General features: G+C 45.8%; 1 protein-coding gene across 1 annotated transcript; it reads right to left on the bottom strand.

Annotated features, from left to right (window-relative positions):
• Positions 1-21,542: 21,542 nt before the first annotated feature.
• Positions 21,543-24,381, bottom strand: LOC112888534. Its single transcript, XM_025954759.1, has 2 exons — positions 23,863-24,381; positions 21,543-22,056 (listed from the first exon to the last, which is right to left on the bottom strand). The coding sequence occupies exons 1-2, from the start codon at positions 24,161-24,163 to the stop codon at positions 21,866-21,868; spliced, it is 492 nt and encodes a 163-aa protein (XP_025810544.1). The 5' UTR covers positions 24,164-24,381; the 3' UTR covers positions 21,543-21,865.
• Positions 24,382-72,089: the final 47,708 nt, after the last annotated feature.

Here is a 72,089-nt window from a genome sequence, read left to right as displayed (position 1 = left end):
ATAATGGTGTTGCGCTGGATAATCACTGTATCACTCTCGAGGATCTGATCTTCTCGGTGGGTGATGGTTTCATCCTGCTGTGTGATAACCTCATCTTTAGCAGTGATCGTGGCTTGGAGCTCTTCAATCTGAGTAACCTGTTGGTCAATATTTCTATGATGACTTTGAGCTATGCTGGTCAGTTGGTTCATACCGCGGTGCTGAAGTATCTGATAGTGGTGCTGTGCATTCATGAATCTGATTGTAGCACATAGCGTCTCTTCGGCCAGATCTCCCAGCAAATGGCCACAATGTGATACTCAGAAAACCCACTCGGGGTCACGAGAATCTACTGCAGGGAATAGACCAATAGGATACCTGGCAACTTCTTCTGGATGTTGGTCGCAGAAAATGTGGATAGCTTCAAGGGCTGCCACTTCTATAGTGTCAACGAGGTGATAACCAACCACATTAATCTCGATGGGCTGCCATAGAGAACGAAAAGGATGTTGAGGGATGGTCATCTTCACTCTGCACCGAGGAACACCCTCTTCACTATACTCAACTCCATCATATTGCGGGGGCTCGGTGTAGCAAAATAATTGAAGTGACTCCCACAAAAGACGTGGAAAACCCTCCCAATGCAAGGCATTGGTATGAGCATGTCCCTCATGATCCCAAAAGATCTTCGGAAAATCTGCCATCTGAAGCAAAGATTCAAATGGTAAGATTGCAAGTTTTCAACAAAAATGCTTTGAGAAAACTGCGGGAAAAATGTGAGTTAGACTCATGGAATAGCTGAAATGCAACTACCCTGCCGAGAACTCACAAGGTAAATGGAACGGGACAACCGATTCTGATAACAGTAAAGGCTGGAAATCAGATGGATGTTATAGATCTTGAGAATGAAACAATAGATGCCGAGACACTCAACTAAGGCTGTCGCAAGGATCATATCGAGACTGCACTAGGGATAGACAACACTCTAGATGTTCTTAAAAGAACAACACATTTAATGCATTCACTTTGATTGATCATGGATTATGCATGCACGTACTACTCGACCTCACAACCAAAAACAACTGCGAAATATCTTTGGACTTACTTGGTTAATTTTGGTGGCACAATACATACATCTCTCTCTATAATAACTAGGGATAAATCCTATCCGTCTTAACCTATTAATTGTGGTTAATGTACCTGCAGAAAACCACAGTTGTATATCACGAACCTTTCATGCCAGCACGTCATGAAAGCGTCCCCAAACATTACTGTTCACTATAGAAACAGTATCCGTACAATTTCTATTGTACGGACGATGTTAACATACGTTACATCTGCAACATATTCACGGGGGTACCGTATAAAATGGGGGTATGAACAGTTATCACCATACCCTGTGCCTAACCATATGCTCCCAATATGATCAACTAATTGTTGGTATATTGGCAGCATCTCAACTAAGCTACTGCTTGAGAAACAGCGTTCGGTTCGCATCACCGACGGGAAGGCCAATCTCTCTCAGTTGGCTGAGGATCCTTACCTTCTTACCTCAACATCGTGTAACGATGCACCTGAATGTAAAATCTAAGATTGGTTGTGCTTGAAAGTAAATTTTGGCAAAAATATAGTGCTGGAAGTTAGAGTAGTACTATATATATATATTAGTAGCCACCTGATAACTCCCATATAAAACCCTTAGGGTTTTACGATCTAAGCACAAACCTTAACAAGTCCAACGTAATTTATAAACTCTTTTGTTAAACAAATTTCTATTCTGAAAGCATTTTTAAGAGCTGCTGCAATTCTGGATACCCTTATATCTCTGGTAATGGCTGTAACCATAAACCTACAGCTCTGATACCAGCTGTGGCAGAACCGCTTGAATTATTCCGGGTCAAGCACGCTAGTCATCGCTAGGCAGGCGATAGAAGCCCAACGCACTTCAAACGGAACAACTCATTGGTCTGTTGGGTCACCGCCCGATCCAACCACGGTTACATAGGATTGACGTAGGTTTACCTCGCACGAAGGCGAGTCCAGCCTTACAACAGCTCGCAACTTTTACACCACAGGATAATTAATCATTATTACACAGGGGTTTTGTTTCATCCTAGCTAATACAAATTTATACAAGCATTATTCAAAACTTCAAGTTTACCAGGCAGTATTCAGAGTTAGCAGCGAAAACAACAACGCGACTACATACATCGCAGAGGTAGGCACCATACTCAGCCCAAAGCATGATGTTACGCTGAAGGGTCATTGCCGGCTGGGGACGGATCCCATTCCACAGACCAGCCAAGTGGAACAGTGCGGGGCCAAGGAGAACTAGCCATAGAGTCCTCAAATGGCATACCTAAAAACCATATTACTAGTAAGGCTGAGTATACTAATACTCAGCAAGGGTTACCCATCAATTGGGTATACTCAGCCCATAACTAGACCATGAAAGGTTGAGAGGCTCTAGGTTTCTTTTGCTGAAAAACAACAAAGAGTATATCCTTACTTCCATATTTTAGCTTTCAGATTCTAGTTCAATAAGCCATTCTAAGTGAGCATCTATACTAGACAAGCAAGTAGGTATTAAAACATACATCAACATTGTTATTCCACCAACTGTTGCTCTTGTTACTCTATGTGGCAGAAGTATCAAGTAGTCTCAATCACCGCGAGAAACGGATGATTCCTGAATCGAATTTCATAACCTTGCAAGGGATCCTAACTCACACGTTCGGAAACTTAACTTTCTGGGCAACCGTTCCCATCTTATTTCGGGGCGTGGATCAGGGCCACCACAAGCGACTGCAGGACCATACGCACAATCACTGTGCGGGATGTACGCCTACAGCGCGACTGTATGGCCGTACTCCTGTCCGCTACGCGGAACGTATTCCCACACGTCGGTGCGTGTGTGCGATAAAAACCAAAATTCGAGTGGTGGAGTAAGTCCACTTGCCGGGCCAATCAGGTAATAGGCTTACCGCGTACCATATTTACGGTATGTGGCTAGTACTTTCAAACACTTGACCACCACTACCACACACTGCGACCTTATCGAACTTAAACCAACACAGATGGGGTATTCTTTCAAGTCATGATATCATACATAACCCCATCCGTTATCCTTATAGTGATTGCAGAATGATAAACAATCAACTCCTATATCGCGCGAGTGATAGGAAATCACTCAACTTCTGCAGGTTCTATTAGCAGAGCATCTATTCGGTAAAACTTGGAAAAACATTACATAGGTTCTATTAGCAGAGCATCTATTCGGTAAAACTGCCGGTGATGGGCGGGGGGTGGTGCTGCAGAGAAACAGAGAGGGGAAGCAGGAGGAAGAAGATGAGGACTTGTTCGTAATTTTGCAAAAATTCAAGTAGTTCACTATAAAGTAAATTTTCCTTCTAAACCATAGTTCTAATGAAAATATGCCCAAAATCAAAAGTGTAGAGCTTAAAAAGATCTACCACTTTACTTTAGGATCCAGCTTCAAAATAGTTAGGGTTTTGAAACTATTTCAAAATCCAACAAACTATGCAATTTCAAATAAAACCTATTTAAATTTCACATTTCAAATGAAACCTTAGGGTAATTCCACTTCTTACAGTGGTTAAAAAGTAAAAACTCATGTTTGCAAATTAACCCTTCACACATTTTTGAAATTACCTCCCATTTGTACACAATTTACAAAAAGAACCCTAATTTTCCCAATATTACAAAAATACCCCTTTAACGTATATTTAAGGTTTTAAAGTCATTCATCAAAACAAAAACACACTTCACACTAACAAGCACAACTTATACTAGAAATTAGCGTGCCTAGCTCCTAAGTACCTGAAATGTCACACCAATGCACCGGCGCATTTCATGTACTTGATGAATAGTATCTTCATGGAGGAACTTGATATATTTGTGGTTATCTTCATTGATGATATTCTTATCTATTCGAAGACTCGAGATGATCATGCTCACCACATCCATATTGTATTGCAAAAACTTCGGAAGCATCATCTATATGTCAAGTTGAGCAAGTGCGAGTTTTGGCTTGAGAAAGTATCTTTTCTTGGTCACGTTCTCTCCAAGGATGGCATCACCGTCGATCCTAGCAAGGTGCCAGATGTTCTTGAATGGAAACAACCTCAAAATGTCACTAATATCTGAAGTTTTCTTGGACTTGCGGGATACTATCGCCGGTTCATAGAAAACTTTTCAAAATTGCCAAGCTTATGACCAAGTTATTGAAGAATGGGGTCAAGTTCGAATGGTCCCAAGCTTGTGAAGATGCCTTTCAAACTCTCAAAGATCGTCTTACTACCGCTCCCATTCTAGCTCAATGAAATATTCACAAGAACTTTGATGTCTATTGTGATGCCTCCCGCGTCGCTCTTGGTTGTGTTCTTATGCAAGAAGGCCAAGTGGTGGCCTATGCCTCTCATCAACTCAAGTGACATGAAGAAAATTATCCAACCCATGACTTGGAGCTTGCGGCCGTTGTCCATGCTCTAAAGATATGGCATCACTATCTTCTTGGTAATCATTGCAATATCTACACCGATCATAAAAGTCTTAAATATATCTTCACCCAATCCAATCTCAACATGAGGCAACGTAGGTGGCTTGAATTAATCAAATATTATGATCTTGAAGTTCACTATCATCCCGGTAAGGCGAATGTCGTTGCCGATGCACTAAGCCGCAAGGCCCAATGCAATTGTTTGACTGTGGGACCTCCTCTTCATACTCTTTGTGATGAATTCCGGAAACTTGAAATGGGAATGGTCATGGAGGGTTATCTTGGTGCTCTCATAATCAAGTCTGACCTCTATGATCAAATTAAGGAAGCTCAAAAGAATAACAAAGGTATAGCCCGAATTCGTACCTTAATGAAGGAGGGTAAAGCTCAATGTTTTTCTGGTGATGATCAAGGAGTCCTATTCTTTGGGAAGCGTATTGTCGTGCCTAAGGATCACAACTTGAGACATCTAATTCTTGATGAAGCTCATAACTCTCAATTCTCTATTCATCCGGGTAGTACCAAAATGTTTGAAGATCTCAAGCAAAGGTTTTGGTGGACTCGCATGAAGCGGGAAATTGCTCGATACGTCGCCGAGTGCGGTGTTTACCAAAGGGTTAAGGCCGTACATCTCAAACCGGCTGGTACTCTCCAACCTTTGCCTATTCCATCATGGAAGTGGGAAAATATTGGGATGGATTTTATCACCGGGTTACCGAAGACTACTCAAGGGTATGATTCTATTTGGGTGATCGTTGACCGTTTAACCAAATCAGCTCACTTTTTACCGGTCAAGACTACCTACCGAGCTAAGCAATATGCGGAGGCATACCTTACCCGTATTGTATGTCTTCATGGCGTTCCAAAAACCATTATCTCCGATCGTGGTCCTCAATTTGTTGCCCACTTTTGGAGCAGTCTTCATGAAGCTATGGGAACCGACCATACCTATAGTACCGCTTACCACCCTCAAACCGACGGCCAAACCGAGAGAGTGAATCAAATCCTTGAAGATATGCTACGAGCTTGTGTTCTAGTGTATGAGAAGAAATGGGCCACTTGCTTGCCATTCGCGGAATTTTCTTATAACAATAGCTATCAAGCAAGTATCAAGATGTCTCCTTTAGAAGCTCTCTATGGACAGCGTTGTTGAACGCCTATCAATTGGTCCGAGTCCGGGGAAAGGCCTTTCTTTGGCCCGGATTTAGTGAAAGATGCCGAGGACCAAGTCAAGATCATTTGCGAAAATCTTCGCATTGCTCAATCCCGTCAAAAGTTATACGCCGATCGTCGCCGCCGTGAACTCCATTTCAAGGTTGGTGATTATGTCTATCTTAAGGTCTCTCCTTTCAAGGGCACTCGTCGCTTCCAGGTTAAGGGTAAATTGGCACCTCGTTTCGTCAGACCTTTCCAAGTCAATAAGAGGATTGGAATGGTGGCTTATCAATTGGATCTCCCCCAATCACTTTCCACCGTTCATAATGTGTTCCATATCTCTCAATTGAAGAAGTGTCTTCATGTCCCTACCGACACCATCGACCTTGAAACACTTGATCTTCAAGCTGGTCTTACCTACGAAGAACATCCTATCGCCATCCTTGATCATGTTGAAAGGAAGGTGAAACGAAGTATAGTGAAGTTTGTGAAAGTTCAATGGAGCAACCACTCCGAAGATGAAGCCACATGGGAACGTGAGGATCGTTTGCGTCAAGACTACCCCGACTTCTTCTTCCATGTGTGAGTCCTCAAGCCCTCCCCCACCGCACCCAACTTTCTTTGTGGAGTTCATCTTCCTAGATATCATATATGTGTACACAATCACCATCAAAGAGAAATTAGGAATGTCCTACCACTCCACACTACCCATGCCTTGTACATCCTTTCTTCGATGTTTGTCTTGTCTAGGTGAATACGGCCTTATTACACCCGAAGCCTTATCATTTCCTATCTACCAAATCTCGGGACGAGATTTTCTTAAGTGGGGGAGAATTGTCATGACCCAAACTTAAATCACGTGATTAAGAATTTAAACAACATCATCATGAGCATCATCCAAGCAGCAAGGAGCATCATGTGCATTTAATTACCTAGGGATCATCCATTTTCTTGTGTAGTTTAAGTGAAAGTTGTGAAGCAAGTTCAAATTTTTCTATGTAACTGTGCTCCCAAAGATTTTATTCAAATACTAGGTTTCAAATGGTGAATTTTAGATATTTTTCCTCAATTTTTAGCTGTCTTTTCCGAGCCATAAAATTCTTGGAAAGTTTGAAAACTGCAGGCTTGTTGGAATTTTTGTGACCAATATTTAATGGATTTTTGAGTGTTTATTGTTGCATTGTGTTCTTGGTAGTGTGATCTTGCTCCAGTACAAATTTGGTGAATTTTGGAGCCTAGGAAGTAGCAGGTTTAGATTTTTGAAGTTGGGGCATTCTTTTTCGGATAATTTTCCCTTGCCGGCCCCACCTATCAGCCGCACCCGCCCTTCCCCACGCCCCTGGGCCCGCGTGTCAGCTGCCCCCTCCATCTTCCTCGCACGTCCGCGCCCGCCCGTCGGCCGGCCGCATGGTGGGCGTCGCTTCGGTGCCCGCCGTTTGGCAAGCGCGGCCCCGCGCGGGAGTTATCCCGCGCGCCGCCCGTTCCCCTTCTCTCTCTCCCTCCATTTTCGAACGCAGCCGTTTCCTCTCCTCCCCAAACCCTAGTGTCGCTCGAGCGCCGCTTCCCCTTCCACCTGCCCGCCGGCCGCCGTCGGTGAGCCCTATCCGATTCCTCGCGCCTACACCACCTCCTCCTCCTCCTCCCTCGGTTCCGACCGACCGCCGCCCCTTCCTCCGCCCGCAGCCCCCTTCCCGACACAAGCCGCCCTCCACCGCCGCTGCTTCCCGCCGCGCTGCCGCTCGCCGTCTCACCCCGCTTGCCCATGTCGCGGGTGGGCACTGCCGTTGCGCCGTGCCACCCGTGCGCGTGCGTTCCCGTCCCGCTTCACGTTGGGTTGTGTCGCCCCCGTTGGCCGCCGCGGCGTCGCGCCGCGTGAAAGCGCGTCTGCGCGCGGGCCGCGTCGCGGGCGTGCACTGGCCGCGCCCGTGTCGAGTCAAGGCCACAGCTGGCCTTGACTCCGCCTGGGGCGGGGCTGGCTGCCTGGGCCCGCCTGTCGGCGCCCAGGGGCACTAGATCTGGGTGGATCTAGTGCTCCGCCCGTTTCTTTTACTTTATTTCATGCTGTTAATTTGTAAATTGCATAGAAAATGTACTAGGTCTCCAAAAATTGTGCAACTAGATTTGTTTGATTCCTCTATAATAGATCTACTTAGAGAAATTAAGTTTGGGCATGTTAAAGTTCTGTACACTTAGTTAAATTTTATCCTTTCTAAACATAGTTAAGTGCTTAACTTATCTTTTGATGCTCTAAAAATGTTAAATCAAGCTTTGTTATAATCCTTACTAAAAGTACTAGTTGATGATGCAGCTTGTGCAAGTGTTTACATGCTGTTTGCTAGAGTTTTGATGTGTTTACCTATTTCCTGCCTGCAAGTTTGTTTAATATGTAACTTTTGATTGAAAAACGATAAAATGTTAAAATCACTTTGGTTACCTATGTTATCATGTCTTTTGTCTTTGGTAATTCTTTAAGAATTTATGAAAATGCTTTGAGTACCTTTTAAGATTTAACTTGATTCTAGCAGCTGAAAATTGTAAATAATATAAGTAATCCTACAAAAATAATTTTGCTGCAAATTCAACTCTCATGAGTTCCTTTTGAGATCCCCTGTGTGCACAATTTAAATTATGAATTATTCTTGTTAAGTACCTTGTTGAGCAAATGTCGCTTATTGGCCCCTAGGATTGAAAATAAGTAATCGAGCCTTGTTGTGCCCGTGTTGCATTGCTTCTTTGTTGGAGTGATATTTTGCTTCTATTGCCATGTCATAGCATATCATCTCATTTTCACATCATTAGCATCATCCTAATGCACACATCTCATTCATGCATTATAGTGACCGAGACGCCGGAGGATGCACCCGTTGAGCCCGCTGAGACCGTTGAGACCGAGCCGGGAGGCAAGTTTGTTGTGAAACAAGAAAAAAATCAAGGCAAGCAGCTAAGCATGATTCCTTGACCCGCTCAACTTGTTTAGAATTAGTTATTTCACTTGGGTATATATATATGTATATGCTATATGTTTATCTATTGCATCGTTGATCCTAATTACATGTTATGACCTTCCTTGCTTTTATTTTCATGTCCTTGTCACATGTAGTTAACAACTAAATGATCTAGCAAATGCTTAGTCATGCTTAGAGTTGGTTTCTAGTTTGAAAGAAACATTGGAATAGGGTCACCTTGCTCACTACACCACTCTTAGTATATTCGCGCTTATTCGGTTGATTGTCGGAAGTTCAGAAAAGGGCTAGTTGGGAAGTTATGTCATGATTCGAGCGGAAGGTAGGGCCTAGAGAAAGGAGTCTTGGAGGCATAGTCCACTTGAATTGGTTAAGGATTGTCCGTGGATGACCTTGGAAATTGAGCACATATCGTACTACCACATATCCATTCATGGGGTGGATAAACCGATTACCCTCTACTTTTAATCTTTGATGCACGGTCCTAGATGCGTGGCCATAGGGCTTTGTAGAGAGACTTAGGGGTGTCCCTGGTGGACCTAGGTAACTCTCCGTGCAAGTTAGGCGTGATGTTCAATGGTTGAAACTTGTCAGGAAAGGTTGATGCGAGTACCCCCTTGCTCAACGTGATCGGTTGAGTGAGTCGCATGGTCCTTGTGCCGTGTGGGTAAAGAAGTACACCCTTGCAAGGTTTTGAATCAATTCAAATTGCCACGCTCTCGGTTATGAGCAAGCTCTTTATCCTATGAATTCTTCGTAGAAGTTTTGGTCTTGTTGCTGGGTACATGTTGCCTCTTTTATGATACATGGTGGTTGGTTGATCTAATCAACTAAAACTTGAGGTGGGTTGGGCAAGTTAATTGAAACGCTAGGAAGCTGGGTGGTAGAATTAGGGAGCTCATGCTTATCTAATATTATTTAACCCTAAAGCCTCTTTTGTGAGCCTTCATATGCATAATCCTTGGTTATTATTTATTTGCGTAAGTCTTGCGAGTACCTTTGTACTCATGTTGCTTTATTAAACTAAGTTGCAGGTGAGCCGGAAGTGGTGTTTGGCCATTTCTACCCCGCTGATTCCGGCGCAGGTGAGGAGTAGGCCGATGCAGTTATATTGGTGTCCTTGAGCAAGACGCTATTATTTTATCTCGTTATGTTTTCCGCTGCGTTATCATATTTGGGATTATCATGTTAAACATTAAACTCTATCGTTTATATCCCTTTCTAATGTTATTTGTGAGCCCGAGGCTTGTATCTCGTATTTGAACCTTTAAAATTTCAGATTTGGAACCTTCCCTTATATTAATGTTGTAATGGTTAGTTGTTCAACTTTATATTAAAACTTGCTCTTTGTGGATCATCGGTGATGTATAGGCTTGTGACGGTATGTGCGTGTGCATGATCTTGGGCATATAATGGAGCACATACTAGGACTACCGGATTTGATATCATTTTTGGTAAATGATGGTTTGGTCCTCTATAGTTTAGATGTGGGTTAACCCGTGGCGCGCCATTAGTGCGAGCGCGTGTTAGCTCTCATCTTCATGATAAGGACCGACGGTTTCGCTTAAAATGATGTTAAATTGGGCGGTTCTCACAGTTTTCATTGATTTCATGAGTAGCGGTCTTGCACATGCTAAAGATGCTCTTAAGTATCCGCTTGATCAAAGAATCATGGTGACCATAGCGAGAGGAAGAAGAGACACCGGAATGGGATGGAGCAGGATCAAATCTTGGATTCCTTATAGCACCGGAATGAAGAGGAGGGGCGTGCGGTGCATCACCGGAGCGAGGATGAAGGTGAAGTGCTGCATACTTGCAGTCCTTAGGAAAAGTGACCTTCGTAACCCTCTCTATCATATATATGAGATATGGAGCAGATGGTAGAAATTTCTGTGGATCATTCATCATCCTCCTCAACTCATTCCAAATGAAATCCATGATTGAGAAGGGTCTTCCACCGGGCATGACACGAGCAAGAAGGTTGCAAGCAAAGTATATTAGTGTCGTAGCGTCTCCATCCTTAGCATCAATGGTGGCACGAAAGAATTGATTCATCATGTAGTAGAAGGGTTGAAGGGTACTTGCGTTACCGGCTTCGGCTAGAACCGGATTGTAGAAGAGGGTCGGTAGTTGATTTGGCTTCAATTGATGCTCCACATGAATGGGATCTCTCTTCTCATCTTCTGAGCCAAGTCCAAGAAGCCTAGAGAAGGTCATGTAATCCACTCCATACTTCACGCCCTCGGTTGTCCTAAAGAAGGCAATTTTCCTTGCATCATAATAGAGAGATGAGTGAAATTGAGCAAGGATCTCCTCATTCCAATCATATCTAAAGCCCATGATGTCATAAAGCCCAAACTCCTTGCACTTTGCAATTGCTTGATTGAAGAATGGATCGTTGAGCTTCTTAAAGTATGCCCAATCCACATACTTGCAAGGGACAATTGGAGCCTTGCCCTTGCACATGATTACAGAGGAGTACAAATCCTGATGCAACTAACACCAAAATCTTCTTTCCAAGTTTTCTGCCTTCTCATATTTATACACGTCCTCCTTTCGTGCATTAGTCAGTGCCATAGTTTGTTTGAAGTAATTTCTCCCCATTTCAACCACAAACCAGGGCAGAATTTGTGGACAGGTGAGCTTCGGGAATCTGGGATATTGGCGTTGATCTTCTTGAAACTCTATTTGAAGACGTGGAGGTGTGCGAGTGCAGATTTCCCAAGCAATTCCCTTTCTTATTGGATTTGCCCGGGAAGGAGGAGGCACAGCCATGCTTGGCATCATGTAGGGAGCTTGTCGAGATGCACGAGATGGAGCCTGGCTGCTGCTAGTAGGTTCCTTGCCGGGGCGTCGGTTAGGTCGAAGCTCCGTTAGAGGAGGAGGGCTCGGAGGGGAGTCCTCTTCCACTTGAAGTTGTGGATCATGGCGATGCTTTTGCCGTCGCTGCCCTGTAGGAGCATTCTCACGGTCACTTCCCATAGCCTAGACATAGGATTGAGCGATTAGGATCAATCTAGAAACAATAGGAGAGAAACTTGCTGGCTGGAATTCTTGAAATCCAGAGAGTCCGGGTATATGTCCGGATACTCCGGGCACACTATCCGGAGTATCCGGAGTCTCTGGGCATCGAGTTCCAAACCCTAGGTTCAAGAAATCGAAAGATTCTACCATGCGATTTGAGTGAAACTTGGGGTATGAGTTTCTAGACAGGAGTGGAGATAATGCCCTAAAGGATATTCAATTTTATCAACTACATTGAGAGATCGGGCGATTCGAAGTTTGAATACCTTAAGATAAGTTGAACGTGCAGGAAACTTCAAATCCAATGCTTCCCCAGAGTTTCCGGAGGAGAGAATGCCCTTTCTTCAAAGATTTGCAAGTTTTTATGCTCTTGGATGGTTGAAATCGCCCCTTGGGCGAGAGGGAGGAAGAGGAGAAGGAGAGGGAGGCGGCGTCGGTGAGAAAGAATGAGTGAAACATTTTAACCGACCCCCTCCATGGTATATATGAGATGGTTTTACCATCCGGAGTATCCGGACAAATATCCGGAGTTTCCGGATGTCCGGAGTATCCGGACAAAGGACCGGAGTATCCGGCTCACCCCGAGCAGAATTTTAGTGAAGGATAGGATTGAATTTTGATAGAGAGATCTCGTGATGTGAGAGGCTCACTTAGCTTGAGACTAGTCAACAATCAACAATGGGAACAATAGTCTTAAGTAAGTAAGAAAAGATTCAAATTTTCTTGAAAATTACTCTATAGCAATCAAACATGTGCATGATCTCAAACTAAGTTACGAGAATCCAATATATTCAGGTCACTCCTCAAGGTACAAAACCTTTGCTCATCAAGTGGTTTAGTGAAGATATCAGCTAGTTGTTTATCGGTGCTTACATGACTCAAAATGATATCTCCTTTGGTCTCATGGTCTCTCAAGAAATGATGTCTTATATCAATGTGTTCGGTTCTTGAGTGGTTTACTAGGTTGTTAGCTAGTTTGATCGCACTCTCGGTGTCACACAAGAGTGGAATCTTACACCAAAGTAGCTCAAAGTAAATCTCATCCAAAGTAGTTGTGCACAACAAGCACCTTCAGCAGCATACTTGGCTTCGGCAGTGGATAAAGCAATGAAATTTTGTTTCTTAGAACTCCAAGACACAAGGGACCGACCAAGAAATTGACAAGTCCACGATGTACTCTTCCTATCTACTTTGCAACCGCCATAATCCGAATCGGAGTAGCCAAGTAGATTGAAAGTGGAGCCCTTGGGATACCACAAGCGAAGGTATGGAGTGTAAACCAAATATCTTAAAATTCTCTTAACAGCCATAAGATGACATTCCTTAAGATTAGCTTGAAACCTTGCACACATGCACACACTAAGCATGATATCAGGCCTAGATGCACAAAGGTAAAGAAGAGATCCAATCATGAAGCGATATACCTTTTGATCTACGGCCTTACCATCTTCATTTAGATCGAGATATCCATTAGTTGGCATGGGTGTCTTGACAGGCTTGGCATTCTCCATGTCAAATTTTTTCAACATATCTTTAGTATATTTGGTTGAACAAATGAAAGTGCCTTACTTGAGTTGCTTGATTTAAAATTCAAGGAAGAAAGTTAACTCGCCCATCATGGACATCTCAAATCTCTTTGTCATGATCCTACTAAAGTCCTCGCACCAAGATTGATTAGTAGAACCAAATATAATGTCATCGACATATATTTGGCATACAAAAATATCTTTATCAACTTTACGAGTGAAAAGAGTGGTATCGGCTTTGCCTATCTCAAAGCCTTTCCTTACGAGAAAATCTTTAAGGCATTCATACCATGCTCTAGGAGCTTGCTTGAGCCCATAGAGCGCCTTATGGAGCTTGTAGACGTGATTAGGAAACTTGAAATCTTCAAAACCCGGTGGTTGCTCAACATATACCAATTCAGAAATTGGTCCATTAAGAAAAGCACTCTTCACATCCATTTGGTATAGCTTGAAATCATGGTGAGTTGCAAAGGCAAGCAAGATACGAATTGACTCAAGCTTAGCTACGGGGGCATAAGTCTCACCAAAATCCAAACCTTCGATTTGTGCCTCTCTTGACAAACTTGATATAACTTGTACCTTGTGCTTCACCAATTTCCTTGCGGATGGAAGTAGTCATGTTCACTAGACCTCCTTTTGCTCCTAAGGCGGCCTTCTTGTTGTTCTTGACATATGAGATGGTCTGAGATGCACCATCTTCATTCTTTCCAAGTCCCTTACCTTTCTCAAATCCATACTTGCTCATGTACTTTGATCCAAATCCCTTGGTATGCTTCTCAAACTCACCTACCCTTGGTGAGGGATTTGTCTTCATTACTTGCTTGTGAGGTGGTGCTTCTTCTTGCACTAATTGAGTGAGTCTAGTAATCTCTTTCTTCATGGCATGCATTTCGGCATGGTTAGTAGCACAAGTTTGAATATCAACATTAAAGCATCGTGCACAACCGTTACTAGTTGAAGGACTAGATGACCTTGATGACTTACAAGCTTTAGAGGAGCTTTCCAAAAGAGTATTAACTTTAACTTCAAGTGCCGTGTGAATGGCTTGCAAGCTTGTTAAGCTTTCTTGAAGTTTCTCATTATCTCTCTTCAAGTTAGCATGAGTGTCTTCAACTAAGGAGAGTTTTTTAGTTAAGTCATTCACTTTCCTCTTTTCACTAGTAAATGACTCTTCTACCTCAAGAAGTATGCTATCCTTAGCTTTTAGGGACTCCTCAAGTCTCTTGTTTTCCATCCTTTCATTGGTAAGGTTCTTTTCTAGAGCTTCGGATTTTTCTCTCTCAAGCCTAAACAATTCTTCTTGTGATTCAAGTGTCTCATCTAGGTCATCTAGTTTTATTATTAGTTTCATCATTCTAGTTGCCGCACTCTTGCCATATTGTTTAATGAGACTAGCAATTTCATCTTCCTCATCTAGTTCATCATCCGATGAGTTTGGGGATGTTACCTTTGAGTTCTTTGCTATCAAACACATGATTGGACCTTAATCCTCATCATCGGTGAGATCTTCAAACAAACTTGGTTGATGCAAAGAAGAGGTCTTGAATGCCATAGTTGCAACATCTTCATTGTCGGAGTTGCTCTCTTCATTTGAATCCCATTCTTGACCAAGATGAGCTTCACCTGCACGCGTTTTGTATTTTAGCTTGTCCCTCTTGGATGACCTCTCCTTGATGTCCTTGTTCTTCTTCTTTTCTTCCGGACAATCCGCAATGAAATGCCCAATTTTCTTGCAATCAAAACAAAACTTGCTTGATCTTCTTCTTGATTCATACTTGTTCTTGCCAAGGTTTTGGAAGTTGCTCTTCCTTAGAACTCTTCTAAAGTTCTTGATGAAGAAAGCCATTTGTTCATCATCAAGCTCATCATCTTCATTATCACTAGAGTCATCATCCTTTGAGGATTGGATAGACTTTTCCTTGCCCTTCAACTTAGCTTGAAGAGCCAACCCATTGTTCTTTGCCGCTTGCTCTTGGAGGTCGGCCAAATCTTGATTGATCTTGAACCTCTTTAATTGATCATGGTGAGCTTCTATTCTTACAAGAACGTTTTCGATGGTGAAGTGTTTAAAACCCCTTTCAGCTCTTATCAAGCTAGGTAGTGTGACATCTCTAGCCATGTAGACAGTCAAGAACTTGTCCACTATTTCACGATCACCCCATTTATCTCCACCAAGTGACTTAATTTGATTGGTGATCTTCTTCATTTGATTGTACATTTATTTGACGGATTCATCTTTCTTCATGGAGAAAAGACTTAGTTCATCTTCTAATGTTTTGATGCTTCACTCACGAACTTTTCTTGATCCTTGATGATTCACTTCGAGTGTATCCCAAGCATCCTTGGCGGTGAGAGCATCTTCAATCTTGTCAAACTCTTCGGTACTTACGGAGGAGTGGAGGATGTTTAAGGCTTGGTAGTTGCGTTGCAAAATATAAGCTTGAAGCAGTATAGGAGTTTCATCATCATCCGGAATGTCACAACCAACTTCCACAATCTTCCAAAGATCCTTATGAATAGCACTCAAGTAACCAAACATTTTTATCTTCCATTGATTATAGCCCGTGCCATCAAAGTGAGGTAGCTTTCCCATATGAATTGAGGAATTGTGTTCACTTGGAATTTGAAATGTGTAGTCATGACCCACTCAGTGATAGTTGGCTCTTTTCTTCACTTTTGATGAGCTTGAGAATCTTTTCTTGTAATCGGTGTCCGAGTCATCACTTGACTCAATTACAATCTTGGTGTTGAATTTCCCTTTCTTTCTTTGCAGTTTCTTCTTCTTCTTCCATACCTTCCACTCTTGGAATGACATCTCATCATCGGTTGTTTCCAACTCATCTTCTTCTTCTTCGTGTTGACTATTCTTCTTCTTGTCCTCAGGCTTTCCCGATGACTTCTTCTTGTCAACTTCATTGGTTGGATTGATAGGAGCCTTTGATGAAGTATCACTTGACATTTTGATTCTCCAAGCGGTTAGCCTTCAAAGATGGAGAACCTCGCTCTGATAACAATTAAAAGGATCTCAAGATGCCTAGAGGGGGGGTGAATAGGCTAATATTAAACTTAAAACACTTTAAACACTGTCAGTAACACAGATGTTCGGATACTCTGGATATATGTCCGGATACTCCGGGTTTTGTGTCCGGAGTTTCCGGAAATATTGTCAGAGCGTCCAGGTATGAAACAATGTACACACTAACAAGATATTGATGCTGCAATTTAGATCGAGTAAATTTAGACAAGCTAGTAGTACCTTAAGAGCATTTCTTACCAGTTGTCTTGCTCCAGAGACTAGTGTAATTGTAGATCGGCCTCCAACCCTAGAAAGTTAGTCTCACAAGCAAATACCTAATAAAATTAGTAAGGAGCACAAAAGAGAGACAAAATTTGTTTCCCGAAGTTCACTCCCAAAGGAGCTACGTCTCCGTTGAGGAAGGATTCAAGAGACGGTGCTCAAGAACCCCTATGCTCCTCTTCCAAGGGTGAGACCAACGCTCAAACCCAAGGATACTTACTATATGTTCCTTCAAGAGGAATGACGATTACAAACTTCTTGTGGTGCTCACAACTTGCTTGAACAATCACAAGCGACGCCTAGCCGTCTAGGAGCTTGAAGCTCCAAGAGTAATAAACTTGAATCCACCAGCTAGATAAGGGTGTTGTGCTCAAGAGATGGAATGGAATCTTACTAACACGAATCTTTGCTCTTGCAACAATCTCACTTGAATCCCCAAAGAAAATCACTTAAGAATGAAAGAGGGGAAGTGAGAGAGCTCTTCTTTTACTTGCAGGTGTTTTCTGGTTGAAATGAGCAAGAGAGAGTTGAATGAAGGGGTATGGGGGGTATTTATACCCTCTCTCACAGAAAACTAGCCGTTGGGTAAATGATACCCGGATACTCCGGGTATATGTCCGGATAATCCGGACACTAGGGTCCGGAGACTCCGGTCTCAGAGAAACTATGGATGAGGAACAGTTACCCAGAAACTCCGGATTTTTGTCCGGATACTCCGAAACACTGTGTCCGGACATTCCGGACTGTGAACCGGACAATCCGGGTATAACAGGGAATTTCACAAGAAGGCTGTTTATAGTGGTAGGTTTGATTCTCATGGTTTTTCGTAGGTTCTCTTGAGCACAACTACCACATCAACACCTGTGGATCAAAGTCCCTCTTGATAGTACGGCGTTCCTATACTCAATTTCAAAATAAAGTCTAATTCTTCAAGTAAATTTGAAACACCGCTTTTTATTTCCCTTTTTAGGACTCATGTTTTGTAATACGCTTTGCTTCATCACTCTTAGCCCCTGCACACATGCTCGATAACATGGTTAGATATACATGTGCTTTGTCATCTACCACTAAAATCCACTAAGGGGCCTAGATATCTTTCACCTCTACACCAACTCGACACAGCAACCTCGATGAGTTCATCGACAACCTCGACGAGTCCCTGCTCCCCGATCTGGTTCGGCAGATCGAAAAGATATCCGTTATCGGTGCGACTACCACTCGTGCTGCACTAGAACGAGTCGGATTGGACTCAAACCGATCTAAGGGGACCACACAATCCAAGTCCCTCTCTGATTTGGAGGACTTAGAGCTTTTCCTCAAGCTCAAGTACGTGGGAGCCACCGCCTGTCGGGGGCCCCCGTTTTTGACAACTACTCGGAATCCAATGAAGAGTACTTGTCAATTAGTACTACACCTTCAAGCCATAGCCGAGGAGAACTCGGAGATGAGGGAGCCACCGCTTGTTGGGGGGCCCGCTCTCTACAACCACTCGCAACCCGATGATTACCCCGAATCATTTTTGGGCAATCATCTGGGTTTAGCTATAACATCTACGCCGCAAGGCCGTTTCTTGTATTAGAAGGCTTAGAGCCCTCCGAACTACTCAACTACGACTTCAACCTCGTGGCCTTCATGTAGGAACTGCCCTTCCAGGAGGGAAAACCTCTCTCTCCCATATCGGAAGAGGGAGAGGGTAGTATAGAGCTACTCAAGTACAGCCATACGCTGACAACTCACCGGATCGTCAAGTCTACATGGCTTCCCTTCGCAAGGCGGATGATGACAAGCCGGGTCCTGAGTACGATGACGAACTACTCACGGACGTGTCTGCTGATGAGCCTACGGCGGACGCCCTCAGGATGAGAACGAGGAGCACAGAAGGATCTGGCGGTTGAAGAATGCCAAGCGCGCCCAGCGCAGGCGGAACATGGAAAACGGCACCCGCAACCTGATGTACCAAAGAAACCTCAACAATGCTTTCGCAGCAGCCGCAGATCGAGAGTATCGTACACTGATTGGCGCCATTACAGAAGCAGCGCTCCTAGCCCAACAATTACCACCCAACCCACAGATACAAAGGCTGCAGTACCTAACCCAGCACGCGCTCGTGCAACTCGATGGGCAACATCCAGTGTCTTCCACTCGGAACATGCCTTCGAGGTCTGAGCGCCATGGTGTCACTGCGCAGATCAGCCGCAGCCTCGAAGGAGGCCCCGGGAACCGGAGGAACGACAATCGCCAGCACAACAGGGGCCACCATTCCGCGCGTGGCAACATCAAACAAGAAGTACAACAATCCACTCGCCAACCTCGCAACTAGCGTGACGCAAGGCCTCAAGTCCAAGCTCCACCCGAGGCCAGCCATCACGACGCTCCCACGATCGATCTTAGGCAGGAGATCAATGATGGCCGCGACACGCGGCTCATCATTGAGGCAAGGAGAAGGGACTGTCCTGGCAGATACCACGACAACGACAACAATGACCGCTTCCCCGCCTTCACTTCCAACATCACTGAAAAATCCTATCCCAAGGATTTTAAACCAGTCGGAATCCCCAAGTATGATGGCAAGCAGGACCCGCGCCAGTGGATTCGATGCTACTCCGTTGCCATCCAAGTCTCAGGGGGGTCCAACTCCACCAAAGCACTCTACTTCCCGGTAGCTTTGGAATCCGTGCCCTCACTTGGCTTGAAAGCCTCAAGTCAAACTCCATTGACTCGTGAGAGGACCTCAAGCGGGCCTTCATCGACAACTTCCAGGGATCCATGATCAGAGCAGGCACTCGCCACAATCTATCCCAGGTCAAGCATGTGATGAACGAGACCCTAAGGTCGTACACCGGTGTTTTTTCGAGACGCGCGCCACCATCGCCAACATCACCCACGAGGACGTCATCCGCTACTTCTAGAATGGACTCTTCTCGAAGCATACGTACCACAACTTCGAACGCAACCGCCTAACTACTGCCGTGGAGCTACGTGACATGATGGCACAGTGCGCTGACCAGGAGGACGACGAGAACGATCGTTTCCCCAAGCGCAATATCGACAAGCAGAGCAACGACAACAACCACTTCGACAAGGGTCAGCAGAACCACTCGGGAAACTCCCGAAAGTGCAAGCCAGACCAAAAAGTCGTGGCTGTCGAGCGCAATCCGCGTGGCAAGAAGTCGGGGAGCAATGAAGCTTAGTTTGAGAAAGTCCTGCACAGACAAGGCCCGATGCACCCGAAGTCTCGACTATTTAGTATACACATTTTTCTCTATAAATCAAAAAAATTCTAACATTTTTCTCTATCTAAATAACCTCAAATTTCTCTATTTCTAACCCATGAAATGAGCTCCGCTAGCAATAAAATTTGAGAGGATAAAGTTTCTAACCTTTGGATGGAGGGAAAATCAAAAGCCTTCACGAATCTTGGGAAAAATGGGTATGAACTCCCCTCACCCAAGTGAGGAGGAGGAAGAACATGAATGGAAGAATGGCTCGGGCAGAGGGAAGGAGAAAGAAAAAAAAATCCTAGGAATTTAGTTCCGGTTGGTGGTTCCAACCCAAACTAAAGTGGCGTCTTTAGTCTTAGTTGGAGGCTGCCACCGGAACTAACTGTGCCGCGCGCCATTAGTCCCTGTTAGAGCCCCAAACCAGAACTAATGATGAACCTTTTGTTCCGATTGGTGGCTCCAACCAGGACCAAAGGCTACTCCTTGCTCCCCGGTTGGATCCAGCACTAATGCTTTCATTGGTCCCGAGCTGGGCAGAACTAACTGGGTGGATCTATTTGATGTTCTACTGGTGTCAGGACTTCCCCCTCTTAGATCAAAACGATCTGCGCCTTGTGCACCTGAGAAAAGGCACATTATGAGTCCACGGAATGGTAAAGCTGCAAATAATAATCCAAATAGACGCACACTGATTTTCCAAGGAAAGAAAGAAAAGCCTACAACTGAATCTAGCCTGACAACCACAGCTTTAGTTCTAGCCTGACGAAACAGAATCTCCCAACCCAACGGGTTCAATTCAGTGGTAAGCGCAAGAACAGAAATGATTTGGAGTATCAAACGGGGTTCAGTTCAATGGAAAATTTGCCACAGGCACAAAGTTTTGGAGAATCAAAGGGATACCTCACCTCACGAACTGGGAAGCTTGTTGTTGGGGTAGCGAGATGGGGGAGCAGCTCCTTGCGGCTTGAATCAGGGGCTAGGACAACCGAAGAACTCGACGGACGGATAGAGACAGAACTTCCGTCGAAGGAGAGCTGACGACGGGTGAGCGGATGTTGTTGACCTGAGGATGCGTGGAGCGGAGGAAGGAGAAGGAGATCGACGTCTCAACCGGATCCGGTCGGAGGTACAGAATGCAGGGAGGGGTCGGCGCTAGGAAACCCTAGCCACCATGGCGTCGAGGGAGAGGCGAGCAGGGTCGAGTCGCGTCGAGGGGATGCGGGTGTGCCAGGAGAAGGGGATGGGAGGAACGGGTGAGGTGCCGTAGCGCGGCGCCAATGCCAAGGGGAAACGTGGCCACGTGGGGTAATGGAGGAAGGTGCGCATGATTAATGGCAATCAGGAGCACGAAGGGCGGAGGCGGAACAAGATACCTGTGATGGCCTAGAGCCGCGGAGGAACGGGCAGGTACGGTGGGCGGTTAAGGCCGACGGCGCGGCGAGAAAAAACGTAGGTTTATGGTAGACATATTTTTTAACTCATAGTTTTTATGGATCTGCATTTACTTTTACCTCCTTGAGGTTTGACGAGCGGGTCCAGCGTGAGGGGTAGGACAGGTCTGATATGGATGAGAAACGTTTTCAATTATTTTCAATATTTATAGTATCGATAAATTAGTCCAATTCTTTGTCACAGAGTCCAACGCCACGGTGCATATCAGCAGCTCACAGCGAGCGCAGCCACGTCGTGCCCATCCTTCCATCACCGCCGCTGGCACACGAACCTCTAGGCTCCCAGCGGCAGGTGTCAGTCGCAAGCCCAAAACCTGTCGATTCCGACGGAACTCACAATGCCGTCCTCGGCCAGAAACAATCGACCGACCAGAGCGAAAGCAGAGCTCAGCCAGACGCACTGTGATAGTTTGAAAAAGAAAATCATTCCTCTGACTGGCAGCTAAAATAAGAACGATACCAATGGTATCATTCTGAAAGTTGATTACATGACGACTACACGGTTAACATTTGGTTTAATAGCTGTAGCATCAGGTATTCACAGAGGGACATCATTCAGTGCTAGGCTAGATGCCTAGCTCTAAGAGGTTCAACGTGAATCTGTGTTCCAGCACATTAAAGCCGAGCTCTTATGTACAGATGTCAATTCTCATTTCTTGGATGGGAGATTACCAATAACCGACTAGGACGCCAGGAGTCTTTGTGTGGATGCCCAATCAAATGACATACTTAGGTATCCAGTTTGGCACCAGAAATGTCCTTCTGGTCAGGCTCACTCTCTTCCGACTTTCCATGGGTTGCTGCCTCTAGCATAGTCTTATTCTGTTTTGATACAGCCTCCAGGTTCTTCTTGAGCCTTCGAATATCTTTGACATAGTTGTGGAGCCGGTCAATGATTAGAGCAAGGAATAAGGAGTATCCTGAAAGAATGTGATGCTGTGAATTAGAATTTACCCATAGAACTTCACAAATGGCGTCATAGAACAGTACTGTGCTGTGCGTGCAAGTGGAACTGCGATCTGAGTGGACTCATTGCTCACCGCGATCAATAAAACTAGTGGTTTTTTATGGTTACATACGAAGGGAGTATAAATCCTACAGTTTTAATCCGGATTAAATATAACAGCTGATATAAGTGGAATCATATGGACTAAGATCATAAAGACATTCAGGGATAAACTTGCAAAATTCTAAGCCAAGCAACCAGTGAATGAGGATGGGCACAGAATGAATTCAAATATCTCTTTGGCTGCTTTCTGGAAACACAAACGCCCTTGCCTTAGATTTTCCTTGAATATACTACTTTTATGTTCGTAAAGTGTTAAATAAGTTCCATATGAGAGTGCATCAACTTAAGGGTTGCATGACTAACAAAGACAATGCGCACAAAATAACAAACTTAAAGATGATTAAAAAAGATTACATATAATGCAATTGCCAAGGATAGGTTACCGCAAACCTCATTACTTCCATAGTGCAATAGAATTCTAAGAACAGTCTCGTAATAATATGCACAAAATATTCTGATACTGCACGATTGCATCTACTCATTTCACATTTAAGGCTTGGAACCCAACCATATGGGATCCTTCAATGCTTTGGATCTCAAACAAACATGTTGTGTTTAAAGTTACTTGGGATCAACCTCAACTTAACTGAAAATATAACCATATAATTGACAATATACATGATCTGCATTGCAGCATAAGACATAGATGTAGCAAAAGGGCATGTGTTCAGCTTTCTGAAAAAAATCATCAACATAAAGGGAGAGAATCCATGATCTACATTTACAACTTAAGGTCGAGAAAAGGGCCCCTCCAATACCGAAGATGCATAGTGCTGGAAAGAGAAAATGAGATACCAAAAAACAGGTTATTGTTTTTGTATTAGGATAGACTGCTCTTGAATATCCTATTCCAGGACATAATGGAATTGAGACAGTAAAAGAGCATTGTATCATTGATGAAACGTGTCCAGCACAAAAGACTGGTTCTACCAATTATTCACACACATACTACCATAAACTATGGGAGGGGAATACCAAACACTCCATGTGGAACTCTTCTGGATTTAGCTTCTCCGTTATGGCAGTGTTTGATTTTCCTTTGTGCAAGGATTCATTGAACAATGTATAGTACATTATGATTTATGAAAGAATACTACAGATACAGGACATGGTTTATAATGGTGAAGTACAAAAACAACCATACATGTGACAACCACATTTTATTGGTTACAGTAATGGTATGATATTTCATCCCATAAATCCTGTTCGGATAGGGGGTCTGATACCCAAAGCATTATAGTTTAGTACCGATTTAAATGAAATTCTAAAATTTCTTGGAGCAAAAGCCTCATCCAGAAAGGGGACAAGTCTAATAAAACAGAGTTTTTTTGAGGACGTCTAATAAAACAGAGTTTACCCTGACCTCAATCATCAATCTACACCACTTGGTCAAATTGCAGAGTGAAATTTAGGGACACCATAAATGGAAATTTTGATATGCATCATCCCAGTATGTAGCCGTACGTGGCACTGTTAAACTGATATTTTTCAGAACAAAATCCTATGTTCTTGTATTGTACAACAAGATCAATTCATCCGTTCTCCAAATTCCTACACATGGGAAGCCTCACCAACACAACCGCCACGACATTTAAGATGATGGACCAAATTAAAGCGAGGAGAATGCGCGAGAGTATCAGAAACCGCGCGCACGTACCCATGAGCGAGGCCTCGAGGAGGTGGCGCGCGAGGAGGACTTGGTCGGTGGGGGTGAGACCCACGACCCCGGCGCCGTCGAGCTCCCCCTCTGCGCGGCCGCGGATCTGGGCCATGCTGTGGAGGCTGGACGCGAGCACGACGAGGACAGTGGCCGCCACGGTGCGCACCATGACGGGCCCGCGCCCCCGCTTGAGGCGGTCGAGCGCGAGCACGGCAAGCTTCCGCAGCGGCGTCTTGAAGAGTAGAGTCGCCGCCACGGCAGCCTCCGCTGCGAGCACCGTGAAGAGGAGCTGGATCATCGCACCGGGCCGTCGGCGGAGGGAAGAGAGGAGGAGGAGCCGAGGAGGCAGGGGTTTGGCCGGGGTTTGTTGGATCGAGGCGTCCGATCTCCTTTTCTTGACGACTGTCGCCGGAGCGTTGCCGTGCCAACCGCGTGGTTGGTTTTGGAATCTAGAAGGGCACTAGGGCAGAGTAGTGGAGAACTGGGGATACCGGGAAAGCGAGGCAGGAGAACGAGAATGCCCTTGGATTGGATGAAAGGTCAAGGACGACGTCCTGGAGCGGCATTCGTCGGAGTAGACGGTTTTGTTAGACCGTTTTTGCCCGTCTAGGACTTCCAGTACAAGTTCTTTTGGCAGTGAGCCAATAATCATCGACCTTTTTGATCTAGTAGCTATACAAGCCAAGTATCTCTCTATGGCTTACTAAGATTTTGCAGACATTATGAGTAAACTTGGTTCCTAAGCAAAGCCCTGTCTTAGCTTGCTCAGATTGGCTTCTGATCAAGATTTTGTGATGGCCGGATGGAGAGTCGAATTTGCTTGCCCGTGAAAGTAAGGAATAACTTGTTTAGTGCCACTACTGCAAAAATAATTTGTAGGGAAGTCCTGTTTTTTCAAAGGCGGGTTAACTTGCTCTTATAAATGGAACGTGGTTACTTAATCATCCGACCCACCCCTAGAAAAGTATTTTTATGGCCAGGTAATGCCATCACCGGCCTCTCATTTTCAGGGGTGGGTGATGCCATCACCTGCCCCTAAAAATAGCATTTTCAGAGTCGGGTGATGCCACCACCCGTCCCTGAAAATGGTGGCATTTCTAAGGGCGGGTGATGGTGTCACCTGTCTCTAAAAATGTATTTTTAGTGGCGGGTGATAGCATGATCCGCCACTAAAAATAGTTCCACATAAAAAAGTTCATAATTTTTTCATATGATTTCGAATGAAGTCAAACTTTATATCAAAATTGTAGAGAATGATGAGATCTGCAATTTAAAGTTGATAGATTTTCATTTAAAGTTATTTAATGATTTAAAAAATTATTATAAACCTACATATGGCTATGACTATATAGTATCTCATATAACTCAAGTCAAACTTTAAGATTTCAACAATCGTAACCTATATATACACTGAAATATACTTGGTATATTTTTTATCTATAGTTCACAATAACCATATTGTAGAAGTTTTACTTTTTTTATTTGTTTTGCTATATGGAAAGATTTGAATGAATTTTTGGAATAAAATTGAAAAATATTTTTAGGGGAGGGTGGTGGCGTCATCCGTGTGGCAGAATCGCTCGAATTATTCCGGCTCAAGTGCGCAGACCATCGCTATACAGGTGACATAGCCTCAATGCACTTCAAATGAAACAACCCAATGGTCTATCGGGTAACATCCCGATGAAACCACCGGATTCCGGATCGTTCAAGCGTACCTCGCACGAAGGCGAGTCTAGAGATACAATCACCGTCACATTTTTACAACATAGGCATAAGTAGTTATTACAAATCGGTTTCTGGTAGAGTACTGCAAACCTAACTAAAACAAATTTATACAGGCATTGTTCGAAAACTTCAAGTTTTAAGGGACATTATTCAGAGATAGCAGCAGAAAGGAAACAACAAAATGATTACACGTCGCAAAAGCAGGCACCATACTTAGCCCAAAGCATGGCGCCATTCCAAATGATCTTTGCAGGCCAGGGACGGATCCCATTCCACGGACCAGCCAGGCAGTAAAGTGCAGGGCTAAGGGGGAACTAGCAACTGAGTCCTCGAATGACATACCTGAAAAACCACATTACTAGCAAGACTGAGTATACTAATACTCAGCAAGGCTTACCCGTCAATTGGGTATACTTAGCCCATAACTAGACCATGAGAGGTTGAAAGGCTCTAGGTTTCTTTTGCTGAAAACAACAAAGAGTATGTTCTTATTTTCATATTTTAGCTTTCAGATTCTAGTTCAATTAACCATTCTAAGTGAGCATCTATACTAGACAAGCAAGTTAGGTATTAAATCATACATCAATATTATTCCACCAACTGTTGCTCTTGTTACTCTATGTGGCAGAAGTATCAAGCAGTCTCAATCACCACAAGAAACGGACGATTCCTGAATCGAATTTCATAACCTTGCAAGGGATCCTAACTCACACACTCGGAAACTTTCCTTTCCGAGCAACCATTCCCCTCATATTCCGATCGTGGATTAGCGCCACCACAAGCGACTGCAGGACCATACGCACATCCAATGTGCAGGACGTACGTCTACAGCGCGACTGTATGATCGTACTCCCGTCTGCTATGCAGAACGTACTCCCACACGTCGATTCGTGTGTACATAAACCAAAATTCGAGTGGTGGGGGATATGTCCACTTGCCGGGCCAATCAGGTACTAGGCTTACCGCGTACCATATTTACGGTATGTGGCTAGTACTTTCAAACACTTGACCACCACTACCACACACTGCGGCCTTATCAAATTGATCAACACAGATGGGGTACCATTCCATATCATGGTACTGCACATAACCCCGTCCGTGATCCTTATAGTGATTGCAGAAAAGTAAACAATCAACTCCTATATCGCCCGAGTGACAAGAAATCACTCGACTTCTGCTGATCCTATTAGCAAAGCATCTACTCGATAAGGACTCGGAAACATTATATAGGTTCCTAGGTTTCATGCAACTAGGGCTTCATAACAACTCCTAGTACTTAATGCATAAGAACAATATAATTGCATAATTTAAAATACTGGGTTATGCACCGGAGCTTGCCTTCACTGGTGAGGCTGGGGTCAGTGATGTCAGTATCTTTCGAACCTGGGTTCGGGGCTTCAGAAAGACCCTTGGCGATGTTTACTTAAGCTTTAGAAATACCCTCATCGGGCTCCGGGATTAGCTCGTAGGTACCGTCGGCGAGTGTAGTCAAATCTACATGATATGCAATGATTTGAAGCAAATGGTTATTATTTTAATATTTAGTTTTCACGATAAAGTTGCAATCCAACAAGAATACATTCAATACATCACTTCAAGACTTAACTAATTGTACAAACAACAAAAAGATTTGAAACTAAACTTAAGTAGAGTTTCTAGTGTAAAAACTTTGTTCAAAACGACTATTTGGTGAAGGTTACAGAGTTGATCGGATCTACTTAACAGCATGTTTTTCAGATAGTTTATCTAGTTGATTGGGGTGTGCATCGGAAAAGTCCGATCTGTGCATATTGCGTCGACTGTGTTTAGCCGATTGATGTGTCCTATATCGACTATGCCTTAGCTGATACCTGCTTGAGATGTTAACCTGGGTAACTACTTGTGCATGCATCGGCTCAATTTTGCTTTGGCAAAAGTAGCCGATAGAGGTGTAGCCGATCGACGTGTAGTCGATGAGCGTGTGGCCGATGGGTGTGTAGCTGACGGGCATGTATTTTGCAAACAAGACCCTAGAATGAAAAAGAGACTTGCATTGGGGTCCCTAATCGACTTGAATAGAAGAAGTCGAGCGGCGGCGATTAAAATCCAGCGAGGAGGCATACTGGCAGCCAGGGAAAGGTGGAAAAAAAGTTCAGGAGCTCAAGGTGGACTTGGGGGTGGATGGAATCGTAGAAGGAAAGCTCGGAGGCGGCGGTTCGACTAGATACAGAGCCGGCGCGGCTGTGACAGTTCGTGTATTTGTAATGCTAGGCATATATTTTGTTAGTGTGAAATATATGTTTGTTAGTATAAAGCTCATGTGTGTTTATGTAAAGCTTTTGAAAATTTAAAGTGCAAATAAAAAGGGTAACTTTTGTAATTACAGAAAAACCTAGGGTTGTTTTTGTAAAATGTATTTGGATTAGGGTAATTTCAAAATAAGTGAAAGGTGGTTTTGTAAATATGTTTTCCTTATTTTATCCCTTGTAAAAATATATATTTATTTATCCAAAAGTTTCATTGGAAATGTGAGTGTTGAAGTGTGTAAAAATTTTGGGTAAAGTGGTAAAAATAAGGGTATTTATGTAATTTTATACAAATACAAATCCTTTTACGTAAGTATTTGATTTACAAAAGTAATTTCCAAAGTTATTCAGGACTAAAGTGTAAAAAGTGCAAGTCGTCATGACATGTCATAAATGCTTGCATTTAGGTCCTGAATTTTATAAAGTTACGCTCTTTAGGACAAAAGTAATTCAAATCCAACTTTTGTTCAAAAATTCACGTGTAAAAATGCAAGTTTTGAGTTTTTGAACTTGAGCCCTAAAGCAATGTTGTAGAGTTTGAAAAACTCTCCAACTTTCGTTTTGGGCATTTCTTCATTAGGGTTTTAAATCAACGGGAAATTTTTCTTTACAAACGAGCCCCTGCAGTTTTCTGAAATCGTGTATAAGTCCTTGGGAAATCTGTTTTCCCTTTCTCCTCTGTTCTTTCTCTCGTCTGCCTTATCTTCTCTGGCACCCTGTCTTTCTTCCCCACCGGCGACACCTTTCTCTGCCCCCCCCCCCAATCCTTATCCCGTTTCCCTTGCTCTCTCTTCCGCCGGCCCAAGTAGACAGCACGGCAGCAAGCGCTGGCGGCAGCAGGCGCGGCTCCTGGCGCGGGCGGCAGAGGGCGCGCTCGGAGGCAGGCGGAGGCCGGCGCATGGGCGCCCAGGCGGTGGCCTGGCGCGCGGGCCGCGGCAGGCCCAGGCGGGGCGCTGGTAGGCGGCGCGCGGCTCGGGAGCAAGCGGCAGCACCAGGCGCAGGCGCAGCGGCGGCCCGGCTCGGCGTGGCGCACAGGAGCAGGCGCGGGCCAGCACTCGACGGTTCGGCAGGCACAGGGAGCGGCGGGCCCGGGCAGAGGCGCAGCGGGCGACTGTGCTGGCCGCGCGGGCTCGGGCAGCCACAGAGAGCTGCGGCAGTGCGGCTTTGGGCGGCGGCCCAGGCGAGCGGCAGCGGCCGAGCCAGGGCGGCGAGCGGCGCGAGCTGACGGGCCCAGGCGGGGCGGTGGCTCGGCCCAGGAGCGAGGCAGACGCGCGGAGTGGGAGACGCTGGGGCAGTGAGCGCGCAGGAGAGCGGCAGCGCGCGGTCTGGACCGAGCGGCGTGCGGCCTGGCAAGGGCGAGCGGAGGCGCGGGCCGCGGCAGAGCGAGAGCGAGCGGCGCGGCGTTGCGCGCGGACGCGGAGCGAGCAGGAGCAACTGGCGATGATGTGCGGGGAAGTTACGTACGCGCGGGTCGCGCGTGAGCCGAGCGCAGGAGCGAAGCCGACGGCTTCAGGCAAGCAGACGGCGCTGGCTCGCGGGCGTTGGGCGAACAAGAGTTGAAGCGCAGCGCAGTGGAAGCAGCGCGTCGGTTCGGGAGTGGCACGGACAGGAGCGAAGGCTGGTGATACGGGCGCACGGATCGAGTAGCACGCGCGTGGCGGAGCAGAGTGGGCGCTGGTGCGTGGATGCACGGGAGTGAACCAGACGGGGGAAACCGGCAATGCAGGGCGGCTCAGTTGAAGCGCGGACACAGGGAGTCAGCGAGGGTGTGGCAGATGCGAGCGTGCGGGTGGAGCAACGCGTGCGCGGCAGAGCAGAGCAGCACACAGCTAAGGCACGGCAAGGCCGTAGCGAGCGCGTGACCAACAACGGAAGAAGGAGGAAGATTTATGCAGGGCAACGACATGCAGAGCGGCGGCGTGCAACGCATGACGGAGTTCCCGCTGGGCAAGCTCAGGCCGCGACCGAGTTGGTGTGCAGGAGGGTCGCGCGTGATGGACATTAGAGGCCGTCGAGGAAAACGCAACGGAAGGCACAACCCTAATGCAAGCGGACCACGGTCTTTGCGAAGGCGGAGGTGGGAGTGTAGCATGGCGAGTCAGAAGGAGAAGCGGCGAAACGAAGGTAGCGGTTATAGTGCGGCGAATTCGGAAGGAGCAACTGCGCGGGTGTGCCGACCGTGTCTCAGCGGCACACGCGCATGGGCAGTGAAGGATTAACCTGTGAGCAGGAGAACCTTGAAGTTCACGGAGGAGTGGCCTAGCGAATCAATTCGGCTCCATCGTCTCGTCCCAGGAGTCCACGACACCCAACAACTCCTATCTCTCGTCGATCGTCCGAGCAAGACCACAACACCTCAAGAAAGCTCGTGAACCCTCTCATCGAGCTTTTCTCTTCGCCAATCCTGTTCGCCACGGGAATTCACTTTCCGTCTGTTCTCCTCCATAACCAAGGTTTGCCCTAATCCACTGAATCTTCTTAATGCCGGCGATTCCTTTGCCGGAATATCGTCGTTAATTTCCTGTTCTCTGTTGTCCCCGATCAGGGACTTAATTGCTTCGTTTTAGAAAGTTCTAGGGTGTTTTCTGTAAGGTTTCCAGAGTTTTCTTTATTTCAAATCGATAAACTTCTACATTTCATAGATTTTCGTAGGAAGTTCATAAAAATGTAAAATCAGTTTTGTTTGAAACCCTAAGTCAAACCCTACAAGTTTTATGTTGTAATCTTGAGTGAAAGCCTTTGATGTGTGGTCTAGGTCAAATGTTAGGGAATGAATATTTCATTGTGCTTTATATTGTATGCTTGTGTTATAGCTGAAAAATAAGCCATAGAATATATGTCTTAAATAAAGATGTGTGATGTTTAGTTAATCCTTTCATATGAGTGCTCTTATCCCTGCCATCAAGACTTTAACCTTGTCTTGATTGCCGTTTCCTTAAGATCCTTTTCGTAAAAGGATCCCTGTTAGTTTATGTACTTTTGTTGCTTAGCTTATACACCTCTGCGGCTATGCTTCAACGTCGGCTATCAGTTCAGCCGCTAAGCATCCGTTTTCGTTGAGTCTAGGATGTTTCTGTGTAACAGCTGTCAGTCGATATTTCTACCATCGGCTGGTTAGTCGATACGGTTGTTACCTTTCTAGTATCGGCTACTGCCGATACAATTCTTTTGTCTGTCCTACATCGACTGCACGGAGTCGATGTATCAGGGAAACACACACAATCTTAGGGTTCTTACCATCGGCCGACCCAAGCCGATTTTGGTTGCTTTTCCATGTCGATCGAACACGGCCGATCAATCCTTAGTTTCCCCATCCATATCCACACACTTCTATCAGTCGATTTATCGACTGAGAGGTCGGCTTTATACTTATCGGTCACATACCCTTAACCACACTCCAATCGGCTTTACGTCACTCAATTATTGTGCTGACGTAGTCGATATAACCACACTTAGTTACCCAGAATAACACTTAAGCACATCTCAGTTAAGACAACTGCTTTAGGAATCACCCCTCTGCTAAAGTAATCGATGCTTTCATCGATCAATTAGGAAACCGATGCACCTTTCAATCGAATAAACCTCTGTTGTTTCCAATCGGCTCTGTTGTACCCCTCAACAAGTAGCTGATTCTAATTAGTTTTTCCCCTATAGCTCTGTCTAGGTTTAGTTCAGATCTTTTTGGTTGATATATGAGTGGTATGTTAAATGAGTGTTGAATTGCAACTTTGTGTGAAGTAAAATAGCTTTATGTGCACACTTTGAATGAAATGTTGCATCGCATGTAGATACGACTACTTCGGCAACGGTACCTACGAAATCTTCCAGAAGTCTGCGAAGGATGTTCCTGAAGACCAAGTGAACGTCGTCAAGGATTATCTGAAGCCCTGAACCAAAGTTCGGAAGATATTGACATTTCTGACTTCAGCCCCACTAGTAAAGGCAAGCCCCGGTGCACATCCCAATATTTCAAGTTATTACAATTTCATTATTATATTATATATCTTGCATTACGTCTAGGAGTTGAGATGAAACCCTAGTTGCTTGATCTCTTAGGAATCCAATGTATTGTACCCGAGTCCTTATCGCTTAGATGCTCTGCTAAATAGGACCGGTAAAAGTCGGGTGATTTCCTGTCACTCGCGCGATATAGGAGTTGCATGTTTACAATTCTGCTACCATTATAAGGATGACGGACAGGGTCATGTGTTGTATCATGACCTGAGGATTACCCTGTCTATTTTGATAAAAGTTTTAAGGTCGAAATGTGTGGTAGTGGTGGCTAAGCTTTTGAAAGTACTAGCCACATGCCACGAAATATGGTAAGCGGTAAGCCTAGTACCCGATTGGCCCGGTGAATGGACGCGTTTCCACCACTCGACTTTTATTTTATGTTTACACGCACCGACGTGTGGGAGTACGTTCTGCATGGCAGACAGGAATACGGGTTTTGTAGTCGCGCTACAGACGTATGTCCTGCACGAGTGATGTGCGTACGGTCCTGCAGTCGCTTGTGGTGGCCCTGATCCATAACCCGGAATATGAGGGAAATGGTTGCTTCGGAATACCCTGTTGGTATTCCAAGCGTGTGTGTTAGGTTTACCTTGCAAGGTTAAATTCGATTCGGATCGTCCGCCTCTCACGAGGATTGAGACTGCTTATCCCTTTTGCCACATCGAGTAAAAAGTGTAATTGTTGATGGAATAATCTTGATGGATGATAATCTCTATCTTGCTTGTTTAGTATAGGTGCTTACCTAGAATGATTAATGAAACTAGAATCTGAAAGCTAAAACTTGAAAGTAGACTATACTCTTTGTTGCTTTTCAGCTGAAAATAAACCCAGAACCATTTCCAGCTTTCATGAGTCTAGTTATGGGCTAAAGTATACCCAATCCCGGGTAAGCCTTGCTGAGTATTAGTATACTCAGTCTTGCTAGTGGCTTGATTTTCAGGTAAAGTCTTTGAAGCCCCTATTTTTCCCCTATCTTGGCCCTGTGCTCTTCCGGAAGGTTGGTCCGCGGAGTGAGATCCGTCCCCGACCAACATTGGTGATACCGAGTGATGTCGTGCCCGGGCTTAGCATGACATCCGTCTTGACGACGTGCTGTAATCATCGCATATATTTTCCGCTGCTAAAAACCATAACTTTAACAGTTTGTAATGTTTTCTCTAAATTTGAAACTTTGCACTATTGTTGGAAACTCTTGTAATGTAATTCCCTGTGATATAAAATATGATGGTGACTGTATCTCTGGACTCACCTTCGTGTGAGGTAACCTTATTGATCCTGTATTCGGTGGTTTATCGGGACGTTACCCGACAGGCCAAGGGATTATACCGTTTGAAGCACGTTGGAGCCCTCAGGAATGGACTCACGTACTTGAGCCAGTATAATTCAGGTTGGTTCTGCCACAGCGGCGAGGTTCCGAGGGCGGCGGCGGTGTTCCAGCGACTGGAGTATAGGAAGGCGAAGGAAATTGGTCAGGGAGCTTCGGCGTGGAGATGTAGTGCTGATGATACTCTTGGCAAGGGAGGAGAAAGAATGCAACTTCGGTTCGACTAGAAACAGGACGGCGGAGAGGTGTGAGATTGCCGGCGCGGCGTTCTGGGCTACGCGCGCGGGAGGAGGAAGAAGAGCAGGTCAGGAAGGGGCAGTGAGATGCGGCGGTGCTGGTGGGGCATGAAATCAGAGAGGAGGAACGACGGAGACGGCTGACGGCGGTGGTCAAAGGAGCTCCGGCGAAGTAGTCAAGCAGAGAAGAGAACAGGAATGCGGGTGCGCGTGAGAGAATGGAAGAAGGAAGAAGTTCACTGGGCGCATTCCAAAGCTAAATAGAGGCGTGCGGGCGGGCGGCAAGCAGCTGCTGGCGGTCGACTGCGCACGTGGTGGCTCTTGCGGGCAGCGGCGCGACGCGTCCGCGTGAGGAGGAACTAGCGGGGTCGGTTAAGTGGTGGGCGGGCGAGCTGGGGGCCAGGTGGCGCATGAAGAGCGGTGAGGGGGTAGCTGGCGGCTGGGGGAAAACGCCGGCGATGGACGGTGGGCAGCGCTGCAGAGAAACAGAGGGGGAAGCAGGAGGAAGAAGATGAGGACCTGTTCGTAAATTTTGCAAAAGATTAAGGAGTTCACTGTAAAGTAAAATTTCCTTCCAAACTAAAGTTCTAATGAAAATATGCCCAAAATAAAAATGTAGAGCTTAAAAAAATCTACCACTTTGCTTTAGGGTCCAGCGTCAAAATAGTTATGGTTTTGAAATTATTTTTAAAACCAACAAATCATTCAATTTCAAATAAATCCAAAATAAGTTTTACCTTTTTACTGAAGCCTTGCAGTATTTACACTTCTTACAGTGGTTAAGGAGTAAAAACTTATGTTTGCAAATTAACCCCTCATAAATTTTTTAAAATTACCTCCCATTTACACAATTTACAAAAAGAACCCAAATTTTTCCAATATTACAGAAATACCCTTTAACGTGTATTTAAGTTTTTAAAGGCATTCATCAAAACAAACACAAACTTCACACTAACAAGCACAACTTCATACTAGAAATTAGTGTGCCTAGCTCCTAAGTACCTGAAATGTCACAACCTCCCTCCCTAAAAAGAATCTCGTCCCGAGATTCTGGATCAGAATGGAATTAGAAGATTAGATATTTGGTTTGGCTCTAAGGAAGTCTGGAAAGTTGTGCTGAAGATAAAACTCAGTTTCCCAAGTCGCTTCTTCTTCAGTGTGATGGTTCCATTCAATCTTAAACATCCTGATTGTTTCTCTTCTCGTGCTTCTCTCTTCGGTATCCAGTATTCTGATCGGATGTTCAGTATAAGATAGGTCTGGCTCGATTTTGATGGTTTGGAAATTGATGACCTCGATAGGAATTTTGATGCATTTCTTAAGCTGAGATATATGGAAGATATTATGAATGGCTGCTAGCTGATAAGGAAGTTGAAGACGATAAGCTACGGGTCCACAAGCTTCAAGAATTTTAAAAGGTCCAACATACCGAGGAGCGAGTTTTTCTTTTATACCAAACTGTTGAACACCTCGGATAGGAGATACCCTTAGGTATACAAAGTCACCAACTTCAAATTGCAATGGTTTTCTTCGTTTGTCCGCATAGCACTTTTGTCGAGATTGAGCTGTCTTTAGATTACTTTGAATAATCTTTACTTTTTCTTCTACTTCAGTGACAAGATCGGGTCCAAAGATTTTATGTTCGCCGGTTTGAGACCAACTCAAAGGAGTTCAGCATCAGTGACCGTATAATGCTTCAAAAGGAGCCATCTTGAGACTCGACTGATAACTGTTATTGTAGGAGAATTCTGCCAAAGCTAAGCATTTGTCCCAATTTTTGTCATATTGGATTACACAGGCTCTAAGCATATGCTCTAGTATTTGATTTATCCTTTCCTTTTGTCCGTCTGTTCGCGGATTGTACGCGGAGCTTCGAATTAATTTGGTTCCAAGAGAGTGTTGGAGTTGCTCCCAGAAACGAGCAATGAACTGTGCTCCACGATCAGAGATGATTGTCTTAGGTATTCCATGGAGACGAACGATTTGGTTTAGATAGATCTCAGCATACTTCTTAGCATTATAAGTAGTATGCATGGGAAGGAAATGAGCGGTTTTGGTTAATCGATCAACGATTACCCAAATTGAATGATGCCTCTAGAAAGTGTTGGGTAAGCCAACGATGAAATCCATGCTGATATCTTCCCACTTCCAAGAAGGAATGGGTAAAGGTTGAAGAATACCAGCAATCTTTAAGTGACTGGCTTTAACTCTTTGGCAAATATCACACTCAGAGACATATCTTGCAATTTCTCTTTTCATGCGAGTCCACCAAAAGTTCTGTCTCAAGTCTTGGTATATTTTGGTACTGCCAGGGTGCATAGAGAACTTGGACAGATGTGCCTCGTCCAAAATCTATTTACGAAGCTGATGGTCCTTGGGTACAACAATACGTCCCTTGAACCATAGAATTCCTTTGTGATCTACTTGAAAACACTTATACTTTTCTTCTCCCTGAGCTAGCTGTTGCTTGATGATTTTAACTCCTTCATCATGTAGTTGTGCCATAATGATACTAACTTGAAGTGTGGGTTCAACTGCTATATGATTCAAACTACCTTGAGGAATAATCTCAAGATTGAGCTTTCTCATTTCCTAGGAGAGAGTTTCACTGAAGGCTTCTATTGATAAGCAATGGCAATGTGCTTTGCGGCTGAGTGCATCTGCAACCACATTGGCTTTGCCTGGATGATAGTGCACTTCTAGATCATAATCTTTTATAAGCTCTAGCCAACGTCTTTGTCTTATATTTAGATCTGCTTATGTAAAAATGTACTTGAGACTCTTATGGTCAGTGTAAATGTTACACTTAGTACCCATAAGATAATTTCTCCAGATCTTAAGTGCATGGATAACGGCTGCAAGCTCAAGATCATGGGTAGGATAGTTCTGTTCATGAGTCCTAAGTGCTCGTGAGGCATAAGCAATTACTCGGTTGTTTTGCATGAGTACACAACCAAGTCCGATGCCTGACGCATCGCAATAGATATCAAAAGGTTTGGAATTATCTGGCTGAGCCAAAATTGGAGCAGTAGTGAGGTGTGCTCTTCAAGTGTGGATTGCTTCTTCACATTTCTCATTCCAGGAGAATTTAACTCCTTTTTTCAGCAATTCTGTCATTGGCTTGGCTATTTTTGAGAAGTCTGGGATGAAACGACGATAATAGCCAGCAAGACCAAGAAAACTACGAATCTGATGGACTGAAGTAGGGGGCTTCCAATCCATCACTTCCTGGACTTGGATCAACAGATATGCCGTCACTAGAGATGGTGTGACCCAAAAATTTAACTGTATCTAGCAAAAATTCACATTTAGAGAATTTGGCATACAAGTGGTGTTCTCGCAATCTCTGAAGAATAATATGAAGATGCCTAGCATGATCTTCTAGATTTTTAGAATAGATCAGAATATCATTGATGAATACTACGATGAATTTATCGAGCTCCAGCATATAGACAGAGTTCATGAGATATATGAAATATGCTGGGGTGTTGGTAAGACCAAAAGACATAACCAGATATTCATAAAGTCCATATCTGGTGGAGAATGCTGTCTTTAGGATGTCGCTAGGCTTAATCTTTATCTGGTGATATCCAGAGTGAAGGTCAATTTTAGAGAATACCTTGGCTCCAGCTAATTGATCGAACAAAATGTCAATACGGGGAAGAGGATATTTGTTTTTGATGGTTACTGCATTGAGGGGGCGATAGTCTACACATAGTCTGAGGCTATGGTCCTTTTTCTTCACAAACAAGGCTGGGCATCCCCCGGTGAAGCACTTTGACAAATAAAACCTTTATCAAGAAGGTCCTGAAGTTGAACTTTTAATTCTGCCAGCTCATTAGGTGGCATACGATAGGGTCTTTTAGAGATGGGGGCTGTACTGGGTTGTATCTCTATAATAAACTCAATATCCCTATCAAGAGGCATCCCGGGCAAATCATCTGGAAAAATATCTGGGTACTCACATACGACAGGGATGTCCTCAAGCTTGATCCCTTCTATGGCATAAACACAAGAGTTGATATACTGCCACTGTGGAAGATATAGAATAGTAGCTCTGTAATCAGGTGAGTCTATCATAACCGCTCGGGAAGAGATATCTAATTTGGTGTCTAGTCATCCAATCCATACCTAGTAGGATATCCATTCCTTCTAGATTTAGCAAAATTAAATCCGTCTTTATCAGGTTGCTACCCAATTGAATTGGAACATATCTACAGATTTGATTTGAAGCAATTTTACCGCCAGGAGTCGCTATCATATATGTTCCTTTAATATGATAGAAATTCAAGCCTACTTTTGTTCCAAACTTTGGACTGATAAAGCTATGGGTTGCACCGAAATCAAAAAGTGTAACTGCAGGTTGATGGTGTATAGTGAAAATACCCATCATTATTGGTGCACCCTCAGGAAGTTCGGAGAGAGTTGTGAAATTCACCCTCCCTTGGCGGACTTGTATAGTTTGCTTCTTGTCTCTGCCCATGTTGCTCAGGTTGGAAGTTTGCCCTTGGAATGATTTCCTAGGCTGAGGGCAATTTTTGATAAAATGCGATGAACTGCCGCAATTGAAACAACAATTGTTGTTGTTTCCGTGGTTGAACTGCGGAAAGTTCGGCCTTGATCCATGCTGTTGCTGCTGCTGTTGAGGCTGAGGCACTGGTGGCCTGTTGAATCTAGATTGCTGAGGGGGTCTTGCTATCCATCTGCCTAACTGATTGTTTCAGGGTGGGACTCGTGGAGATGTATTCGGGACTAACTGATACCTCGGGGGTTGAGCACTCGAGGGTCCCGTGGGTATCTTCCGCTTCTTCTCAGCCTGATGGGCTGAAATACAATCTTCCTGAGTAATTTCCATGTTGACCAGCTCATTGAAGGTATCTGTCTTAACAAGATTCAGTCGTTCTTTGATTTTGGAATTCAGGCCACGATGGAAATGATCTCGCTTCTTGGTATTAGTGTCTGCATGATAACCCGCATACTGACACAGGTGATTGAAGGTCTGTGCGTACTGCATTACGGTGCGGGTTCCCTGGTTAAGAGCTAAAAATTCATTGAGCTTCCGCTCAATGAGCCCTTCAGGAATATGATGCGCCCTAAAGGCGGTCCGAAACTCTTCCCATGTGACTACATGTCCATCTGGCTGCATGGCATAATAATGATCCCACCAAATGCGAGCAATGCCACAAAGCTGCTGTGCTGCAAAGAGTGCCTTGTTTGCTTCGGAGCATGGTGCGGACAGTAGTACGAACTTGGACTCAATAGTGGGGAGCCACGCATCCGCATCAAGAGGCTCATCGATCTTATGAAAAAGTGGGGGCTGCATGCTAAAGAAATCTTGGTAACTAGCAGAGGGATGTTCATCACAACCTCGTTGCTGATGACGGAACTGGTTATGCTGTGCCTGCACTAGCTGATCAAGGAGTTCAGTCTGTCGTGCCATTACTTCTACTAGATTTGGTGGTGGTGGTGGCGGTTGTTGGGAACCGCTAGCCTGGTCCGTCCTGAAACCTTCAGGGGTTCCACGCATAGCACCAACCATCTGGAGAATGGAAGATGTCCATTAGAAATCACCAATACTTGCTTCCATTTTCAGGAATATACCGCACAAAAATAAAATATGTGGAGATAGCACAAGAAAAATCCAAGACACAAGATAGATAGCTCAATAGATAACTGGACAAGAAACTCGGATTATAGATCATAAATTGGTGGTCATTACTATGTTACATCTCGGTAGTCTACTAATTACAAATCAAGCCATGGCTATACATGCCACATATAATACAACAAGTGGCCCTTAGGTCAAACTAGACTACTCTCTCCCTATGTCACTGTGACGCCCTGAAAATTTATCAAATTAAACTACGCGCTAGAGTATTTCGATCGAAGACCTATTCGTCGTCAAAGCCCCTCCAAACTCTAGCCCTAACCCTCTCCATTTTCCCAAACCGACCGCCATCCCATTCCGCACCGCTCGATGGCCTGTCGCCCACGCGTGACCACCCGCCATGATCGGCGCCGACGCGATTCCCCCCCCCTCTTTTCTCCTCGCGCAGTGTGCAAACGTCGCGCGCGCGTGGCCGACCGGCCGCGGGCGCCGCCGCAAATCCCGCCGGCACGCGTCGTTCTTTTCCCCATTTTCTTTTCTTTCCTTTCCTCTTTTTCTCTTTTTCTCTTTTCCCATTTATTTCTTCCCTTTTCTTTTTTCTCCCTTTTTCTTTTCCCTCCTCCCTTCTCCTCCCTTCTCCTCTCCCCTGCTCCCGAGCGCTGCTCAGCCGCGCCACCCCCCTCCTGCTCGGCTCCCGTACGTGCGCCTGGCCGCGCCTCGCCGCGCCAGGTACCGGCCGCCTCCTCCCTCGTGCGCAACCGCGCCCCTGCGCTCGGCCGTGCACACCCCGCGCGTGCACCACGCGCCGCGCCGCCCGCCGTGCCGCCCGTCGCATGACCGAGCCGCGACGCCGCGCCGTCCGCCGCTGGCACCCGGCCCGGCCACTGCTCCCACGTGCGCACCGCCCCGCCCCCTGGCCTGCGCCACGCCGCGCCGCACGCCCACGCGCGCGTGCCCAGACCCGCAACGCCGCGCCGCCCGCCGCTGCCACGTTCCCCCTCGCCGCTCGCGTCATCGCCTGTGCCCGCACAGCCCCTTTCCCCCATGTGCTCGACGACACCTCGACGACCCCGCCGCCCGCACGCCGCCTCACGACGGCCGCAAGCAGCCGCACGCCATTAATGGCGCCCGCCGAGCCCGGAGACCGGTCACTGCACGGCCCCGCCTCCCCACCGCCTCAACCCGCCTATAAATTGGCCCCCGCCCCACTCCTCGTTCCCCCACAGCCTCCACCGCAACCACCCACCGCCTCCCGAGCTTCTAGCGCCGCCACGCCAAGCTCCCGCGCCTGCCGCCGCCGGCCTCCGTCGCCCGGCCTCCACGCGCCACCACGGCCCGAGGTGAGGCCGGGGATCGAATCCCCTTCCCCCCTCTCCCTTTTCCCCCAACCCCGAGCCACCGTCGAGCCCTGGCCGCCGGGATCGGCCGGCGCAGGAGCTCCTTCCCCCTTCCTCTGTTTCCCGTGAAGGGGGAAGGAAGAAAGGGCTTTTTGCCCAGAGCCCCCTCCCCTTCCCTGTATTACCCAAAACCCCCCCCCTTCCCATGAACGCCCCTCTATTCATTCCCTTTTTGCAAAAGAGGCCTCGCTCTTTCTATTAATTTAAATTGAACCCCCTAATACATAAATCTAGATACACTCGACACCCTTTAGCATGCCCTGAGTATTCCTAGAATTCACAAATAGGTCCTTGCTTCCTCCGGATAAATACGAATAAGACCCTGGATTCCTGTTTAACCCCTGAACCCCTCTTTAACCCGTCATTTTATGCGTCAAACGAGCTCCGATCGACCTGAAACTTTACCACGCCATTTCTAGCATAGTTCCAACCACACCATTACGAAACCACCCAAAAATATTACCCCTATCTCCATAACTAAATTATTTACGATTTAAGCTCAACGATGAAAGCTTTTAGTTCGTTGGCTTGATTGTATGTCTGTTTGTTTGCGTCGTAGGACACGGAGTGAACGAGGAAGGTCCCGACTGTGACCAAGTGAACGAGGACCAGTTCTGCGACCCCGAACCTGAGGGACAGTGCTTCGATCAGGACCTCCCGCAAGGATTTGATGATGGCAAGTTCAATCCCGCCCTTTGATGCATGTTTCTGTCCTAGTTTTTATAAACACAACCCAGTGGCCTGTTTTATAAAATTGCATGGTTTTGCTTGCTGAAAATATGGTAGGATAGCCACCCTTGTATGCGATAACCATACCTTGACCACCTGGTTTTATAAAGAAATGTGTGCGTGTGGGAAGGGATAAAATGTGGTTTTGAAAGATGAGTCAGACGGGATGGATGGCATTTCTGTGTGAATTGCCGTTGGTGTGCTCGTACCTGTGTGGTTGAGCGAGGAAGGGAGATATCCATCTTGTCACCCCTAAGGACCGAGTTGATGTGTCATCTCACCTAGCTTCCTGTCGTGCAAACCACTTGACCGTTGTATGGGCAACGGCTTAGCATAAATCCCACTAGTTAGTCTGATAGCCATCAGGAGAGCTGAGAGCAACTGGTGATCAAGGAGAAGGGATAAGCTCTGTGTGACTTATGCCCCGGTTAAACCTCGGAGATAGGTCGAATGACCCCTTGATGGATCCCGTGGTGGCTAGTCAGGTCTAGCTAAGGTGGGTAAGGGCTTTGTTGGGATCTGCACCGACACTAAGGTGATCGTGCTGTGGTACCCCACCTGTGGGTAAAGTTGCACACCTCTGCAGAGTTAAAATCTATTCGAATAGCCGTGCCCACGGTATTGGGCAAGTTATGGTGTGGTCACATAACTAGTGTTTCTCTCTGGGAATGGTTGGATTGGTGTGGGTTGTTTGGAAAGTGTCCGGCAGTTGTGCCGTGTGCTACGGCGGACGAGGAGTTCAGTAGCAGCCTAAAACTTGGACCCTGTGTGGATCGACAACACTCGTTTCTTGGTGCTTGAAAACTTGTTTTGAAAATGTTTTTAAACGAACCTTTGCATATAACCGAGTTTTTTGCAAATAAACCCTAACCTTATCCTTGGACTGTCCTGTACATTGATTTCTGTTATAACCCCCTCCGTGGGTGTGATTGGACTTGCTGAGTACGTTTGTACTCACCCCATTCTTACTTTTTACAGCAGAGGACCCAGACTACCTCCCCGAAGACGTCGAGTAGGGTTTCGTCCTGCACCCAGTCTTGCCTGTGGTTAAGGCCACCGCTGGAATTCCGCATGGCGCAAGACTCTGATGACCCTCTTTTCGTAGCTAGTGTAGTCGTGTGGGTTTTAGTTGTAATCCTCGCGATAGTGGCGCTTCACTGCCCATTACCGCGAAGGGCTGTACGGTGATGTACCATCTGATGTAATAAAAGTGTTATTAGCCTCCTGGGACTGATAAAGCATCACTTTTAAGTCTTCCCTGATGGGGGGACGCCTCAGTCACACTATACTACACTAAGTGCATCTAGAATATCGATGATTGGAAGAGACTAGAAATCGTCGAGGTTGCCCATAGAAGACTGGCTGCCGGAAGAAGAATGATTGGGCTAAGGATTAGGTTCGGGATCTCCATGCTCGGAATCAAGATCAGAAACTCCTTCAATCTCTTCCGGGTCTTCTTCTTCATCTTCACTTTCAGAGTCTTCAGGTGCGACAGGAGATACTAGCTGCTCATCAAGCATATCAATATGGGCGATGGCATCGTCAAGCTCAAGAGTAAGGTCATGGACTTGCTCTTGGAGAAACTCAATGACAGTGTTGTGCTGAATGATTAATCTATCACTCTCAATGATCTGATCCTCTTGGTGAGTGATGGTTTCGTCCCGCTGTGCGATAACCTCATCTTTAGTAGTGATCGTGGCTTGGAGCTCTTCAATCTGAGTAATCTGCCAATTAATGTTTCTGTGATAACCTTGGGCTATACTGGTCATCTGGCTCATACCGTGGTGCTGAAGTATCTGATGACGGTATTGTGCATTCATAAACCTAACTGTAGCACGTAGTGTCTCTTCTGCCAAATCTCCCAATAAGTGTCCAAAATGTGATACTCGAAAAGTCCATTCTGGGTCACGAGAATCTGCTGCAGGGAACAAACCAATAGGATACCTGGCAACTTCATTTGGATGCTGGTCACAGAAAATGTTGATGGCTTCAAGAGCTGCGGCTTCAAAAGTGTCTGCTAGACGGTGACCAACCACATCAATCTCGATGGGCTGCCATAGGGATCGCGATGGATGCTGGGGAATAGTCATCTTCACTCTGCACCGAGGAACACCTTCTTCACTATACTCCACTCCCTTATATTTTGGTGGCTCAGTGTAGCTAAACAACTGAAGTGACTCCCATAAGAGACGTGGAAAACCCTCCCAATGGAAGGCATTGGTGTGAGCATGCCCCTCGTGGTCCCAAAAGATCTTCGAAAAATCCGCCATCTGAAGCAAAGATTCAAATGGTAAGGTTGCAAGTTTTCAACAAAAATGCTTTGAGAAAACTGCGGAAAAAAAAGTGAGTCTGACTCATGGAATAGCTGAAATGCAGCTACCCTGCTGAGAACTCACAAGGTAAATGGAACGAGACAAACGATTCTGGTAATAGCAAAGGCTGGAAATCAGATGGATGATATAGATCTTGAAGATGAAACAATAGTGCCGAGATACTAAACCCTAAGGCTGTATGTATGCCAATTTCAAGACTGTACGTACTACTCGTCCTCTCAACCAAAAACAATATATACGCCTCTCCCTATAATAGCTAGTCGAGAGATCCTATTCGTTCAGAACCTATCGAGTCGGGGTTAGCATACCTGCAAAAAAAATCACAATTATATATCATGAACCTTTCATGCCAGCACGTCATGAAAGTGTTCCCAAACATTATTGTTCACTTATAGAAACAACATCCATACAATTCCCGCTGTATAGATGACGATAACATGCGTTACTTTCGCAACGTATTCACGGGGATACCGTATAAAATGGGGGCACGAATAGCGATCACCATACCCTGTGCCTGACCATATACTCCCAATATAATCAACTTATCGTTGGTATATTGGCAGCATCTCAAGTAAGCCACTGCTTGAGAAAACAGCGTTCGGTTTGTATCACCGACGGGAAGGCCAAGCTCCCTCAGTTGGCTGAGGATCCTTACCCTCTTACCTCATCATCGAATGCGTCGTTACAGAATATAAAGTTGATTGTGCTCGAAAGTAAGTTTTTACAGAAATATAGTGCTAGAAGTTAGAGTAGTACTATAAGCGTACTGTATATATATTAGTTAGTAGCTACCTGATAACTCCCATTTAAACCCCTAGGGCTTTATGTACTAAGCATAATCCTTAATGAAACCAACGCAGTTTTACAAAATACCTTGTTGGTCCAGTTTTATTCTAAAAATATTTTTATGGTCAATAATATCTCCGGTGTACACTTGTTAGTTCTGATACCAGTCTGTGGCAGAACCAGTTGAATTATTCGGGCTCAAGTGCGCAGACCATCACTATACAAGTGACGTGGCCTCAACGCACTTCAAACGGAACAACCCAATGGTCTGTCGGGTAACGTCCTCATGAAACCACTGGATTCTGGATCGTTCAAGCGTACCTCGCACGAAGGGGAGTCCAGAGATACAATCACCGTCACATTTTAACAATATAGGCATAAGTAGTTATTACAAACCGGTTTCTGGTAGAGTACTGCAAACCTAACTAAAACAAATTTATACAGGCATTGTTCAAAAACTTCAAGTTTTAACAGACATTATTCAGAGATAGCAGCGGAAAGGAAACAACAAAACGATTACACGTCGCAAAAGTAGGCACCATACTTAGCCCAAAGCATGGCATCATTCCGAAGGGTCATTGCTGGCCGGGGACGGATCCCATTCCACGGACCAGCCTGGTGGTAAAGTGCAGGGCCAAGGGTGTCAGTGTTTTACCGCCTGCCCACCGAGAGGTATACCCGAGGTGGTAAGTTTTAGGTAGGGTGGCACCGAGATCAGGAACTCGAAGGTGCAAGCAACACAAGGTTTAGACAGGTTCGGGCCGCGATGTGCGAAATACCCTACGTCCTGTTTGGTGGTTTGTATTGCCTTGGGTTTTGATGTTATATTTTGAGGGGATCCCTGCCCGCCCTTATATATCCTGGGGGACAGGGTTACATGAATCCTAGTCGGACACTAGCCTAGGAACCATACTCGAGTACAAGTCGAGTAGTTTCCTTCTGTACCGACTAGTCCTACTTCGCATGCGAGTAGAATACAACACAGATAAGGTATAGGACATGTCCTATCCCCTAATCCTGCATGAACTACGTTATCTACACAGTCCCTTAGTCCCGGGTCTGACAGGCCCCCGAGCTCTTCGTAGCTGAGTACTGCAGGCTTCTGGAGTACTTTCAAAGTAATCTTCAGCTTCTTTTGAAGCTCCGTCTTGAAGTTCTTCTTCGAGTACTTTCTCGGCTACATTGAAGCTATGAGGTGCTCATGCCCCGAATTACTTCTTTGGTATGGTGTGCAATTGAAAAATCGCACTCCATATGGAGTAGCCCCCGAGCCTTAGGTTGAATCGAAGAATCAGGCTGAGGGTCACATTAGTCTTGAATCTTCCTTTCTTACTTTTTGAATAAATTTAAAAAATAAGTATCCCGCAGCCCCCGAGCCTTGAATTCAAATCGTCCAGGTTTGGAAATAAGGATCCAAAGGTCGTGGCATGCAGTGAAAAAATGTTCCCATGTTAAACAATTGGTGTGATGGTACAGATGATGGAAGTTAGATTTAGAATTCGAAAAACCTCTTTTTTCGGGACAATTAACCCAGAAAAAATGATTAATCGAATAATTTATCCAAAAATCCACCAAATGACCCCTCAGCTTCCGAATATTCCCTGTGACGACTCTTCAGCTTCAGAACAGTAAATCTGTATCCGGCCTCTGGTTATTTAAACCCGTGGTAACTTGGGGTAAAATCCGTACTTCCAATCTTCAATCCACCAAGAAATTTCCGAATCCCCAATCAGATCCGTGCTCCGCCTTCACCCCCTTTGAGAAGCCCCAAACTAGCTGAATCTCTCCGCCCCCTTTCTGCAGCCCCCGAGCAACTCGTGGCAACCAGATCTGGAAATGGCACCCAAGAGATCTAGCGAGAAGGATGGGAAGGGGAAGGAGTCGCATCCGCCATCTGGGGAGTGGACTTACAGTAAGTGCTCCAACAACGATCTCATGAATCTTGTTTCCAAGGGTTTGTTGTTATCGAAGTAGATACTGGTGTGGGTGTGGATGTATCGTTGGTGGTGATGTCCTCATCACAAAGCAAGCCAGAAAGCCAAAGGAAAAGCTATAGTTGAGAGTACATCATCAAAGAAGAAGGAGAGGATAGTGATAGTGATAATGATCATGACATGGCCTTGTTCATCAAGAGATTCAAGAAAGTGATGAAGAAGGATGGATACTTCAACAACAACAAGAGAAGAAGCAAGGTCACAAGGAGGTCCAACTAGCCATGCTTTGGGTGTGGGGAAGTTGGTCACTTCATTGCCGATTGCCCCAACCCAAAGAACAAGAACAAGGGTGAGAAGAAGGAGCATAGAAAAGGCAAAAAGAGGTACATGGGTGAAGCTCATCTTGGTGTGGAATGGGAATCAAGTGAAGAATCATCCTCCGACGATGAGGGTGTGGCAACCATGGCCGTGGAAGCTCACATCACCAAGTCGTCACTCTTTGGAGATCTCACCGATGATGATGAAGATGACTTCAGTCCCACTTGCTTCATGGCAAAAGGGGCAAAGGTAGACTCCAAACCTAACCCCAATGATGATGATGATACTCTTGATGATAATGAATGTGAAAACATGATAAAATACTTGGTAAAAAGGCAACAAATAAAATAATGAAGCTTATGATAGAGATAGAGGATCAGGATGAGACTCTTGAGGTACAAGAAGAGTTGATTAGGCTTGAGCGAGAGAAAACCGTAGGCCTTGAGAAATCTCTCTCCAAAGAAAGGAAGAGTTTCAAGGTGTAAGAGGACTTGCTCAAAGCCAAAATTGATAAAATTCTTAAACTTGAGGAGCCTCCTGCTAAGGAGAAAGAAAAGGTTGTGAAATTGACTAAAGAACTCTCTTTTGCTAATGAATCAAATGCTCAACTTAAGAGTGCAAATGAGACACTTCATGAGAACTTCTTATGCTTACATGCCAAACACATGGATCTTGAAGTGGAACGTGATCTCCTTAAGGAAAGCACCTCCTCTAGCTCCAAACCAAATCCTCTATTTCTACCACTAGCAATGGTTGTGCAAAATATTGTAATGTAAATATTGAATCTTGTGCCACTAACCTTGCAGAGATGCATGTCATGAAAAGTGAGATCTCTAGGCTCACAACCTTGATCAAGGATTACAAGTCAACCCAAAAGATAGGTAAGTTTGGGAAGCACACCAAAGCCTTTAGAACTAGCTACATGAGAAGTATGGTTTTGTGAAAAGTAAGGGTTTAGGTAAGAATGAGCTAGGTCGTCAAGAACCCATCCTTTTCATCAAGAACGACAAGATATCCGGTTTTAGGGATAATGGAGCCATTCTTGGAGGAATGGTACTCATTCATCCAAAGGTTGATGGTGAGCAACCTAAGGCTAACACCCATCAAGTTAAGGTGAACAAGACCAACACCTCACAAGAAAGCAAGGCCGAGCCACATGCTCCACAAAGCTCATTCTTTGCCTATTATGTGTTGAATTGGGACCGCAAGGGTAAGGTGGTTGCCAAGTATGTTGGGTACCGCATAAAGGACACCTTGATCAAGAGGAGTGTGTGGGCACTCTAGGATCCAAATCTCTTTATGTACCTAAAATTAGAGCCTAAACTTGTTTTGTGGACATATTCCTCCGGCGGATCAAAATGGGTACTTGATAATGGATGCACATATCATATGATCGGAGAGAAGAGGATGTTCACATATTTTGAGAAAAATGAAAATGCAAGTGGCAACATTGTCTTTGCCGATGGTAGTGAAGAAAGGAACTTGGACTAGGTAAAATTGCCATCTCCACTGATCATTCAATTTCAAATGTTTTCTTAGTTGAATCCGTAAACTACAATTTGTTATTTGTGTCACAACTTTGTGAGATGGGTTACAATTGTTTGTTCACCAACGAGGGTGTGACCATCTTTAGAAGAATTGATGACTCGGTGGCCTTCAAAGGTGTACTCAAGGGAAAGCTCTATCTTGTGGATTTTAAAATAGAAAGGGCTCAACTTGATACATGTTTGGTGGCCAAATCTAACATGGGTTGGTTATGGCATCGCCGGCTAGCACATGTTGGGATGAAAAACCTTGATAAACTTCTAAAGGGGGAGCACATCCTTAGGCTTACTAATGTTTCCTTTGAGAAAAATAGAATTTGTAGTGCTTGTCAAGCGAGAAACAAGTTGGAGTGCCACATCGACCGAAGAACATCATCACCACCACAAGACCTCTAGAGCTCCTTCACATGGATCTCTTTGGATCCATTGCTTATATAAGCATTCGTGGTAACAAATATGGTTTTGTTATTGTTGCTGCTTATTCTCATTTCACTTGGGTGTTCTTTTTGCATGATAAAAGTGAGGTGCAAGAAACCTTCAAGAAATTTGCAAGAAGAGCATAAAATGAGTATGATGTGAAGATCAAGAAGGTGAGAAGCGACAATGGCTCTGAGTTCAAGAACACCAACATTGAAGAATATCTTGATGAAGAAGGTGTTTCTCATGAGTTCTCAGTGCCATACACCCTTCAACAAAATGGTATTATGGAGAGAAAGAATAGAACTCTTATCGAAGCCGCAAGAACTATGCTTGATGAGTACAAAACTTCAGATCAATTTTGGGCGGAGGCGGTTAACACGGCATGTCATGCTATCAACCGTCTCTATCAATTTTGGGCGGAGGCGGTTAACATGGCATGTCATGCTATCAACCGTCTTTACGAGCTTCTAACCGGTTAAAAGCCTAATGTGTCTTACTTTAGAGTTTTTGGAAGTAAGTGCTTCATTCTCAACAAGAAGCCCAAAAGCTCTAAGTTTGCACCTAAAGTTGATGAAGGTTTTCTTCTTGGTTATGCATCAAATGCTCATGGTTACCGTGTTTTCAACAATTCCTCTGGACGCGTTGAAACTGCGTGTGATGTTACGTTTGATGAATCTAACGGCTCTCAAAAGGGGCAACTTGATTTGAATGATGCAGATGATAAATTGCCACCTCAACAAGCCATTGAAAACCTAGCCATTGGAGAAATCAGGCCTCAAGAAAGAAATGATCAAGAAGCTTCAACGTATGGGCCAAATACCACTGCTGCTGGAAACTCCATAGACTCCGACCAAATCTGCCGAGCCTCCCCAGGTTCCGGAGACTCCAGATAAATCTCCGGAAACTTCAGAGATGCTGATGAAGAAGCCCCTGATCAAGACAAAAAAGATGAGAATGATGATCCAGTGCAACACCAAGCTCAAACACCTCATCCAAGAGTTCACCAAAGTGTACAACGTGATTATCCCTTGGACAACATCCTAGGGAGCATTCAAAGAGGGGTAACAACTCATTCTCGGTTAGCAAATTTTTGTGAACATTGCTCGTTTATTTCCTCTTTTGAACCTCTTAAGGTCGAAGAAGCTTTGGGTGATCCAGATTGGGTGATGGTCATGCAAGAAGAGTTAAACAACTTCACTCGAAATGAAGTCTAGTCCTTGGCGGAATGCCCCAAGCACAATATGATGGGTACAAAATGGGTGTTCCGCAACAAACAAGATGAACATGGCGTGGTTACAAGAAACAAGGCTCGGTTGGTGGCTCAAGGCTTCACACAAATGGAAGGCTTGGATTTTGGTGAGACATATGCACCCGTAGCAAGGCTTGAGTCAATTCGTATATTACTTGCCTATGCTACCCACTATAATTTTAAGCTATATCAAATGGATGTGAAGAGCCCTTTTCTCAATGGACCAATTTTTGAATTGGTCTATGTTGAGCAACCACCGGGGTTTGAAGATCCAAACCATTCTAACCATGTCTACAAGCTCCATAAGGCGCTCTAAGGGCATAAGCAAGCTCCTAGAGCATGGTATTAATGCCTTAAGAATTTTCTCTTAAGGAAAGACTTTGAAATAGGCAAAGCCGATCCTACTCTCTTCACTCGCAAAGTGATGGGTCCAGGGACCCGGGGTCCCCAGCGAGACCACTTCCCATCGACTGGTTCAAGGCCTCGCCTGGGACGGGTGGCCGTCCGTACGAAGCAACAAATTCATTTGGGCTATCTCAGCCCACAACCCCGACTGGCTGCTTAGTCGGGGTGGCAAAGGCCTCTAACCCCGACTGGCTACTCAGTCGAGATAACTAGGGCTCGTGTCCCTGACTGGCAGCTCCGTCGGGGTGACCAAGGCCCGTCTCCTCAACTGTAACGCCCGCATTTTTACCTTATTCAAATTACAGCATAAATCGCTCGCTAGAAAAATTCTTTCGTCAAGCTCAGATCGCTCCTAAACCCTCTATCGTCCGAGCTCTTAATTGCCCAAAACATTTCCCGACGTCCCGCCGTCTAATATCCAAAAATTAATAGCCATCCTTTCTCTGTTCCTCGACCCGCGCGCCGTGCCGCGTGCTCAACCCTGCGCTCGTGACCGTCGCTGCGAATCCCGCCGACGCAGCCCCCCCCTCGCGCGTCACGCCGCACTCTCGCGACCGTCGCCGCGAATCCCGCCGACGCAGCCCTCCCTCTCCCTTCCTTTCTCCCCTGTTCCTCTTTTCCCCCTTCTTCTTTTTCCCCTTTCTCTTTCTCCTTTCCTGCTCCTTCCCTCGTTCCCCTGCACGCACAGCACGACACCGAGCAAAGCTCGACGCCGAGCACCCGGCCACCACCCCCTCCCTCCATTGACGACTCCACAGGAATGGCCTAACTTGGCCCCTCCTCTGCGCACGCCGTGCCCCCTTGCCGTCTTGGCGCTCGCACTGCCCCTGCGTGCCACGACGCCGAGCAGAGCCGACCGCCGCGCGTCGCCTCGCCACTGGCCGCCCCCCCTGCGCAGCGCGTCCCCCAGGCCACCCCTCCCCGCTACGCGCCACCGATCGCCCTGCGCATCGATGACTCAGAGCCACCACCGCCCCCACCGCCATTACTGGCCGCCGTGCTCCGGAGCTCGCCGGCCTCCACCGCGCCCCCTCCTTCCCGCCCTCGCCGGCCTATAAATACCCCCGCGCCGCGCCCCGCCACCACCACCGCCTCTACCGTCGCCCCTAGCTCCCCCTCCCCAGCCCTACACTACTGCCGCCACCAGGCCCTCCGCCCGCCGCCCCTGGCTCTCGTGGGCAGGCCGCCTCGCGCCACCCCGGCCCGTGGTGAGTAGAGGAATAGGTCCCCCGTGCTCCCCTCTCCGTTTTGCCCCCGCCCCCGGCCGCCGCCGTGCCCCGGAGCTGCCGGAATCGGCGCCGCCGCCGGCCCCTCTCCCCTCCTCTGTTCCTGGTAACGGGAGGAGGAAGAAGGGCACATTTGCCCTGAGCCCCCTGCCCTTCTGCCTATCCCCTTAAGAGCCCCACCTCTCCTTAATCCCTTTTTCCAAATAAACCCCATGCTCATTCTATTTAGGAAATGAACCCCCCTCCTATACAAAATAATTACGGATAAACCCCCGACCTTTTCCAGGGTACCCTAGGTATTTCTAGAAATTCTAACCAAGCCCTCCTCTCCCAACAGTAATTACAAATCGGTCCATGGACCCTTATCCCTTCCCTAAAACCCCGTTCGGCCTATCATTTCATGTGCCAAAAACCTTCCATTTGCCCCGAAACATTACCACGCCATTTCTATCATAATGTCAGCCATGCCATTAAGAAATCTACAAAAAATATTCTTTCTACCATTGTTTCCTAAGTTATTCTTGATTCGGGCTCGAAGATAAAACCTTTATTTCTTTTTATGTATTGATTGATTGTTTATATGCGCCATAGATCACAAAGCGACCGAGGGGGAACCCGTCGACGAGCAATACTGCGAGCAAGAGTCCGAGAACCAGTGCCGTGAGCCCGAACCTGAAGGACAGTACCTTGATCAGGACTTCCCGGAAGGCTTTGTGAATGGCAAGTCCAATCCCATCCTTTGATGCATGTTTATCCCAGCTTTATAAATACAACCTGTTGACCTGTTTTATAAAATGCATCGTTTTATTGCAAGACCTGGTTGGATAGCCACCCCTTGATTGTTATGACCATTCCCTGATGACCTAGGATTTGCCCTATTAGATGATAACTACTGCTAGAGATGTTTATTACCTGTTATTCATTTTATTATATTTTAAACCACAACCACAAGTGCTTTACTGAAAATAAGGGTACGAGTGTTTTGAAAGATAAAGCGGGATTTTGAGAAAATAAAATAAAGACATAGTCTGACGAGATGGACGGCGTTTTCTGTGTGAAATGCCACTAGTGTGCTCGTACCTTTGTGGTTGAGCATGGTCGAGAGATGTCCGTCTGGTCAAAATAAGGACGAACTGAGGTGTCATCTTGCCTAACCCATTTATCATACAACCACTCGACCGTTGTGTGGGCAATGGCTTAGCATAATCCCCACTAGTTGTTCTACTAGCCAAAAGGAGAGCGGGTGAGCAACGGGAGACCATGGAAAAGGAATACGATCTGTGTGAGTTATGTTCCGGTTATGACTTTGATGGGTCATTAACCCCATGGTAGCTTCCGTATTGGCTAGTTGGATTCAACTAAGGTAGGTAATGGCTTCGTTAGGATCCGCCGCGGCATTAAGGTGTTCGTAGCGCGGTACCCTACTTGTGGGTAAAGTGTACCCCCTCTGCAGAGTGAAAAATCTATTCGAATAGCCGTGTCCACGGTATTGGGCGCGTTACGGCATGGTCACTTCAATAGATGTTTTGGGATGATTGGTTTTGTGGCGTGAGATGTTTTGAAAGTACTAGGCAGTTGTGCAGTCAGCTACTATGGACACGGAGTCCGGTGGCATTAAAACTTGGATCCTTAGTGTAGGATCAACTCCACCTATTATTCGATTACCATAAAAATGTCTTGAGAAAACTCTTTTATTAAAATGAACCCTTGCATGTGTAAAACCTCGCTTTATCGCAAATAAACCCTAACCTCACCCTTGATATACCCGTGCATGATCTTTATTATTTCCCCTCCGCGGGTGTGGTTGGACTTGTTGAGTACCCTTGTACTCACCCTATATATATTTGTGGTTTTCTTCAGAGGAAGACCTGGACTTCGTGATCGAAGACGTCAAATAGAGGTTGTGTCCGCGCCCAACTTTGCCTGTGGTGTTGGCCCTCTGCAAGATGCTTCTGCTAGCGTGTTACTTTGAGCCCGAGCTGGATCCCATGTGGATCACGCTTTGGTGTATCACCATAGCTGTTTTATTACTAATTATCGTTTGTATCGAGTGCCCGCCTCCTCGGAGGTTTGTACGGTAATGTACCATCTGATGTAATAAATGTGTATCAGCCTCCTGGGACTAATTTTTATATCACATTTAAGTCACCTCGGATGAGGGGACGCTTCAGGTGGTATCAGAGCCGTAGGTTGGCCGTAGGACGCGACCCTTAAGACCGAGGACGTTTTCTAAAGCTGTTTCCCGCTAAATCTTTCCCCATTTAGCTCACCTTTTCACACGGCACTTACCTTTTGGCCCTTGTCTGATTCCAGATGGCTGACAATGGATGGAGTGACGGGATCTGCCACGCAGAGCCTGGCCTTCCGAAGTTATTGCTACTTAGCCTGGGACGCGTCGGAGTTGTGGACCCACCGGAGTACACCTACCGGGAACACAGCTTCCGAGGAACCCCTCGGTGTGACCTGATGATCTTCGTGGGAAAAAGCACGCTTTACCCCGACGTGGATCCCTGGTTCATCTCCACCACTAGCTTTGGGTTCCCAGACACCTTCCGAAAGGCTGCCCGAAAAGCCCTGCGACGCTTACGCGTGGTCTATAGGCATCATCTGCAGCGAACTCCTATGGGATTTTTCCCACCTGCCGGAGGGAGAGGACGCTCGTGGATTGCCCGGATGAGAGGATTGGGGAGGGAAGAAGAAGAACTAGAAGATACGGTTTCCCACCTATCCATTTACCTCACCGGCCTAGACCGACTTTACAGCGAACAGACACAACAACTGAAGCACCAAATCCATAGGGCAGAAAAGGCAGAGCAAGAGTTGGAAATTCAATGCAGGAGAGCAATAGAAGCTGAAGCTCAAGCTGAGAGTTTCCTAGCCTCTCTCCGAGACATATGGCAAAGCAACGCTCAAGAGAGGGAACGTGTCGAAGCACACAGAAGAGAAGCTGGGTTACTGGAAGGAGAGCCTGAGGAAACCCACTGGGATAAAAGCACTCAGACCGAAGGGGAGGCATTGGAGCAATGTCTTCCACCAAAGAAGCGACCTAACCGGATTGGGGAAGGATTCCCTTGGGGAGAGTAGAGTATCTAAACTAGAGCTATCACCTTAGTAATAATGTATCCTGGGAAAATGTACCCAATCCTAATAAAGACCATCTGTCCCTTTTGTACCCTACCTTGTGCGCAAAGCTTGTTCACTCTACCTTTGTTTTCAAATGGACGAGAATGGGTGGACCCAGGTGTGACGCTCAGGTAATCAGCTAGGTTATACCTTAGATTTTAAGCATGCTTGAATGTTCAAAGTTTGGCAAATATGTACTTTATGTATGCAATGCTATGGAAGAAAGGATGTTTATGTAATTAATATTAACTAAAGGTCCTTTTATGCAAAATGGATGGAGATGAGGGAAAAGTTTAAAAGCATAAGGGTTATTTTGCAAAAAGTGATATCAGTGGTTAAATTTCAAAAATATGTATGAAATTACCATAGGGTATATGTGTAAAAGTAATTTTACTTAAGGATTTACATAAAATATGAAATTATTACTAAGTCTATTTTATCCCCAAAACTATTGCTCAAATGCAGATGAACCTTAAAGAGAAGTTGTAGAGTTTGAAAAACCATGCACTTTTGCTTTTTGGACCATCTTCATTTGAGCATTGGTTTAAAAGTTGCAAACCCTTTACAGTAAGGCCCCTGCCTTTCTCTGTTTTCTCAGGTCAGTCCCTGGTTCAGTTCACCCCCTTCTTCCTCCCTGCGCTCTGCTCTCCCTGCTCTGCCTCCCCTGCTCTTCTGCCGCCGGCGTAATGCGCCACCCCTGGTTCACCGCCGGCCATCTCCTGTGCCCCCCCTGGTCCACGCGTCGCCCCTCTGCTCGGCCACCGCTCCACCCCCCCCCCTTGCTGGCGTCTTGACCCCGCGCCACAGCGCCTGCGGTACTGCCGCACCGCCACAGGCTTCCCTGCCGCCGCCGCACCTCCGAGATTCCTCCCCCCCCCCCCATAGCAATTCCCCGATAAGGCTCTGCTCGTCCGTGCCCCCCCTCCTCTCCTCTCAATTCGTCTATAAAAGAGTCGCCCGGGGCACCTCGCGCGCGTACAGAGCCCGCCGCTCCTCCATTGCCGCCGCCGGGACCTCGGGTCATCGTGGGACCTTCCCCTCCGCCCTTTCCCTCCCCAAATTGACTACACCAGCAGCTTCCTCGTGCCCCACTGCACCTCCCCAGTCCGTTCCTCCCCTTCCCCGCACGCCGGAACCACCCCGCCGCCGTGCGCCTCCGGCCGCCGGCCCGGCCCACCGTGGGTAGCCCGATTCCGGCCGTCCCAAGCCTCCCCGAGACTACCCACAGGAAGCGCAGGATCTCCTCGTGCTCCCCCTCTCTTTTCCCCTCACCACCGGCGACATCCCCGGCCGGAATTTGGCCGGACATGTGCCTCCCCCACCGCCGGCCATGGTCTGGATCCAATTGCTTGGAATGCTTTCTTTCCAGGGGGCTAGATGTTAAATGCAAGGACTAGTTTGTAAGGGGTACTTGTTATTTCATGTGAGAGTCTTTTCTGCCTTGTAAAATTCATAACAATTCATAGAAAAATCTAAAAATAGTGAAACCAATTTTGTTAAAAAGTAGATTTCAAACTCTATTACTCTTGTTAATAGAGTTTAGTTTGAAATAAAATATTTCTACCTGTATTTTGAATCTAAAGTTAAGAGGTTAAATACACCCAACCTTGTTATTTTATGTTCTTTTGTTTTTCTAAATTGTAGCATGAATGTTTTATGAACTCTAGTTAACTTGTGTAAAGTTGCAAACTTAAACTTGATTTAAATTTAACTTCTTTTAATTGAACTCTCAAATTTGAATATTAAATAAACCTATTATATAACCTTTTCTAAATTAACACTTTTGTTAGTCTCTAATGTGATATTTTATAATCAAATTATAGTTCATTTCAAATTTAATACAAATATTTAATTTGTATTACAATAAACTCTACCATATCTATATAAACAGTGTTTTAAATCTAAAACCTCCTTATTTCATGCATGTTTATGTGTTAATTGGTTGAGATATAATATTTGAAATGTGAACTTTTAAATTTAAATCTCACCTTATTTGAATTATTGCATCTCATATAGAGTCAACGACACTCGACGACGGGGATTACGAACTGGTCTTAGAGCAAGACCAAGGCTTTCCAGAAGATCCAGCGCAAGTCGTCGAAGGACCAACTGAAGCCCCGAACCCGAGTTCGGAAACCTCTGACACTCCTACCCTCACCCCCACTCCAGAAGGCAAGCCCCGGACATATCTCACTACTTTATTTACACTGCAATCTACGTCTATTTATATTATATCTTGCATTAAGTCTAGGAGCTGTAATGAAACCCTAGATGCATGAATCTTAGGATCCGATGTATTGTACCTGAGTCCTATTCGCTTAGATGCTCTGCTAAATAGGGCCGGTAGAAGTCGAGTGATTTTCTGTCACTCGCGCGATATAGGAGTTGCATGTTTACATTTCCGCAGTCACTATAAGGATGACGGACAGGGTCATGTCTGTATCATGACCTGAAAGTTTACCCTGTCTGTTTCGTTAAAAGTTGATAAGGCCGATCTATGTGGTAGTGGTGGCTAAGTTTTTTTGAAAGTACTGGCCACATGCCGCGAAATATGGTAAGCGGTAAACCTAGTAACCAATCAGCCCGGTGAGCGGACATACCTCCCACCACTCGATCTTTTTGTTATGTTCACACGCACCGACCTGTGGGAGTACGTTCTGCAAGGCAGACAGGAATACGGGTTTTGTAGTCGCGCTACAGACGTATGTCCTGCACACATAGGGTGTGCGTACGGTCCTGCAAGTCGCTTGTGGTGGCCTGTCCGCGAGTCGGAAAGAAAGGCAAACGGTTGCTTCGGAACAATCGTTGGATGTTCCAAGCGTGTGTGTTAGGTTTACCTTGCAAGGTTAAATTCGATTCGAATCGTCCGCCTCTCACGATGCTTGAGACTGCTTATCCCTTTTACCACATTGAGTAAGAAGTGAAACTAATGATGGATAAACTTGATGGATGATAATCACTACCTTGCTTGTTTAGTATAGGTGCTAACCTAGGATGGCTAATCAAACTAGAATCCGGAAGCTAAAACTTGAAAGTAGTTCATACTCTCTGTTGCTTTTCAGCTGAAAATAAACCCAGAGCCTTGACAAAGCCTTCATGAGTCTAGTTACGGGCTAAGTATACCCAATCCCGGGTAAGCCTTGCTGAGTATTAGAATACTCAGCCTTGCCATTGTCTATTTCAGGTATATCCTACGAGAACCCCACGGACGACCTTGGGTGGCCAACGTCCGTTCCGTTTGGCTGGTCCGTGGAATGGGACCCGTCCCCGGCCGGCACTGACCCTCCGGAGTGACACCAGGCCCTGGGCTAGGCATGGTGTTTGCCGTCGCGACGTCTGTAGTCGCGTAAAACTTTTTCTTCCGCTGTGAGTTGGACAAGCTGTTATGCTTGTCAGTTGAACATGGTTATGTATAAGTTTACTTATCTTTGAAACTCGGTTGTAATAATGTATATATATGTTGTAAATTAAAAGTTGATGAGCTATTCTGTGATGTGAACTCGCCTTCGTGCGAGGTAAACCTGCTTCGATCCTGCTGAACCGTGGTTGTATCGGGCGGAGACCCGACAGACCAAAGGATTGTTCCGTTTGAAGTGCATTAAGCTGACTGCAGTTGGTACGGCGGTCAATAGCGCACTTGAGCCGGAATAATTCGACCGGTTCTGCCACACCAGGGCATTTGCTAAGAGGAACCTGGTTTTCCCCGCCTTTTGATCAACTCCCTGGAGCGCCTCGGTGTTACCGAGCGCCCAAGGTATTACAGCAGGGGGTACGAACACCTCGGTACTCGTCGCTGTAGGGTGGTTCTCTCCATCCCCAGAAGCACCCGCCACCCCGACATCGAGCCGTGGCGAGTGACTGCTACAAGGTTTCAACATCAGGATGCCTATCCCTTGGCCATCAGAAAGGCTCTTCGTTACCTGTGCCGGATCTTCGAAGAACACCTCATTCCCACACCAATGAGGCTTTTTCCCCCGGTCATCAGGACGCAAGTCTGGCAGGCCCGCATGAGGAACTTGGAACGGTGCCGCCAACAAGAAGATCTTTTGTACCATGTGGTCGCCTACCTCGTCTCCTTGGATAAGCTCTTCGACGAGCAAGCCCAAATCTTAAGGGAGCAGACCCATCGGGCCGAACAAGCTGAGCTTGCAGTGAGGATGCACCAAATTCGGGTGGAAGTGCTACTCATTCCACTGGAAGTGCACTCCGCCCCGGAAGACGACTCGCCCTGCGAGTAGCATGCCTTGGAAGTACCCCGGGGATGAAGCCGTTCCGGCCCCAAGCTTAGAGTTGTGCCCACCCATCTGTCGTGCCCTTTGTACCAGATCGTGTAGTGCGTGTTTTAGCTGTACTCCCCCCCAAGTGTTGTACCCCAGTGTAATAATAAAACTATTTGCACTTGATGCTTGTTAGTCTGTGCGATTGCCGGCAGTAGGTGGAATCTGCCTTTCCAAAAATAAAATATCACTTAATTTCAAATCTAAGTCTCATAAGGGTTTTACCCAATCCGCAGACGGCCCCCAGGCGTAACAACAGGGCCTTCCAAAGACGGGCACATGCCACTCCAAGTGCGGAGAGACAACAGGGTACGCAAGGACAAGCCCCCGACCAGGAATATCAAGAAGAACAGGAAAAACAGGAAGTAAGCCAGCAGGGAGGAGAAAGCCAAGTAGGAGCACGACATGCCCCACCCCCACCAGCCATAGACCTGGTACAAGTATTAAACAACCAGAACCTCCTACTGGAAGCTTTGACCAATGTTATCACCCACCCAAGGCCCCGTGAGCAGAATACAAATGACAAACTGACAGCTTTTCTGAGGACCAAGCCACCCACCTTTGCAGGGTCCTACAACCCCTTGGACGCAGATGACTGGCTGCGTGTTATCAAGAGGAAACTCGAGCCGTTTGAACATGGAGACCGTGACAAGGTCCGTTTAGCTGCTCACCAGCTCACTGGGACTACTTTGGCTTGGTGGGAGAACTACTGTGCAGCTGCTCAGGATGCCTCCACTATCACTTGGAAGGAGTTTGTGGATGAATTCCGTCGCTATCACATCCCAGCAGCCACCATGAAGCGCAAGGCAGATGAGTTCCGTGAACTGCAGCAAGGCAACAAGTCAGTTGAAGAGTACACATACCAGTTCATAGAACTAGCTCGCTATGCACCGGAGGAAGTAGACAAGGATGAAAAGAAGCAGGATATGTTCAGAAAGGGGTTAAATACAGAACTTAAGAAGCTGCTCTCCCCATGCATCTACCCAGACTTCAACACACTGATGAACATAGCTATCATCACCGAGAGAGCCATGGCAGAGGAAAAGAGAGACAATAAGCGTAAGTTCCTAGAAGCCAAGGCTCGCCAGCAGGACCGCTTCCAGAAATCGAGGCACTTTGGCCCTCCAGGGACCAAGTCCCAAGCCCCTATGCAGTATATGACCCAGCCACAAGCTACTGGCTCTCAAGTCCCCAGCACCCAGCTTAGACAGTTCAAGAGCTAGAACACCATGAAGGTCCCACAGAGTAATGCAAGCCAAGTTACTGCCAGCAGCAATACCCGAGCATGCTTCAACTGCCGTGAGACAGGGCACTTCATTGCCAATTGCCCTTATGCCAATAACAAGCCGGCAGCACCAACCCTCTCCAACTCGGTGAATGGACCAAGGCCAGCTTTATCAGGAGCCAATCGTGTACCCATCCACAATAACAATACTGGCAACAACAACCAGCAGATGGGGCCGCCCCAACAGTCCTTCGGACGAGCCCGCATCAACCACATCAACGCGCAAGAGGCTCAGGACGCTCAGGGCGTAGTGCTCGGTGAGTTTCTAGTCAGCTCAGTTTTGGCAACAATATTGTTTGATTCCGGAGCATCACATTCATTCGTATCCTCAAGTTTTGTGGAAAAGCACAATATACCTACAGTGCTACTTAAAACACCCCTATTAACCCAAACACCCGGAGGTGACATTAAGTGCCGACTGGGTTGTTCTCGGGTAAGGATAATCTTAAGTGGGGTAGAGTTCCTAGTAGACCTAGTAGTACTTAAGTCTAAAGGTATAGATGTGATCCTTGGAATGGATTGGCTAAGCCTGCACAATGGCCTTATAAGCTGTGCTGATAAGGTGGTACACCTAACCAACCTAGAAGGAGTACAAGTAACCTGCCACACTCGGGGAAGTGGACCGGACCCAATGGTTTTTAGCATGGAAGCTAAACTCTTGGAAGAAGTCCCAGTAATAAAGGAATATTTAGATGTTTTCCCGGAAGAACTCCCGGGGATGCCGCCAGATAGGGATATAGAGTTTGTCATTGACCTTGTCCCTGGAACCTCCCCTATAGCTAAGAGACCCTATAGAATGGCAGCCTCTGAATTGGCGGAACTGAAGAGACAGCTGGAAGAGTTACAACAGAGTGGTTTCATTAGACCAAGCTCATCACCATGGGGAGCTCCGGTCTTGTTTGTCAAGAAGAAGGACGGAAGCATGAGGATGTGCGTGGATTACCGTGCACTAAATGAAGTCACCATCAAGAACAAATACCCCTCCCCAGAATTGATGACCTCTTCGATCAGCTGAAGGGAGCCAAGTATTTCTCCAAGATAGATCTAAGGTCGGGATATCACCAACTCAAGATTAAGGAAAGTGATATTCCAAAGACGGCCTTCGTCACCCGCTATGGGCAATATGAGTTTACCATGATGTCCTTTGGACTCACCAATGCACCTGCTTATTTCATGAACCTCATGAATAAGGTGTTTATGGAAGAGTTAGATAAGTTTGTCGTGGTTTTCATTGACGACATACTTATTTACTCCAAGAGTGTCGACGAACATGAGCAGCACCTACGAGTGGTTCTGGAAAAGTTGAGAGCGCACAAGCTCTACGCCAAGTTCAGCAAGTGTGAATTTTGGCTTGAGAAAGTAGCATTTCTTGGTCATATCTTGACCACAGAGGGAGTAGCAGTGGATCCCGAAAAGGTCGAAGCAGTCTCCAATTGGCAGCAATGTGGCAGAACCAACCTGAATTATACCGGCTCAAGTACGCGAGTCCAATCCTGAGGGCTCCAACGTGCTTCAAACGGTATAATCCCTTGGCCTGTCGGGTAACGTCCCGATAAACCACCGATACTCAGGATCAAATAAGGTTACCTCACACGAAGGTGAGTCCAGAGATACAATCACCATCACAATTTACATAACAGGGGATTACATTACAAGAGTTTATAAAAGTAGTACAAAGTTTCAAACTTAGAGAAAACAATACAAACTATTTAAGCTAAGACCTTTAGCAGCGGAAAACATACGCGATGATCTATAGCACGTCGACAAGACGGATGTCATGCTAAGCCCAGGCACGACATCACTCGGTATCACCAATGTTGGCCGAGGACGGATTCCATTCCACGGACCAACCTTCTGGAAGAGCACAGGGCCAAGGCAGGGAAGAGTAGGGTCTTCACAGATGTCACCTGAAAAACATACAACTAGCAAGGCTGAGTATACTAATACTCAGCAAGGCTTACCCGGGATTGGGTATACTTTAGCCCATAACTAGACTCATGCAAGCATTGTAGAGGCTCTGGGTTTATTTTTAGCTAAAAAGTAACAAAGAGTATGAACTAATTTCAAGTTTTAGCTTTCATCTTCTAGTTGAGTATTTATTCTAGATTAGCACCTACACTAAACAAGCAAGGTAGTGATTATCATCCATCAAGATTATCCATCATTAGTTCCACTTTTTACTCAATGTGGTAAAAGGGATAAGCAGTCTCAAGCATCGTGAGAGGCGGACGATTCGAATCGAATTTAACCTTGCAAGGTAAACCTAACTCACACGCTTGGAATACCAACAGGGTGTTCCGAGCAACCGTTTCCCTCATATTCCGGGTTATGGATCGGGGCCACCACAAGCGACTGCAGGACCGTACGCACACCCAATGTGTACAGGACATACGTCTGTAGCGCGACTACAAAACCCGTATTCCTGTCTGCCTTGCAGAACGTACTCCCACATGTCGGTGCGTGTAAACATAAAATAAAAGTCGAGTGGTGGGAGCGCGTCCATTTGCCGGGCCAATCGGGTACTAGGCTTACCGCTTACCATATTTCGCGGTATGTGGCTAGTACTTTCAAAAACTTAGCCACCACTACCACATGGATCGACCTTATCAACTTTTAACAAAACAGACAGGGTAAACTTCCAGGTCATGACACAGCACATGACCCTGTCCGTCATCCTTATAGTGATTGCAGAAATGTAAACATGCAATTCCTATGTCGCGCGAGTGACAGGAAATCACTCGACTTCTACCGGTCCTATTAGCGGAGCATCTATCCGATAAGGACTCGGAAGCATTACATTGGATTCCTAGGATTCATGCATCTAGGGTTTCACTTCAATTCCTAGACTTAATGCAAAATATAATATAGATAGACATAGATTGCAGTGTAAATAAAGTAGTGGGATATGTCCGGGGCTTGCCTTTACTGGTGGGTCTGAAGTCAGTAAGTCAACATCTTCCGAACTTTGGTTCGGGGCTTCAGTCAGTTTCTTGGTGACGTTCACTTGATCTTTAGGAACATTCTCCGTAGACTCCGGGGAGATCTCGTAGGTACCGTTGCCGAAGTAATCGTATCTACATGCAATGCAATATTTCATTCAAAGTATGCACATAAAACTACCTTACTTCACAATTCAATTGCAATCCAGCACTCATATAACATACTATTTACATATTAACCAGAAAGATTTGAAGCTAAACTTAAACAGAGCTCTAGGTGGACAACTAATTAGAATCGGCTTTTCGTTGAGGGTTACAACAGAGCCGATTGGAAACAGCAAAGGTTTAGCCAATGGAAAGGTGCATCGGGTTCCTAGATGATTGATGAAGACTTCAATTACCTTGGCAGAAGGATGATTCCTAAAGCAAGGGTCTTAACCAAGATGTGCTTAAGCGTTATTCTAGGTAACTAAGTGTGATTGTATCGACTCAATTACGTCAACACAACAATTGAGTGACGTATAGCCGATTGGAGTGTGGTTAAGGGTATATGGCCGATAGATATATAGCCGATCTCTCAGTCGACAAATCGGCTGATAGAGGTGTGTGGATATGGAGATGGAAAAACTAAGGATCGATCGGTCATAACCGATATGGTGAACGACTAGAATCGGCCTGGATCGGCCGATGGCAAGAACCCTAAGCTCGTGGGTATCTTTCTGATACATCGACTCTACGCAGTCGATGTAGGACAGAACAAAAGGATTGTATCGGCAGTAGCCGATACTAGAAAGGTAACAATCGTATCAGCTAATTAGCCGATGGTAGAAGTATCGACTGACAGCTGTTACACAGAAACATCCTAGACTCAAGGGAAACGGATGCTTAGCAGCTGAACTAATAGCCGCCAATGGAACACAGCTGCCGAGATGTAGTGGCTAAGCAGCAGATGCACATGGACTAATAAGGATTTTATACGAAGAGAACCTTAAGGAAAATGGTCATCAAAACGAGGACAGAGTTTGGATGGCAGGAATCTAAGTACTCGTGTGAAAAGATTAACTAGAGATCACACATCTGTACTTGAGACCTACATCTTATGATTTATGTTAAGCTACACACATGCATATCACAAAAGACACAAATCAAGCATTCATTTCCTGATATTTAACCTAGACCGCAAATCAAAGATTTTCACTCAAGATCACAATATAAAACTTATAGGTTTTGACTTAGGGTTTCAAACGAAACTGATTTTACATTTTTATGAACTTCTTATGAAAATCTATGAAATGTAGGAGTTCATCGATTTGAAATACAGAAAGCGTTGGAAATTTTACAAAGAACACCCTAGAACTTTCTAAAATGTAGCAATCAAGTCCCCGGTTCGGGAAAACGGGTAATAGGAAGTTAACGATGATATTCCGGCAAAGGAATCGCCGGCATTAGAAAGGTTCAAAGAATCAGGGCAGACCTTGGTTGTGGAGAAGAATAGACGGAAAGTGATTTTCCGTGGCGAACAGGATTGGCGCGGAGAAAAGTTCGACGGTGACGAGATTCCGGGGTTGATGAAGAAGTTTGCCGGTCATGCGTTGCACGTCAAACTCGCCTCACGTTGCTCCCGCCTCGACTTCCGTATAGATGAAGGGAGCTCGTCGTGCCTGGCTGCACCGCATCTCTTCCGAGCTCGTCACGCCTGACCACCGCCTTCGCTCCGCAACTTCTTCTTCCGACTTGCCGCACTATAAGCGCTTCTCCGCTTCTTGCTGCCGAACCCGCGTTCGCCCGGCCTTGCCGCGTCACTCCCGCGCATCCACGCACCAGCGCCCACTCTGCTCCGCCGTGCACGTGCTACTCGATCCGTGCGCCCGCACCACCAGCTTTCGCTCCTGTCCGCGCAACTCTGCGCGCTACTGCTTGCTCCGGCTGCTCGCCTCCGCGCGAGTGCGGGTCCCGCACTTGCCGCGCTCGCGCGCGTTCCGCACGCCTTGCCTGCCTCTGCATCCGAGCCAGCGCGTTCCCGTTCCAGCGCTGCGCGTGCTTACACCGCCTGCACCACATACGCCATCGCGCGCACGCTCGCGCCACTCGCTCAGCGTCACTCAATTCACTCTTGCACTGCCAGCTGTGCCGCTCACGAGTTCGCGTCCACTTCCTGCGCGACATGCGCCTTCACTCGCCCGCGTGCATGCACTCCCGCGCGCCCGCATCTGCGCGCTCCACATTCGCGCTTGCGCCACTCCGGGCGAGCCAGCGCCGTCTGCGACGTTCTGCTCTTGGGCTCTCCGTGCACACACCTGCCCAGCCCCGCATGCTAGCTCGCGCCCGCGGTGCACGCCTGCATCAGCTCGCCCGGCCGCCTGGAGCCGCTCACGCCACTGGCTCTCACGCACGCCCAGCATCCAGCATCCAGCCGAGCCGCCGTTTCTCCCGCGCTACTGGCCTCCACGCCCTCTGCCTGCTGCAGCCGCGCCGTTCCTCTTCTGCCTGGGCCTGCTCGCGCCGACCGCTCGCCTCCGCCTGCCACGCGCCGTGCGCCGCTCGGCCCAAGCCGCCCGCCGCTCGGGCCGCTGCGCCGGCCCCGAGCGCCCGCCAGCCCGCGCGTCCGCGCGCGCCCCAGCGCCTGTTGCTGCGCTTGCCCGGGCCCGCCGCTGCCAGGCGCCGAGCGCCGGCCCGCTCCGCTTCGCGCGCGCGCGCGCCTGGGCGCCGCGGCCGCTCGCCCGAGCGCTCGCTCACCCGCGCCCCGCGCCGAGCCACCGCCTGGACGCCGCTGGCCCGCTGCTGCCGTGAGCTGTCCGAGCCAGAGGAAGAGGAGAAAGAGAGGTGGAGGAAGGGTAGATGGAAGAGAGAGACAGAGATAAGCACTGCCGGTGGAGAAGATAAGACAGACGCCAGGGGAGGATAAGTCAGAGAGAGAACAGAAAAGAAAGAGGAATGGTTTTCTCCAAGGGCATATACGCAAAATCAGAGAATTGCAGGGGCTTATTTGTAAAACAAAATTTCCCGTCAACCCAAAGCCCAAATGGAGAAATGCCCAAAATGAAAGTTGGAGAGTTTTTCAAACTCTACAACATTGATTTAGGGCTCAAGTTTGAAAACTCAAAATTTGTATATTTACACGTAAATCTTTGAACAAAAGTCAAATTTGAATTGCTTTTGTCCTAAAAGTATAATTTTATAAAATTCAGGACTTAAATGCAAGCATTTATGACACGTCATAATGACGGGAGAGACTCGTCATAACGGTTGGATAGACATATCATGATGACTTGCACTTTTACACTTTAGCCCTGAGTAAATTTTAAAAGTTACTTTTGTAAATCAAACATTTGCATAAAAGGACTTGTATTTTTACAAAATTACATAAATACCCTTATTTTCACCATTTTACTTAAAATTTTTACACACTTCAACATACACATTTCCAATGAAACTTTTGAATAAATAAATATACATTTCTTTTTTTTTTTTACAATGAACAAAATAACAAATACATGTTTACCAAAACCACCTTTCACTTATTTTGAAATTACCCTAATCCAAATACATTTTGCAAAAACAACCCTAGGTTTTTCTGTAATTACACAAATACCCTTTTTACTTGCACTTTAAATTTTCAAAAGCTTCACACAAACACACACAAGCTTTACGGTAACAAACACATATTTCACACTAACAAAATATATGTCTAGCATTATAAATACACGAACTGTCACAGCCTTCCCCCCCTAAAAAGAATCTCGTCCCGAGATTCGGACGAAAGACTCTTTAAGGGAAGAAAAGCAAATCACACATTAGAAGTAGCAGGAAACAATCACACCGGAAGAGATTAATGTTGATGGTAAAAGTCATTGGAGTATGACGAGAAAAGCCTTTACTTTTGATGGGTGATTTAAGCGTAAATAGATTATACGTGGATGAGTATAACGAGAAAAGAGAAAGAAAAGTGATCAAGTTTTCATAGAGTTGAGATCACAATATGAGATCAGAACATGAGGACGATAAATGTCGGTGACATTCATCACAAAGTTCATGAATAACAAGTAAGAATAGTACAAGAGATTGACAAAGTGATGTTTGAAATATTTTTGCTCAGAGTTTACTACCTGAATAATTTTAGATGATGTTATTGCAAAACATGCCTATTTAGACCGATGCAATTAAGGGATAGTGACAAAATGCTCTATTTAGAGCGCAATGCTCGATATATAACCATGAATGTGATGCACTGTTGAGATGTATGATTGCGATGATGGTGTAACATGAGGATGGAGGACTCCATGCACGACTGAAATGGTGCATATGACACAATGCAATTATCATGATGCTGACCAAATGATGCATACACCATGATGCAAGGATGATGATGCTTGTGATGTATGCACGTAGGGAATGCATAAAACATGATGCATACCCACAGGAGTTGATGATGCACGGGACTCGCGCCCTACAACCGTTCTCTCGGGACTAACACCTGGGTAGTCCTATATCCTTAAACGAGGATCAAAAGTTAGGACACTAGTAAGGTTGCATAAGGAGAGATTGCAGTGTTGTTACGTCACATGCACCTAGTCACCAGCGCGCTCCTAATGGCTCAATCATGTGACTGCAGTGCACATGAGGCCTTAGGTTCCGACACGGCATCATGGTCATGTGATTAAACACCACCACAAAAGAGGAATAGCAACCTTGTAGTGCCAACAGCAACAAGATAGACTTAGGAACCCAAAGACAACCCAAGGTTGTACTGGGTGTACACTCGTTAGTTAGTCTACGGGTTTTCGATGATGATGCAACACCATGCACTAACCAAAGATGATATATGCTATGATGCATGACATTTGCCGGAAATTTTGTATCCAGAAGTAGCTATGGTCATACATCTTTTTAATTTATCCAAAATCATCTGAGCAAAAATCGAAGGTGCAACTTTCAGATGTTGTAATCAGAATAGACAACAAGATATGGTACAACATCGAGAGAGAACAGATGATTCACCGATTAATGGATCCAAGGGTTTGCTGACAACTATCAAGATTTAACCCTTAAGGAAAAGCAAGATCAAGGGTTTGATTTAGCTGTCAAGCTAAGATCGGTGATAGGGTTCAAACATAACCCATTCCACTTGATTCACAAAAGGCGTTCTCAACTCTAAGTTAGCCTAGCAGAGTACGTTGGCTCCTACCACACAAAATCAAAACAGGCATTCAGATACAAGCACATATTTCAGTTCATCAACGTAACAACCAAGACAATCAGGTAAATCCAAGATAACATGATGCATGCACGTTCTATCGTCCTCACAAACAAAAATAACTGCCAAGTAACCTTGGTCTTACGTGGTTAGTTACGATGGCATAACATAAATACGTCTCTCCCTATAATAGCTAGTCGTTCTTACGTTCAAGCTTACGCAACGAGGTTAGTGTACCTGCAGAAAATCACAATATATATATGTTGAACCTTTCATGCCAGCATGTCATGAAAGCGTCCCCAATCATTACTGTTCACTATAGAAACAGCATCTGTACAATTACCGCCGTACAGACAACGTTAACATACGTTATCGAAACAACGTATTCACGGGGGTACCGCAAAATGCGGGGGTATGATCTGCGATCGCCATACCCTGCGCCGAACCATATACTCCCAATGTAGTAGTCAACCGAGGTTGGTACATTGGCAGCATCTCAAGTAGGCCACTGCTTGAGAAACAGCGTTCGGTTCGCATCACCGACGGGAAGGCCAAGCTCCCTCAGTTGGCTGAGGATCCTTACCTTCTTACCTCCGTTCGTAGATGTCGTTACAGGAAGTAAGGTTGAATTGTGCAGGAATTTAAGTTTTGACAGAAAAGTAATGCTGGTAGTTAGAGTTATATATATATATATATTATAGCCACCTCTAGTTCCCTTATAAACATTACCCTAGGGCTTTACGTACTAAGCATAATCCTTAACGAATCCAACGCGGCTTTGCCAAACATTTTGTTGGTCAAACTTTTATACTGAAAGCATTTTTAAGGCAAAATGTATCTCCAAGGTAACCTTATAGCTCTGATACCAGCTGTGGCAGAACCAACCTGAATTATACCGGCTCAAGTACGCGAGTCCAATCCTGAGGGCTCCAACGTGCTTCAAACGGTATAATCCCTTGGCCTGTCGGGTAACGTCCCGATAAACCACCGATACTCAGGATCAAATAAGGTTACCTCACACGAAGGTGAGTCCAGAGATACAATCACCATCACAATTTACATAACAGGGGATTACATTACAAGAGTTTATAAAAGTAGTACAAAGTTTCAAACTTAGAGAAAACAATACAAACTATTTAAGCTAAGACCTTTAGCAGCGGAAAACATACGCGATGATCTATAGCACGTCGACAAGACGGATGTCATGCTAAGCCCAGGCACGACATCACTCGGTATCACCAATGTTGGCCGAGGACGGATTCCATTCCACGGACCAACCTTCTGGAAGAGCACAGGGCCAAGGCAGGGAAGAGTAGGGTCTTCACAGATGTCACCTGAAAAACATACAACTAGCAAGGCTGAGTATACTAATACTCAGCAAGGCTTACCCGGGATTGGGTATACTTTAGCCCATAACTAGACTCATGCAAGCATTGTAGAGGCTCTGGGTTTATTTTTAGCTAAAAAGTAACAAAGAGTATGAACTAATTTCAAGTTTTAGCTTTCATCTTCTAGTTGAGTATTTATTCTAGATTAGCACCTACACTAAACAAGCAAGGTAGTGATTATCATCCATCAAGATTATCCATCATTAGTTCCACTTTTTACTCAATGTGGTAAAAGGGATAAGCAGTCTCAAGCATCGTGAGAGGCGGACGATTCGAATCGAATTTAACCTTGCAAGGTAAACCTAACTCACACGCTTGGAATACCAACAGGGTGTTCCGAGCAACCGTTTCCCTCATATTCCGGGTTATGGATCGGGGCCACCACAAGCGACTGCAGGACCGTACGCACACCCAATGTGTACAGGACATACGTCTGTAGCGCGACTACAAAACCCGTATTCCTGTCTGCCTTGCAGAACGTACTCCCACATGTCGGTGCGTGTAAACATAAAATAAAAGTCGAGTGGTGGGAGCGCGTCCATTTGCCGGGCCAATCGGGTACTAGGCTTACCGCTTACCATATTTCGCGGTATGTGGCTAGTACTTTCAAAAACTTAGCCACCACTACCACATGGATCGACCTTATCAACTTTTAACAAAACAGACAGGGTAAACTTCCAGGTCATGACACAGCACATGACCCTGTCCGTCATCCTTATAGTGATTGCAGAAATGTAAACATGCAATTCCTATGTCGCGCGAGTGACAGGAAATCACTCGACTTCTACCGGTCCTATTAGCGGAGCATCTATCCGATAAGGACTCGGAAGCATTACATTGGATTCCTAGGATTCATGCATCTAGGGTTTCACTTCAATTCCTAGACTTAATGCAAAATATAATATAGATAGACATAGATTGCAGTGTAAATAAAGTAGTGGGATATGTCCGGGGCTTGCCTTTACTGGTGGGTCTGAAGTCAGTAAGTCAACATCTTCCGAACTTTGGTTCGGGGCTTCAGTCAGTTTCTTGGTGACGTTCACTTGATCTTTAGGAACATTCTCCGTAGACTCCGGGGAGATCTCGTAGGTACCGTTGCCGAAGTAATCGTATCTACATGCAATGCAATATTTCATTCAAAGTATGCACATAAAACTACCTTACTTCACAATTCAATTGCAATCCAGCACTCATATAACATACTATTTACATATTAACCAGAAAGATTTGAAGCTAAACTTAAACAGAGCTCTAGGTGGACAACTAATTAGAATCGGCTTTTCGTTGAGGGTTACAACAGAGCCGATTGGAAACAGCAAAGGTTTAGCCAATGGAAAGGTGCATCGGGTTCCTAGATGATTGATGAAGACTTCAATTACCTTGGCAGAAGGATGATTCCTAAAGCAAGGGTCTTAACCAAGATGTGCTTAAGCGTTATTCTAGGTAACTAAGTGTGATTGTATCGACTCAATTACGTCAACACAACAATTGAGTGACGTATAGCCGATTGGAGTGTGGTTAAGGGTATATGGCCGATAGATATATAGCCGATCTCTCAGTCGACAAATCGGCTGATAGAGGTGTGTGGATATGGAGATGGAAAAACTAAGGATCGATCGGTCATAACCGATATGGTGAACGACTAGAATCGGCCTGGATCGGCCGATGGCAAGAACCCTAAGCTCGTGGGTATCTTTCTGATACATCGACTCTACGCAGTCGATGTAGGACAGAACAAAAGGATTGTATCGGCAGTAGCCGATACTAGAAAGGTAACAATCGTATCAGCTAATTAGCCGATGGTAGAAGTATCGACTGACAGCTGTTACACAGAAACATCCTAGACTCAAGGGAAACGGATGCTTAGCAGCTGAACTAATAGCCGCCAATGGAACACAGCTGCCGAGATGTAGTGGCTAAGCAGCAGATGCACATGGACTAATAAGGATTTTATACGAAGAGAACCTTAAGGAAAATGGTCATCAAAACGAGGACAGAGTTTGGATGGCAGGAATCTAAGTACTCGTGTGAAAAGATTAACTAGAGATCACACATCTGTACTTGAGACCTACATCTTATGATTTATGTTAAGCTACACACATGCATATCACAAAAGACACAAATCAAGCATTCATTTCCTGATATTTAACCTAGACCGCAAATCAAAGATTTTCACTCAAGATCACAATATAAAACTTATAGGTTTTGACTTAGGGTTTCAAACGAAACTGATTTTACATTTTTATGAACTTCTTATGAAAATCTATGAAATGTAGGAGTTCATCGATTTGAAATACAGAAAGCGTTGGAAATTTTACAAAGAACACCCTAGAACTTTCTAAAATGTAGCAATCAAGTCCCCGGTTCGGGAAAACGGGTAATAGGAAGTTAACGATGATATTCCGGCAAAGGAATCGCCGGCATTAGAAAGGTTCAAAGAATCAGGGCAGACCTTGGTTGTGGAGAAGAATAGACGGAAAGT

This window comes from Panicum hallii, chromosome 4, assembly GCF_002211085.1.
Source record: "Panicum hallii strain FIL2 chromosome 4, PHallii_v3.1, whole genome shotgun sequence".
NCBI classification, from domain to species: domain Eukaryota; kingdom Viridiplantae; phylum Streptophyta; class Magnoliopsida; order Poales; family Poaceae; genus Panicum; species Panicum hallii.
The sequence above is the reverse complement of the archived record's forward strand: the minus strand, read 5'-3'. Positions and strand labels throughout refer to the sequence as shown.

What these genes read in the sequence shown, in the direction of transcription:
- LOC112888534 (XM_025954759.1), bottom strand. Translation starts at nt 24,163, where the DNA reads ATGATCCAGCTCCTCTTCACGGTGCTCGCAGCGGAGGCTGCCGTGGCG. An exon ending in CCTCGAGGCCTCGCTCATGG is followed by an intron (nt 22,057 to 23,862) that starts GTACGTGCGCGC and finishes ACATTCTTTCAG; the next exon opens with GATACTCCTTATTCCTTGCT.